The sequence below is a fragment of the Pan troglodytes genome, chromosome X (genome assembly GCF_028858775.2).
Source record: "Pan troglodytes isolate AG18354 chromosome X, NHGRI_mPanTro3-v2.0_pri, whole genome shotgun sequence".
In the NCBI taxonomy this organism is placed as follows: domain Eukaryota; kingdom Metazoa; phylum Chordata; class Mammalia; order Primates; family Hominidae; genus Pan; species Pan troglodytes.
This window is the reverse complement of record NC_072421.2, coordinates 101445737-101517825: the sequence shown is the minus strand read 5'-3', so window position 1 is coordinate 101517825 and position 72089 is coordinate 101445737. Positions and strand designations below refer to the sequence as shown.

At 41.6% G+C, this 72089-nt stretch overlaps 2 protein-coding genes across 2 annotated transcripts; one reads left to right on the top strand and one right to left on the bottom strand.

Moving 5' to 3' along the window:
* Positions 1-33775: 33775 nt before the first annotated feature.
* H2BW4 (H2B.W histone 4) lies at positions 33776-36339 on the bottom strand. Its single transcript, XM_016943053.2, has 3 exons — positions 35801-36339; positions 35319-35377; positions 33776-34092 (listed from the first exon to the last, which is right to left on the bottom strand). Exons 1-2 carry the CDS (start codon positions 36289-36291, stop codon positions 35341-35343), a joined length of 528 nt encoding a protein of 175 aa, XP_016798542.1. The 5' UTR covers positions 36292-36339; the 3' UTR covers positions 33776-34092; positions 35319-35340.
* Positions 36340-61182: 24843 nt separating this feature from the next.
* Positions 61183-71186, top strand: RAB9B (RAB9B, member RAS oncogene family). The gene is made up of 3 exons (XM_009439428.3): positions 61183-61375; positions 66367-66440; positions 67619-71186. Exon 3 carries the CDS (start codon positions 67661-67663, stop codon positions 68264-68266), a length of 606 nt encoding a protein of 201 aa, XP_009437703.1. The 5' UTR covers positions 61183-61375; positions 66367-66440; positions 67619-67660; the 3' UTR covers positions 68267-71186.
* Positions 71187-72089: the final 903 nt, after the last annotated feature.

The following is a 72089-nucleotide window of genomic DNA, read 5'->3' as shown; positions in this document are numbered from 1 at the left end:
TAGACAAGTCCTTTTGAGAAACCAGATCCATTGGGATATTTTACCCTGGAATATGTGTTTTCCCTTTGTAAATTCAGAAATCAAAGAGGAGGATTAGTAAAACAGGGTTAACAATGAAATCTGATTTGTTTGTGGGGAGTGAAGAATGAGGTGGCAAGGGGACTGATGTTGGTGAATTATAGGAAGAAAGAGGAAGGGGGTGGATTGATGCGAAGATCGGAAGAGGAAGCTCGCACATTTGATATAGCATTTCAGTGAGTGATTGAGCAGAAGGGAAATGTAGCAAGCAATCATGATGTCATGTTGCGACTTATAGGAAACACAAACTAAGGGAAAGAGCTTTGCTACCTAAACAACAAATAAGAAGTATCAATGTAGGGAAAATAGCATGAGTGGGATAAACATAGTCCAGTCAAACATTTTATCAGCTTTCCCTGTAAGCTGGAGTCCATTTGAAAACATAAGCAAGGATCCGAACGCAGCACAGAGAAAACTACATCAAAAAGTTTAAGGAACAATACTGATTCTAGGCTCCCTCGTAATGAAATCTCACTTGTTCTGCTCTTCTTCAGGATAGAATCTTTTGTTTTTGAAAATCTTCATGACTGGCCTCTACGTGTCATGGGGATCATGGAATGCTGTCCGATGGCGCAGCACAAGCTCCACTCGGATCCATGTCAGCCAGTGAGGCAACTGCAGCCGAGGGGCCACAGCCCAAAGTGTGATCAGGTCTCCCGGTCTGAACTAGGAAGAGTTAGTTGTCCAGGGATGTTCAATGGGAGTTGAAGGGGAAACCTGTGATTAGAGGGGTGTACTTCTTTGATTCCTCGATGGGTTGTATGATTTTAATGCTGTTGATGGAGGTGTATTCTATTAGTTTTCGAGGGCCGCTTCAAAAACATTCCGGGGACTGGCTAACTTAAACACTATTTATTTTTAATCTCACAGTTCTGGATACCAATTTTCACCTTTTGGTAAGGAGACCAATCCTGTTGGGTAGGGTCAAACCTCACAACTTCACCTTAACCAGATGGCCTGTGTAGAGACTCTCTCCAAATAAGGTCACATTCTAAAACACTAGGGGCCAGGACTTCTACCTGTGACTTTTAGGGAGACAGAACTCCATACATACTAGTACATATTCTGCATCCATTCCGCGGCACAAATTAACATCCACACATAGAAAATATATTCATTTCATCACAACATCCCCAAAGTCTTAACTCACTCCAAAATCAATTCTCCAGTGTCTCACCTGATAATCTTCTATGTCTGGAATGGGTGAGTCTCCAGGTGTGACTCATGCTGAGGTGGGAATTCTCTCCACCACTGCACCTGCAAAGCTAGACAAGTTATCTGTTTCTGAAAGACAGTGTGGGACTGGTACCAGATAGGGCTTATCATACCAAAAGTAGGAAATCTGAAAAACTACTGGAGTTCGTGGACCTTAAGCACCTTTGAAACCTAGTGGGGGCAAATTCCATTAGATTCTAAGGATGGAAAAGATTCTACTTGGCCTCAATGCTCTGTCCTTCAGGCCCAGTGGGGTAACAGCTTTACACCCTAAGCCCTGGGCAGCGGGGTGGGGGATCTCCCCCCAGCCTGGGCTGCTGCAGCCCATCCCTCTGAAACCGAGGAAGTGGGACAAATGCCTGGAACTTCGGAGGTGACCTCTGTTTCTGGGACGAAGAGAGAGATGGCCCAGTCCCCTAGTAATGTGCCCCTGGTTCTTGGAGGCAGTGACGGCCATGACAACTTCTGACCCAACTTTCTAGTCCTTCTCGAAAATGAAGAAACGGTCACAGCTGGGTACCTCAGTCAGTCCCTTTCTTGCCGGTACAGTCCAGGAACTCTAACAGCCTCCTTGCATTTCATCCCATCTTTTTCTGGTTCAGTCCATTCCGGCAACATTTTTTTGGTATAAAATTCTCAAAAATTTTTTGGCTTCCCATGGAATTCACATGAGTCCAGGCCATCAGGCAAGAAGTTGTCTAAAGATCTTTCTTGAATACCCATATCTCCCTTATCTCAATTCCTAACTTCTGCAGAGATGGTTGATTGGATCTGAGCCACATGTCTCTCCTCTTAGGCTAATGGTTTTCCGGGCACACCCTTGCACCTATTTCCAGAGCAAGGTGTCTGCATACTTTGAGTACCTTCTGAACCATCCAATGCTGGCTTCCTTTTCCTTAGTGCTTCCTTGGCTAATTTCTCTCTCTTCTCTCCCATTTAATATACAGATCTAGGAGAAACCAGATTAAATCCTAAAAACTTTTCTCAGTTTGCCAGTGTAGTGACCAAGGTTCCCCCTGCTCCTCTTAAGTTTCGCTGAAAACTGAAGTCACAAAAGGCAGATCCATAGGACATAAGGCATACCAACTTATACAACGTGTATCCCCGGGAGCCTTTAGTGTTAATAGCCAAAGACACATGGGAAATTATCTATTTTTATGCCTTGGCTCAAAGGAATACAGACAGCCGTGTAGAAATATGATGGGACAAAAAGGCTATGATCTAATGCCAATAGACAGAGTGGGGGAAACCCGACAAGGCCTGTGTGTCTAGACTCCGCTTGGCCTATCTGAGCACACAGTCCTTCCTCCCGGATACGGGGCAGGACCCTCTCTGGAATGGCGATCTTGTGACTTCCTTTCAAACGAGATAGGTTAGGTGATTTTTTCACAGACAGTTTTTACATGAAAATGTGGAAAATGTTACAATACATTTCTAGGTTTTGTGACTATCTTTAGAAAAAAGAGCTTCTGATTTCTTGGACCCACCTTCGGGAAGAGGGATTCTGGTCTTTATGTTTAGCCCCTGGGGTAGAATGGGACTGACAGACAGGAGGACCAAGAATGTCAGAGAAAATCTTTTTCATCTGAGACTACTTCTGAAGCCCTCATTTTGGGGTATTGTGCCCTGAGCTCCAACAATAGAAATCAGCTACATGTGCATGTTCATCACTTACAATTTCTACTTTCCTCAAAGACACTAAGGACACAATACAGCCCAAGCCTTTGCCACTGTAAAACTAGGATGGCCTTTCCTCATGCTTCCAAAAACCTCTTCCTAGTCTCCGTCTGAAAACACACCAGAAGCACCTTTAATACACATAGTTCTAGCAACATTTCGGTGATCATGATATATGTATTCTCTAAGTCAGAGATCCTTTCTCTACAGCAAAGAACTCTTTCTTAACCCTCGTTTCAATGTCATTTGGTGTTCATATTTTCCCCCGCCATTTCCTAAAGGCACTCTAGGCTTCTTGTGTCATGCATATCAAAACACTTCTGGCCTGTATGCATTACTTACTTCCAAGGCCTCTTCCAATCTTTCGGATGTTCCTTATCACATCATCCCACTGCTTGGCAACAGAACCTCTAGTAGTTTGCTAGGGTCATTCTGACAAAGTACCACAAACCTGGTGGGATAAACAGCAGAAATTTATTGTCGTGGTTCGGCAGGCTGGAAGTCCAAATCAAAGCGTCAGCTGGGTTGGTTACTTCTGAGTAGTAAGAGGGAAGGATCTCTTCCAGGGATCTTTCCTTGGCTTGTAGGTGGCCCAGTTCTCGCCATGCCACTTCACATTTTCTTCCCTGGACACATGTCTCTGTGTCTGAATTTCCCCTTTTGGTATGCAAAATGCATACTAGTCATTTTGGATAGAGCGCACCCTAATGAATGTAATTTAACTTGAGTACCCCAGTAAAGGTCCTACCTTCAAGTAGGAGAGAGATGAGGGGTCAGGAGTCTAATAGTTACATTGGAGATAGAGGGATCTTAGCTTGCACACTCCTTATGGGAATCTAATGAACGACGATCTGTCACTGTCCCCATCACCCCCATATGGGAACATCTAGTTGCAGGAAAACAAGTTCAGGGCTCCCACTGATTCTACATTATGGTGAGTCGTAATATTATTTCATTACACATTACAATATAATAATAATAATAGAGATAAAGTGCACAATAAGTGTAATGCACTTGAGTCATCCCAAAACCATCCCCTCAATGACGTTCTGTGGAAAAATTGTCTTCCCTGAAACCGGTTATTGGCGCCAGAAAGGTTGGGGACCACTGGTCTAGCTATCTCATGTTGGCAAACTGCAATCCCACGAATCATTTCTTATCTTAGCCTATGTCTGGGAATAGGGGCAATCTTTGGAATTACTTCTTCTCTGAAGAGGGTATGGCATCCAGTCGCTATTGAACTTCAGTACACTATTGAGAAGTCTAATTGTCAATGGCCAATAGATTGATCCTCTAAATTAACCCACTAAATTATGTTAAAAGGATTTTAGAGATTTGTCATTCTAACCGCTTGATAAAAATGTTAAATATATAAAGAGATACATCATGGTGTGGCAGCTAGCCTTAAAACTTGGCTTGACAAAAGTGAAGAGCAAAAATCAGACCAAAACAAAGATAACCTCCTGTGTCTCCTCAAACTGCCCCATGTGGGAATAACAACAAAGGCCACTCCACCTTGTGCCCTTCGAGTTCAAATTCTGCACTTTCGCCTCAATGCCGTGGGTTGCATTGCTAGTCAGGAAACCCGCCCTTCTTGGTTGGATATTGGTGTGACTTTTGGGGAGTATCTATTTCTTATTGACCCTTTTCCCTTCCTTGGATTGCTTTTGATTTCCTGTCTTCCTTCACCTGCGATGCGGGCACATGAGGCCCTTTGGCCTTCTTGTGGAGATAGCTGAGAATCTAAGATCCTAGAAAATTTGGTAGGACAAATATGTGGGTTGTATCCTGTGAAAGGCTAGCAAAACTTTCTTTTCTCTTTGAGCCGTCTGGGGTTTGGGGCAATTCTGGACCTTGTGAAATCTACTTTCCGCCCCTTTGAAGACACCTCAGGCATCCTTGGTTGTGTCATAATCTTGGTGAAACTTACTGGAACGATACCTTTACTTTACAGAAAACAAAACAAACAAGAAAAGGTCAAAACCCAGAAATATCAGCTGCTTGTCTTATGCTGCTGCTTGTGGGCCATAGTGGCATCGGCCGCTTTCGGCTCCTTCGTGCTCAGGCCTTTGTCAGAGGTCGTCTCAGAGGAAGGCTTAACCATCTCAGAGGCAACTGCCAGTGGATGTGAGGAACAGACAATGATGGTTGACCACAGGCGGGAGGGCCTTTTATAGTCACCACATGGTTACGTCACAGGCCACCAACTCCACATCTGACTGAATGAAGTGCCATGCAGGGAGCCTATCAGCAATCCTCCCGGCCTCAGAGGCAACTCGATGGTCCTGTTGCTTGGCAATCACAGTGGGTGTCTGTCGACATGCTCCCCGCCTCTCTCCTGCCACGGAGCAGGTGCTCAACCCTGCCCACTCTCAACTAGGGCGAGCTCTGCATTCCACGCATTCTTCCACTCCTGTTCTGCGACCACTCCAGTTCCAAAAAAGCTCGGTGGTACTACGAATCCTCTCTAAATCATACTCCTCATCTGTTTATTCCTTATTTCTTCCTCCAGGAGCCCACTTTCTCTTGAGAAAGCTGCAGATCCTCGTTCAGCATGGTGCACCAGGGTTCCCAAAGACCTGATGTGTGAGGCTTCTTTGCCTTTTCATAGGTAAGGTGAGCACATAATTTCTTGTTGAATACATATGGGGGCAGCTTTCAGAGTAAATGCAGCACTATGAATCATCGGGCTGGGACAACAGGCAAAATCAGGACGCGTGGCCACCCTTCTAGGGGAAAGATCTGGGGATAGAATAAGGACATCCTTTGGGGTTTGAAACACTAAAGTTCTTGGGTAATGAGACCAATTTACTTTTAATAGCATTTTTTTTGTCTTCTCTTTGAAGTTCTGGTGACTTTATTTCCTGGAGACAACTAGCGTGGCTAGGCTGCATTAACATGGGAAAATGACACAACATCGTGAGAACGTCTGTTCGGGTCTTAGGACTCATGTGAGCTAGTGGGACCAGACTCGACTGCAAGAGTGATTGAGGGCACGGGTTTGGGAGTCAGAGGAGATCTGGGTTCAGACCTCAGCTGTGCCTCTTACTGGCTGTATTGCCTTGCGCAAGTGGCTTGACTTCTCTGAATCTCAGTTTCCTCCTCTGTGGAATACAGATCTAGAAGGTGGTTGTCAAGATCCAGGGTGATGATGCAGATGGGGTGCCAGATACATAGTCTGCAACCAATGAATGTCGGCTGTACATGGTTCCAATACCGAGATTCGTGTCCTCGGGCAATCACAGGTGGTGGGGGTGGGATCCAGTGCCAGACAGCTGTATGAACACGCTCTCCTGGCTACCTGGGCCCCATCTGTTTGCTTCGGGCTGACAGTGAGATAAGGGACAATGACTTTTCCCTCCTGAGCCACATGTTAGTGAAGCGGTGGAGCTAATTCTGCTCTGAGTCCTGACGGGAAGTTGCTGGGGAGCAACTTTAAAGTGCTCCTGGCTTGGGGCACTACCCACTCGGGGCTTTGTGGCAAGCTATTCCCCCTCACGGCCAAGGAAGCTGGCTTCCCATACCACCTTTCCTCCACCCACCGTCTCCCTATCTGAATCCTATTCACTTTTCAGGTCTTGGCTCAAATCCTGACTCCCCTGTGAAGATGTCCTGACCCTCCCAGCCTGGAGCCACTACTCCCTCCTTGAATCTCAGGATCTCCAACTGTGACATGGCCATACTATTTGCCACATCCCCACAGACGTATTGTGATGAGGAAGGAAAGAGAGAGTCCATGTAGCATGCTAGATGCGGTGTCCGGTGCAGGCCTGTGGTGAGTTCCCTGCCTCTTCCTCTTCCTCCCCTCTGACCCCCAGCATGCAGGCATGGCGGCCTTGATCACCTGCTGCCTTCTCTTGATAATCCTTGGGGATCATTCCTGTGCTAGTTGTCCCCTCAGTTGCAATGTCACAGACCATGGGGCCACATCTCATCCTTCCTCACCTTCCAGCATCCAGCACTACAATAAACACCATCGTAACCATTTTTCATTGGGCATCTTAGGGTACCATGTGGCAGGCACTCGGCTGTGTAGGTAATGCACACAAGTGTAGTCCTCACTCATTCCCCTCCTAGCTCTCTTCCAGGATGTGCAGGCATTGATTCTCCTTTGAGTTATATCAGACAGATTGTGTCAACCGCTACCAAGGTCGCATCATGAGTAAGTAGCCCTGACAGGCATCAAGTACTATGCTAGATTAAGTTTCTAATGAATGCCTGCGAAAGGGTGGTTGGCAGGAGGGACAGATGTAGAGCCCAGAGTACGACTGCCTGCCCCGTGCTTTTACCCGGCAGAGGCAGGCCTGCTTGAGAGAAAGCTGTACGCAATAAAGACATAGGATTCAGCGGGTCCTCGAGCTTAGGAAAGGGGATATAGTCGCTCCAGGACAGGGGGAGAAATGGAGAGGGGATGAGTCAAGCTAAACCTCAAGGCAACTGTCCCAGGGAATTCCACAGTGGCTCCAGTATCCCCCAAAATAGTAGCTGATGACCTACCCACAGGCCATCCTCGAGATGAACTGTAGAACAAGCCCGGGTCAAGCGAGCCTCCTTGGAAGACATTTGTTAGCCTAGAAGATGTTGAATCCCTTGGGAGCCCACGATGGGCATTTCACTCCCACAGATCCGTGAGTGAGAACCAGGCCACAAGATCACCCATGTGACCTATGATGCAATGAGGAGACAGGCTCCACTGTGCTTAAGTGTCCCTTGCAAATAGAAGCCAGAGGAGCCGCACTCAGTGCTATTTATTCACCCTATGCCTAAGATCATTGGGGAAGGTCCCAGACACCTTGTACTGGCATACTTGATGCCTTGGAGGGGCTGGCTGGAGGGCTGAGCTCAGCTGGGCCTCTGCACCTCTCCAAGGCCCCTCAGAGCATATCACTGTGGTGTCTCCAGCAGGAGAGGTGGGCTTCTTTCGTGGCAGCTCAGAGCTCTCAGACAGCCAGGCAGAGGCCATTCTAGTCCTCTGAAAGGTTACCTCTGGGACAGGCTAACGTCCGCCATTCTCCATGTGTCAAAGCCATCACAGGCTTGTCGGGAGCCCAGAGGGAGGGGCAAACAGATGCGACCAATGGGCCAACGGGAAGAGCATTCAGGAATGAGCAGCCTTTCTGAGATGCGGCCTATTCAGCATACAATTCTTGAGATGCTGCTGGGTGGTACACATGGAGCATGTGCATAAAAGAAGAGGTGCTTTACTCTCTGGGTCAAAGCGGTAGGCTCTCGAATGGTTTTAGGTTGGACCTATCACCATAGGGTGACCTCTCCCATTTAGTGGATCCTCCTTCTCCATGCCGCAGTGATTGCCCTTAAGTGGCATGGAGTTTCTAACCATTATAGATGCTCTTTCTCCCTTCTGGGGCCCTGGCCATACATAAACAGACACACAGAACAACATTAAGGAGAATATGGGAAATGAGTACTTGTTAATAGTAGCTTGACTAGAACCTGGTCTCAATATCTGAGCCTCCAGATTAGGGGCCCCCGAGTGTTCCAAATTCCCTCATCAACCTCCTCTTTCAGGGCTCCCCTAAAATGTGGCACTCCAATGACAATCCATCCCTCTCTATGGAGCCTACGACAGCACACACCTCAGCGTTCTAGAGAGGACAGGTTTCAGGCCACCGGAGGAATTTAGGGAGTGACTACAGGAGCGACCTTATCCCACACTGTTTGAACAAGCACTGTGGGCCAATGGCCATGGACTGAGCCAGTGGAAAGTGGGGCTTGGACCCCTCTGATTGGACGTTTCCATCATCCCAACGATGCGTTAGTTCCAAGTCATGAAGGTGGGTATTTCCAGAAATAAAACAATATAACCTGGAAAAGAACAGACAGAATCAGATACATTAGAAGTAGTTGGAGTAATAACTTCAGTTTCTAGGGAGCTTGGAGAGGTATTGATTCTTGAACTTTATGATGTACTTATGTCATCAAAAACAAATACATTTTGTGGATGGGTGATACTAAGATATTTATTTATTCTTTTTATATAGTATATATATGTTACATATATGTATTTTACATTATATATCTTTTTTAGTTTTTTCTTATGACTGGGTCTCAGTTTGTCACCTGGGCTGCAGAGCAATGACGCCATCTCGGCTCAGTGTAGCCTGGACAATCTGGGTTCAAGCGATTCTCCTACCTCAGCCCCATAAGAAGCTGAGACTGCAGGCATGTGTCACTGCGCCTGGCTAATTTGTGTGTGTGTGTGTGTGTGTGTGTGTGTATTTTTGTATTTTTGGTAGAGACAGGTTTCCCCATGTTGCCCTGGCTGATCTCGAATTCCTGAACTCAATTGATTCACCCACCTTGGACTCCTGAAGTGGTAGGATTACAGGCACTGTGCCGGGCCCTAGACATTTAAATGATGTCCATAATATGGGTCCTGCTGTAAGAAACAACCTGGTTGGTTACGTCTGTCGTATTAATACATCTGTTTTCTAGGTTGACGGTTATACTTTGTCACAGAAGCAGTAAAACCATTTCCTTTTAGGTTGTCCTTTCCGTAAACCTCACCATCAGATCACGAAGGCTCCCTAGGCGTCCTTTTTCCTCCTGCACCCGCTGAAGTCAACAATCAGATGTCCTCAACTCCCCTTGGATCTCCACATCAAGCCCCATTTCCCTCGACTCCTTCCTAAATTTCATTAGTGTCAGTCAGCTTTGAGCTTCCAGGCTTCAAGTCTACAGCCCGCTTCTGATGCATTTTTGAATGCTGTATGGACAAACACGGGCATTTTGAAGCAGTAGCAATGAGTATGACAGAAATTAAGTGATTTGTGGAGAAATTATGTTTTTTTTTTCCCTCTGATGTGCAGAGTTCTGTTTTGGAAAGTGTGCACATGCCCGCAGAGATCCTTTGGTTTCCAATAGTTTAAGACAAATTCAAGGCACCACCCAGAGGGATTGACTTGCAGTTGAATTGTGGTAGTTTCTCCTGGTCTGCTTAGGAAAAAAAAATGTTTTTCCAAGTCGTTTCATGATACTTGCTTAATTTCCCAGAATAAAAATAAGTAATGATTCTTCTGAGGTGGCTCTGTATCCTAAATCTTCACCCTCATGATCCCAAGGAGAGTCCTGAAGGTATCCTGTCCCACCAGAATTCTTGTGATTTAGGTCTTAAAAATATAGACATTTATTCCCACTCCTTGATCAAACATTGCGCCCTTCATGCCTGGGCTACTCAGGGATGCTTCCCCTAGTATCCTCCCTTACCCCCATTCATTTACCTGACATCACAGGAGTCTACCAAAGTTAAAGCACCTTTGTGTTTTGTCTCTCCTGGAGGGTGCTAAGCTCCTTCTGATGGACTACAGAAAGGCGTTCATTTTTGAGGACTATCCAACGTTAGTCGCATGGTTTCTCTGACAGTGAGGTCCCTTAAAAGTTTGTACATGCTACTGAATGGTGGAGTTTACAAGTTATTATAAAAGTGCAAATGAAACACTTAACAAAATTACCCAAATCTAGGACTTTAAAGCAAATAGTCATACATTTCTGAGGATTGAAATCACAGAGTATCTTCTCTCCCTTTTGAGCTGGAAAAGGACAAATATATATATATATAGTATATGCATATATATATTGTATATGCATATATATAGTATATACATATATATATTGTATATGCATATATATAGTATATACAATAAAATTACTCAAAATTCAAGTGGACATTTAAAAACATGTGTAGGGATCACCTTATTTCCCTTCATCAGTCACCAGTGTTCTCTTAACATACTGGAGGAGGCTGGAGATATCCACATCTACAACTCGGGATTCCTATGTTCTATTTGTTCAGTTGTGCCCCCCGCTGCCTCTGCCACACCAAATACGTGAATTCAACTCCTAACCTCTTATCTCTATTCTACTTAAAGATGGTTTCTTTACTGGGATGCTCAAGTTAAATTACATTCATTAGGGGATATCACCACTGATTTCACAGAAATACAAACTACCATCAGAGAATACTATAAACACTTCTATGCAGGTAAATTAGAAAATCTAGAAGAAATGGATAAATTCCTGGACACTTATACCCTCCCAAGTCTAAACCAGGAAGAACTCAAATCCTTGAATAAACCAATAATAAGTTCTGAAATTGAGGCAGTAATTAATAGCCTACCAACCTAAAAAAGTCCAGGACCAGATGGATTCACAGCCGAATTCTACCAGAGGTACAAAGAGGAGCTTGTACCATTCCTTCTGAAACTATCCCAACAATAGAAAAAGAGGGACTCCTCCCTAACTCATTTTTATGAGGCCAGCATCATCCTGATACCAAAACCTGGCAGAGACACAACAAAAAAAAATGGAAAATTTCAGACCAATATCCCTGATGAACATCGATGCGAAAATCCTCAATTCACATAGTCCATAGAACCCTGTCTAGGGCACAATCCATTTTGCCATATTTTGTTATATGGAACTCTAAGATTTCAAAGGTCATAAAAAACAACTGTTCAACAGAAATAAAAAGGTTAAGATATGGAAAGAAAGTTTCAGATTACCAATAACAAAATTATTTTTCCTATCATAATTTTTAAAATAATTAAGCATAATTTCATTTCACTATATAATACATAGCTATGTCTTATTACTAAAATTGGTTTTAAAAATCTAAAAAGTACTTAGTACTCTAAGAACAGACTAAAGTCAATTAATACTACACTGCCAATATAAAGCAAGCATATTTTACAAGGTAAATAAAAGAACTCAAAACTGATAGGCAAACCACACAAATCTGCAGCATAATTCTATGTAGTTTGCCTAGTGTCTCCAAGTTTGTGAGCTTCCTGTGAGTTCAATAAACAAGTGTTTGAAAAAAAAAAAATAAATAAAATAAAATAAAATACTGACAAACCGAATCCAGCAGCACATCAAAAAGCTTATTTATCACAAGCAAGTCAGCTTCATACCTGGGATGCAAGGCTGGTGTAACATACACAAATCAATAAACGTAATCCATCACATAAACAGAACCAATGATAAAAAACACATGATTATCTCAGTAGATGCATAAAAGGCCTTCAACAAAATTCAACCCCCCATCAGGCTAAAAACTCTCAATAAAGTAGGTATTGATGGAATGTATCTGAAAATAATAAGAGCTAGTTATGTCAAACCCACAGCCAATATCATACTGAATGGATAAAAACTGGAAGACTTACCTCTGAAAACCAGCACAAGACAAGGATGCTCTCTCTCACCACTCCTATTCAACATAGTAATGGAAGTTCTGGTCAGGGAAATCAGGCAAGAGAAGGAAATAAAGGGCATTCAATTAGGAAGAGAGGAAGTCAAATTGTTTCTGTTTACAGATGACATGATTGTATATTTAGAAAACCCCATCGTCTCAGCCCCAACTCTCCTTAAGCTAATAAGCAACTTCAGCAAAGTCTCAGGATACAAAATCAATGTGCAAAAATCACAAGCATTCCTATACACCAATAACAGACAAACAGAGAGCCAAATCATGAGTGAACTCCCATTCACCATTGCTACAAAGAGAATAAAATACCTAGGAATCCAACTTACAAGGGATGTGGAGGACCTCTTCAAGGAGAACTACAAACCACTGCTGAAGGAAATAAGAGAGGACACAAACAAATGGAAAAACACTCCATGCTCATGGATAGGAAGAATCAATATCGTGAAAATTGCCATACTGCCCAAAGTAATTTATAGATTCAATGCTGTCCACATCAAGCTACCATTGACTTTCTTCACAGAATTGGAAAAAACTACTTTAATGTTCATATGGAACCAAAAAAGAGCCCATATAGCCAAGACAATTCTAAGCAAAAAGAACAAAGCTGGAGGCATCATGCCTATACTACAAGGCTATGGTAACCAAACAGCATGGTACTGGTACCAAAACAGATACATAGACCAATGAAACAGAACAGAGGCCTCAGAAATAACACCATACATCTACAACCATCTGATCTTTGACAAACCTGACACAAACAAACGATGGGGAAAAGATTCCCTATTTAATAAATAGTGTTGGGAAAACTGGCTAGCCATATGCAGGACACTTAAACTGGGTCCCTGACTTACATCTTATACAAAAAGAGTTTCTGCACAGCAAAAGAAACTACCATCAGAGTGAACAGGAAACCTACAGAATGGGGGAAAATGTTTGCAATCTATCCATCTGACAAAGGGCTAATATCCAGAATCTACAAAGAACTTAAACGAATTTACAAGAAAAAAACAAACAATCCCATCAAAAAGTGGGCACAGGATATGAACAGACACTTCTCAAAAGAAGACATTTATGCAGCCAACAAACTTGCAAAAATGCTCATCATCACTTGTCATTACAGAAATGCATATCAAATCCACAGTGAGATACCATCTCATGCTAGTTAGAATGGCGATCAGTAAAAAGTCAGGAAACCACAGATGCTGGAGAGGATGTTGAGAAATAGGAACGCTTTTACACTGTTGGTGGGAGTGTAAATTAGTACAACCATTGTGGAAGACACTGTGGCAATTCTTCAACGATCTAGAACTAGAAATACCATTTGACCCAACAATCCCATTACTGGATATATACCCAAAGGATTATAAATCATTCTACTGTAAAGACACATGTACACATATGTGTATAGCGGCACTATTCACAATAGCAAAGACTTGGAACCAACCCAAACGTCCATCAGTGATAGACTGGATAAAGAAAATGTGGCACATATACTCCATGGAATACTATGCAGCCATAAAAAAGGATGTGTTCATGTCCTTTGTAGGGACATGGAAGAAGCTGGAAACCATCATTCTCCACAAACTAACACAGGACAAGAAAATGAAACGCTGCAAGTTCTCACTCATAAGTGGGAGCTGAACAATGAGAACACATGGACACAGAGAGGGGAATGTCACACACCAGGGCCTGTTGGGGGTTGGGGGGCTAGGGGAGGGATAGCATTAGGAGAAATACCTAATGTAGGTGACAGGCTGATGGGTCCAGCAAACCGCCATGGCACGTGTATCCCTGTGTAACAAAACTGCAAGTTCTGCACAAGTACCCCAGAACTTGAAGTGTAAAAAAAAAAAGATACACACAAACACACACACACACACACACACACACAGAGAGACAGAGACAGAGACAGAGACAGAGAGACAGAGTTTTAAAGCCTCTGTTCTCTGTAAAAAATTCTCAGCCAATTAAATTCCTCTCTTCTTGCACCCCTGCTAAGCATATGTGCTCCCTTTGTCGATTTCTCCATTTACTCCTGTCTGTCCCTCCTTTCTCTTGCCAATCCTGATGCCACGTGAGAGGACCAAAAACATTTTTTTTTTCCTTTGCAACAGCCTGAGATCCCTTAAGGAAAACAGATAAGGCTCCAGACACTCCTTTTGGGGGATACAACTTTGGTGTTTCCTCACAGAACCCCAAAAGCAGCAAGTGGACAGATTCCTCTGAAGTCTAAAGTTCTGCTCTCTTTTAGATGATACCCCTTGACCTCTTCGGCTTTCAGATACACACACGTGTGCATGTAAATTTTATGTATTATGCCTACATATATGTATATGTCTATGCATATGTCTATATATTGGCTACCCTTGGTACCAAACGAACTTAAACATTAATGAGTACTCATAAATTAAATAACTAGGCCAAATACTTTTCAAGTTCACGAGACCTCAATAAACTATGGTAAATTCAAATACTCGTAAAAGTATTGTTAAATCAAATGAAAAATGTCTGTGAAACTTAAATTAGACAGTTTGAGTCGCTGGTCAGATACTGTCTCTGTCAGATGTTTTAAGGTCATTAAACAGTTACTTCTGTAATACTTTTGATACCTGCTTGTCTGGGAACTTATGTCTTTAAATTTAAACCTTTAGAGGTCCATGGGGAGGCCTGAATCCAGACATTGCCCTTTGTCCTGGGCTCTACATCTGATACATATGTAAAATTACTTACCTCCTGGGTTATTCAATAATAATCAGGGCTACTGAGAGTTAACACTGTAGTAAACATGCACAATTAAAACTTCTGGGTATAAGAGAAACGATATGTACAAGGCATATTTAAAAAGCAACATGATATCTCATAGTGGTTTTGATTTGCATTTCTCTGATGGCCAGTGATGATGAGCATTTTTTCATGTGTTTTTTGGCTGCATAAATGTCTTCTTTTGAGAGGTGTCTGTTCATGTCCTTCGCCCACTTTTTGATGGGGTTGTTTGTTTTTTTCTTGTAAATTTGTTTGAGTTCATTGTAGATTCTGGATATTAGCCCTTTGTCAGATGAGTAGGTTGCGAAAATTTTCTCCCATGTTGTAGGTTGCCTGTTCACTCTGATGGTAGTTTCTTTTGCTGTGCAGAAGCTCTTTAGTTTAATTAGATCCCATTTGTCAATTTTGGCTTTTGGTGCCATTGCTTTTGGTGTTTTGGACATGAAGTCCTTGCCCACGCCTATGTCCTGAATGGTAATGCCTAGGTTTTCTTCTAGGGTTTTTATGGTTTTAGGTCTAACGTTTAAATCTTTAATCCATCTTGAATTGATTTTTGTATAAGGTGTAAGGAAGGGATCCAGTTTCAGCTTTCTGGGTGCAGCACACCGGCATGGCACATGTATACATATGTAACTAACCTGCACAACGTGCACATGTACCCTAAAACTTAAAGTATAATTACAAAAAAAAAAAGCAACATGAGTTTTTGGAATTTACAAAAGGTCATAAAAATAAATGGGAATGTAGGTTTTGTGAAGAAATGTACGGTTGCCTAGTTTAAAAGCTATTAAGATCTGTTTTAAATTTAAAAATATAATGAAATAACTAAGAAAAAGTGAAAAAGAGAATAAAAACTTATAAAGCTTTATTAAAAATCTTTCCTTGTCAAACGAGCTAAAATTGAATGTATTTATTTAAAAAATTTTAGGAAAATTAGCTTTGGTGTTAAGAATACACTAATGTGAAGGTAAAATTTGGGAATAGGTAGTAAAAGATTTTTGTTTACCTTTTGCATAAACACAAGAAAACAGAAGAGGGAGGGAGAGAGAGAGACAGATTCAGTTGACCTTGTGCCATCCTTATCAGTTTGGATGATTGTTTGGGAAACCAAGCCTCGTCTCCATCAAAGAGTAAAGGTTTTTGCTTTTTAAAATCTTTAATTCATCACTTTACATAAACAAATGACCGTTATTTTACCGTGACCTGGGCTCCTGTTGTAAGCAAGAGTTTGAAACCTTTGAAATTAAAAAAACTTCCCCAAATCCATTCAAATTTGGAATTCACTCTTTTGACCTCATAGCAGCTTTTTGGATATTATGGGCCCTGGAAGTCTGAGAGAGACATATTAGGCTTATTTGGTCTATTAACATCACACAGGTAACATTGAAAAATATGAAATTGTGCTTAAACTTCTTTGGGTTATATCTGTATAACAGTGTTATGAGTACAGGTCCCAAAATTGTATGAGATTCCTAAAATTCTAACCTGTCTTGAGATATGTTATCCATAATAATTATGATTATTATGTTAAATTGTTGTATGCCACAGAAATAACCAAATCTCCTTGTCAATTGTGCCTTTCACCATGGCTATTCAAACATGTTTGTCATGAACTGACAATTCTTGTTTTACTTTGATTTTTCTCAAAAAGTAGTTTATAAGCAGTGATGGTCCAAAATTTTCTTCTTTAAAAAATTCATGGTAAGGACGCTGGCAGGCACTTTTTTTTTGTTTTTTTTGTTTCTTTGTTTGTTTTTTGAGACAGAGTCTCACTCTGTTGCCCAGGCTGCAGTGCAGTGGCGTGATCTTGGCTCACTGCAACCTCCGCCTCCCAGGTTCAAGCAATTCTCCTGCCTCAGCCTCCTGAGTAGCTGGGATTGCAGGCGGACACCATCATGTCCAGCTAATTTTTGTATTTTTAGTGGAGACAGGGTTTCACCATGATGGTCCGACTGGTCTCAAACTCCTGACCTCGTGATACGCCTGCCTTGGCCTCCCAAAGTGCTGGGTTTACAAGCGTGAGCCAGCATGCCCAGCCACAAGTACTCTTAAATAAAGGTTTTTCATAATTTTCGCGATCATACTATTAGAGTAGGAAAAACCATTTCAGGGCTCCAATTGAAAAGCAAATGTGGGCATGAGGGTTGCTAACCCAACATCAAGCAGAACAACAAACAGTTAATTATGTGGGACTGAACTGACACCAAACTAAAGATTTTTTCAAGACCTTTTTGTTTTGTTTTGAAACACTACTGATTCCTTTTATGTTTTCCATTCCAGAGTCAAGAAACATTTCTTTGTTTTGTTTTGAGCTATATATAGCTAACAAAACATTGGATAAAGTATACTTCTGTTAGCCAAATCTGAAGAATTTCTATTTCTCTCTGCCTCATTCCTCCAAAATTGAGAAAATATTTGTGGGTATTCTTAACTCATGGCAATACAGTTATTTGCATAAGTTGGGTAAGAATTTGTTCTCTTTTGTAATAGGACATAATTTGAAACACTTCTGATTTTACCAAGGCTTTGCTAGAAAGGCATATTTTCAGATATGACCAGACTGCTTTGCAAAATTTAGGTTGACTTTATAGAGCTGATAAAAAGTACCTTAAAAAGACTGGACTGGTACTTTGGCTAGCAGTTCCTTTACAATATTCCTTTCCTGTGGTAAGTCAAGAATGTCACTCTCTGACAGGCCCAGGAACCTCAGGTAATTTGGGGACTTTGAGAAGAGAGGAATTCTCACAATTCATACAGATATCTGCATATACAGATAAATCCTCAGATTGCCCTTATAAACTTGAGACGCTTCTAAAAGGCCAATCTAAAATTTCTTATAAAAATTATTTCCACAAAGCCCACTGAAAAAAAGCCTATACAACCAATCACTATTCTTGCTACAGTTTACGCAAATAATCAGGCAAGGTATAATAAGAGTGAAATTTGTTTTGCAAAAAATTTGGCCCTACAGTGATTCATCTTTAATAAAAATGGGAAACTGGAGAGAAGAAATTTATGTTTCAAAAAAAAATCTATAAAATACCTATTACAAGATTCTGGCTATGTGCACTGTTTTTCAGTTCAGATTCTTTCCCTACCATTTGGAATGAATCCTGAATTCTTTTCTGGCTACAAGTCTCCAAACTAATGATTCAAACTTTTCCCCCATTTTTACTGACTTAAGCATCCCTAAAACTAAAAGTGCTTTTCTCCAAGGCCCTGCAAGCTGAAACTAGAAAATTTGACATACACTTTGAGAGAAATGACTATAGCAAGTTTGATATGAACAGCTTTCAGGCTCGTTGAGGTACAGACTCGTGAAAAGGTTCACTGGAACACCTGATGCAAACGCCACACCAAGAACAATCTGTCCAATCGTCACTATCTGCTCTCACTTTAGCCAAAGACGCTTCAAGCAGAACATCTAATAATCTCAACTGACTGCCCTCTAAACTTGAAAGCTGAGTTTATACTCTGTTCTAACCATTAACTTGTGTTTGTTGTTGTTCCCATAGAAATGTCTCCTAATAAATATCTGATTGCATGAATCATACATAGGACTAACTCTGGTAGAAGCCCCTCTAAAAATGTACTGCCTAAAATGAGAAGCAACAGTTAACTGTCTGACTCGACTGGCCTATTCTCAGTCCTGAGAGACTGGTTCAAGCCTTGTATAAGACAATCCAACAACCCAGTTTCTGCACTGTGAAACTACTCCTTGGGGAAGATTCATACTGAGGAATTCTGTTGCAGCTCAGAAAACAGTAGCCCAAAATGAAGGCCTCAGAAGTAGCCTCAGAAGCACAAGTTTCTCTCTGACCTTCTTCTGCCCTCCTTTCTCTCATTCCCATTCTCCCCTGAGGCTGGCCATAGAAAGCAGAATCCCTCATCCCCAAGGCAAGTCTTCAAAACCAGAGCCCCTTTCCCACACAGCCAGTTCATAAAAACTGAAAACATTAATCTGATTCTCCACCTCCAAAGTCTTTCTGTGTAAAACCCTGGTGTAAAGAAATTATCTGACCTAGCTCATTTGACTGTCGGTCATGAGACCCCCATTCCAGAGAGGGTCCTGCCCCATATCCAGGAGGAAGGACTGTGCTCAGAGAGGCCAAGCCGAGTCTAAACAGACAGTCCTTGCCAGTTTTCCCTCACTCAGTCTATTAGCATTTGATCATAGCCTTTTTCCCCTATCATGTCTATACACAGCTGTCCATGCTCTTTTGAACCTAGGCATAAAAATAGATAATTTCCCATGTGTCTTCCACTATTAACACTAAAGGCTCCTGGGGATACACGTTAAATAATTAGGTATGCCTTATGTCCTAATCATCTGCCTTTTGCGAGCTCAGTTTTCAATGAAATTATGAAGGCCAGGGTGACCCTTGGCCGCTACACTGGCAAATTGAGAAAAGTACTTAGGATTTAATCTGGTTTTTCCTAGATCCTTATAGTAAAGGGGAGAGAAAAGAGACAAATTAGCCAAGGAAGCACTGAGGAAAAGAAAGCCAGGATTGGATGATTCAGAAGGTACTCAAAGGATGCAGATACCTTGCTCTGGGAACAGGTGCAAGGGTGCGCCTAGAAAACCATTAGCTAAAGATGTGAGGCATGGGGCTCATGGATCCAATCAACCATCTCTGCAGAAGTTAGGAATTGACATATGGGAGATATAGGTATTCAAGAACAATCTGTAAACAACTTCTTTTCTGACGGCTCGGACCCATGTGAATTCCAGGGCAAGCCAAGAAGTATTTGAGAATTTTATACTAGAAAAAATGTTGCCTGACTGGACTGAACAGGGAAAAGATGGGAAGAAATGAAAGGAGGCTTTTGTTAGAGTTCCTGAACTGTACAGACAAGAGTGGGACTGACTGAGGTACCCAGCTGTGACCTTTTCTTCATTTTTAAGAAAGGGAAGGACTCCAAAGTTGGGTCTGAGGTTGGCATGGCTGTCATTGCCCCCAGGAACCGGGGGCACGGTACTAGGGGACTGGGCCATCTCTCTCTTGGTCCCAGAAATGGAGGTCACCTCTGAGTTCCAGGCATTTGTCCCACCTCCTCGGTTTCAGAGGGATGGGCTGCAGCAGCCCAGGCTGGGGGGAGAGCCCCCATCCCTCTGCCTGGGGCTTAGGGTATGAAGCTGTTACCGCATTGGGCCTGAAAGACAAAGCATTGAGCCCAAGTAGAATCTTTTCCACCCATAGAATTTAACAGAATTTGCCCCACTAGGTTTCAAAGGTGCTTAGGACCCACGAACTCCAGTAGTTTTTCGGATTTCCTGCTTTTGGTATGATAAACTGTATCCCGTACCAGACCCACAACCGTCTTTTGGAAGCAGATAACTTGTCTAGCTTCACAGGTGCAGTGGTGGAGAGAATTTCTGCCTCAGCATGAGTCATACCTGGAGACTCACCCATTCCAGATATAGAAGACTTTCAGATGAGATGTTGGAGAGTTGATTTCAGAGTGGGTTAAGACTCTGGGAATGTTGTGATGAAATGAATGCATTTTTTATGTGAGGACATTAATTTGGGCAGGGGAGTGGATGCCGAAGATATACTATTATGAATGGCGTTGTGTCTCCATACAATGCACACGTAGAAGTCCTGGCCCCCAGTGTTTTAGAATGTGACCTTATTTGGAGAGAGTCTCTACACAGGTCATCTGGTTAAAGTGAAGTTATGAGGGTTGACCCTACCCAATAGGATTAGTCTCCTCATAAAAAGGTGACAATTAGCATCCAGAACTATGAGATAAAAAATAAGTAGTGTTGAAGTCAGCCAGTCTGTGGAATACTTTTGCAGATATGCCCTGCCCAGAGAGTAGAAATCTGACAGTCTGGCCACAGTGGCTTGCTAAGCTGCAGTGGGCTATGCCCAGTTCAAACTTCCTGGTGGCTTTGTTTACACTGTGAGGATGAAACTGCCTACTCAAGCCTCAGCAATAGTGGACACCCCTCCACCCACCAAGCTTGAGCATCCCAGGTCGATCTCAGGGTGTGGCTGTGCTGGCAGTGAGAATTTCAAGCCAGTGGATCTTAGTTTGCTGGGCTTCGTGGGGGTAGAACCTGCTTAGCCACACCACTTGGCTCCCTGGCTTCAGCACCCCTTTCCAGAGGAGTGAATTGTTCTGTCTCGTTGGCGTTCCAGGCGCCACTGGGGTATGGCAAACAAACAAACCAACAAACAACAAACAAACAAACAAAAAAAAAAAACTCCTGCAGCTAGTTCGGTGTCTGCCCAAATGACCGCCCAGTTTTGTGTTTGAAACCCAGGGCCCTGGTGGGGTAGGCACCGGGGGAAACTCCTGGTGTGTGGGTTGCAAAAACCGTGGGAAAAGCACGGTATCTGGGCCAGAGTCCATGGTTCTTCAGGCTCAGTCCCTCACAGCTTCCCCTGGGTAGGGGAGAAAATTCCCAAACCCCTTGCACTTCCCGGGTGAGGTGGTGCCCCACCTTGCTTCGGCTTGCCCTCTGTGGGCTGCACCCACTTTCCAACCAGTCCCAATGATATGAACAGGGTACCTCAGTTGGAAATGCAGAAATTGCCGCCTTCTATGTCGATCTTCCTGGGAGCTGCAGACTGCAGCTGTTCCTATTCAGTCATCACGCCAGCAAATAAACATGTGTGTGTATCATAAGTATTAACATATATTGAGTTGATTTTTCACTATCGAGCTCTTTAAAAATCCTTTGAAATTTCTTCTCATTAGATTTTAACCAGGGCAAACAGCTGATATTTCTGGCTTTTGACCTTTGTTGTTTGCTTTGTTATCTGTAAAATAAAGTTACCTTTTCAGTTAAGTTTATCCAAGATTGTGACTTAAGCAGTGATGCAGAAGATGTCTCCAAAGAGGGGAAATTAGTTTCACAAGATCCAGAACTGACCCAAACCCCAGAGACAGCTCAAAGAGAAAAGGAAGTTTTGCTAGGCATTAACAGGATACAGCCCACATGTTTGTCTCATCAAATTTTCTAGGGTCTTAGATTCTCAGCTATCTACACACAATAACCAAAGGGACTCATGTGCCCTTGTCACAGATGGAAAAAGACGGGAAATCAAAAGCAATCCAACGAAGGGAAAAAGATCAATATGAAATAGGTACTTCACCAAAGTCACACAAATATTAAACCGAGAGGGGCTGGTTTCCTGTCCAGGAATGCAAACCATGGCATCGAGGTGAAAGCACAGAATTTGAATTAAAAGGCCACAAGGTGGAGACGCCTTTGTTGTTATGCTCACAGGGGCAGTTTGAGCAGACACAGGAGTTTAACTTTCTTTAGGTTGGACTTTTTGCTCTCTTTTTGTCAAGGAAAGTTTTAAGGATAGCGGTCATACCATTATGTGTCCTTTTATAGACTTTACCTTTCTATCAATTGGTTAGAATAAGAAATCTCTAAAATTTAATAAAATTGAGGAGGCTAATTTAAAGGATCGATCTTTTGGCCATTGACAAATAGGATTCTCAATAGTGCACTGAATTTCAATACTGACTGGATGCAGTAGCCTCTTCAGAGAAGAAGTAATCCTGAAGATTCCCCATTTTCAGAGATAGCCTATGACAGCAAATGACTCCTGAGACGGCAGTTTGCCAGCACTTGCTAGCTAGACCAGTGGTCCCCAACCTTCCTGGCACCAGGGACCGGTTTCATGGAAGACAATTTTTCCATGGACATTGGGGCATTTGGGGGATGGTTCTGGGATGATTCAAGGCCATTAAATTTATTGTGCACTTTATTACTATTATTATTACATTGTAATATATAATGAAGTAATTATACAACTCATCATAATGTAGAATCAGTGGGAGGCCTGAGCTTGTTTTACTACAACTAGATGTTCTCACCTGGGGGTGATGGGGAAGGGTGACATATCATCAGGCATTAGATTCCCATAAGGAGTGTGCCACCCAACCTAAGATCCCTCTTATGTGCAGTTCACCAGAGTCTTCATGCTTTTATGAGACACTACTGCTGCTGATCTGACAGGAGGTAGAGCTCAGGCGGTAATTCCAGCAGTGGGTAGTGGTTGTAAACACAGATGAAGCTTCCCTTGCTTGCTGGTGCTCACCTCCTGCTGTATGGTCTGGTTCCTAACAGACCAAGGCCCTATACCATTCCCTGGATTATGGGTTGGTGATCCCTGCCCTAGGCAATAAAGTTAGAGATGACAAAGCCCCTTCTGGAAGGGACTTCTTGTGACAAACCCTGCTGAGAGCTTGGCACACTCGGAACAAAACAAAATCTCTCCACTTCCCAGCGAAGAGATTTCCTACACCAGACGCCTGCTGTGACTCAAAAATCACTTCCCCTGCATGGTGGAGAGCAAGAGAGAGTGTTTCCTCTTGCTCACAAATCAAGCTCTCAAGAACACAGATCAAGATGAGAGTGAACTTTCTCCCTGTAACCCTCTCTATGAACAACACAGAAAGACAAAGACAAAGGAATGCACCATTTCTGGCAGGAAAGAGATCAAACAATATGAATGTTCATACCACAAAGTGGTGTAAAGTATACAAGAGTCAGTATATCCAGACTTGTCACACACAAATTTTTGCCTCCCAGGCATGAAACCTTGTAGAGAAGGCAAACAGAGAGATTTGTTTTCTACCATCTGCCCAACTGGGTTGCACCAAGAGAGAACCTGGGAGCCTGACTGGTAAGAAATTCTCACCCTTTGCCAGCTTGCCAGTTTCCTGCATTCCCTTAACTGCGGGTTCCAGAAGAGCAGACTGGCTTTGGTGACCCTGCTCTCTATGCCAAACTGTCTGAAGGTTTGCTGAGAAATCCACTGGCGAAAGGCAGATTCACAGGAGAAAAGGAATACAAATTTAACATATATACATGGCAGCCTTTGGAATAAGGTCAGAAAGATACAGAGGAAATTGCCTATTTGTATGCTCAGGTTCAACAAAGTATGGGCAGCCCTGTGGAAACATGAGGGGACGAAAAGGCTATGATCTAATGCCAATAGGCTGAGTGGGGAAACCTGGCAGGGCCTGTCTGTCTAGACTGTGCTTGGCCTCTCTGAGCACACGTGTCTTTCTCCTGGGTATGGGGCAGGATCCTCTCTGTAATGGCCGTCTTGTGGCCTGCAGTCAAACAAGGTAGGTCAGATTATCTCCATATGGCCAGTTTTACACAAGAAAAGTTGGAAAAAAAATTGAATACCACTTTTAGGTTTTGCGACTATCTTTAGAAAAAAGGGCTTCTTGGGGAAGAGGGATTCTGGCCTGTATGCTCTGGGGACAGAATGGGACTGAGAGACAGGAGGACTGAGAAAGTCATAGAAAATCTGTTACATCTGACACTACTTCTGAGGCCGTCATTTTGGGGTATTGTGCTCTGAGCTCCAACACTAGAAGTCAGCTGCATGTGCAAGTTCATCACTTACAGTTTCTACCTTCCTCAAAAACATTGAGAACACAATACAGGCCAATTCTTGGCCACTGTAAATCCAGGATCACTTTTCCTCAAGCTTCCAATAACATCTTCTGCGTTTCTGTCTGATAACTCACCACAAGCACCTTTAACACTCATAGTTCTAGCAACATATCAATGATCGTAACATATATATTCTCTAAGTCAGAGATCCTTTCTCTACAGCAAATAATTCTTTCTAAACCCTCATTTGAAATGCATTTGGCCTCCATATTTCCCCAGGCTGTCTCCTTAAGGCGCTCTAGGTTCATTGTGTCATGCATATCAAAACGTTTCCATCCTCAATCCTTAACCTAGTTCCAAAGCCGCTTCCACTCTTTCAGGTGTTGGTTATTGAATCGCCCCACTGCATGGCAATGGAATCCCTATTAGTTTTGTCTGTTATCCTGTAAATATACCGAACACCTGGTGGCTTAAACAGCAGGAATTTATTGTTCACAGTTATGGAAGACGGAAGTCCAAATGAAAGTGTCAGCTGGGTTGGTTCCTTTTGAGTAGAAAGAGGGAAAGATCTCTTCCAGTGATCTCTTCTTAGATTGTAGATGGCCCACTTCTCCCTATGGCACTTCACATTTTCTTCCCTGTAGGTATGTCTCCATTTCTGAATTTCCCCTTTAGATAGGCACAATGCAGGATAGCCTTTTTGGGTTAGAGACCATCTTAATGAATGTAATTTCACTTGAGTACCCCGGTAAAGAAACAATCTTTAAGTGGAAGAGAGATGAGAGGTTAGGAGACCAATTCATGTATTTGGTGGGGCAGGGGCAAAAGGGGACACACAGAACCCATAGGACATAGGAATCATGAGTTGTAGGTGTGAATATCTCCTGCCTTTTCCAGTATGTTAAGAGAACACTGGTGACTGAAGAAGGGAAACAAGGTGATCCCTCCCCACGTTTTTACAAGTCTACATGAATGTTGAGTAATTTTATTATATATATTATATATTTGCATATATCATGAGGGTGAAGATTTAGGATACAGAGCCACCTCAGAAGAATCATTACTTATTTTTATTCTGGGAAATTAAGCAAGTATCATGAAACGACTTGGAAAAACATTTTTTTTTCCTAAGCAGACCAGGAGAAACTACCACAATTCAACTGCAAGTCAATCCCTCTGGGTGGTGCCTTGAATTTGTCTTAAACTATTGGAAACCAAAGGATCTCTGCGGGCATGTGCACACTTTCCAAAACAGAACTCTGCACATCAGAGGGAAAAAAAAAACATAATTTCTCCACAAATCACTTAATTTCTGTCATACTCATTGCTACTGCTTCAAAATGCCCGTGTTTGTCCATACAGCATTCAAAAATGCATCAGAAGCGGGCTGTAGACTTGAAGCCTGGAAGCTCAAAGCTGACTGACACTAATGAAATTTAGGAAGGAGTTGAGGGAAATGGGGTTTGATGTGGAAGATCCAAGGGGAGTTGAGGACATCTGATTGTTGACTTCAGCGGGTGCAGGAGGAAAAAGGACGCCTAGGGAGCCTTCGTGATCTGATGGTGAGGTTTACGGAAAGGACAACCTAAAAGGAAATGGTTTTACTGCTTCTGTGACAAAGTATAACCGTCAACCTAGAAAACAGATGTATTAATACGACAGACGTAACCAACCAGGTTGTTTCTTACAGCAGGACCCATATTATGGACATCATTTAAATATCTAGGGCCCGGCACAGTGCCTGTAATCCTACCACTTCAGGAGTCCAAGGTGGGTGAATCAATTGAGTTCAGGAATTCGAGATCAGCCAGGGCAACATGGGGAAACCCGTCTCTACCAAAAATACAAAAATACACACACACACACACACACACAAATTAGCCAGGCACAGTGACACATGCCTGCAGTCTCAGCTTCTTATGGGGCTGAGGTAGGAGAATCACTTGAACCCAGATTGTCCAGTCTACACTGAGCCGAGATGGCGTCATTGCTCTGCAGCCCGGGTGACAAAGTGAGACCCAGTCATAAGAAAAAACTAAAAAAGATATATAATGTAAAATACATATATGTAACATATATATATATAAGCTATATAAAAAGAATAAATAAATATCTTAGTATCACCCATCCACAAAATGTATTTGTTTTTGATGACATAAGTACATCATAAAGTTCAAGAATCAATACCTCTCCAAGCTCCTTGGAATCTGAAGTTATTACTCCAACTACTTCTAATGTATCTGATTCTGTCTGTTCTTTTCCAGGTTATATTGTTTTATTTCTGGAAATACCCACCTTCATGACTTGGAACTAACGCATCGTTCGGATGATTGAAACATCCAATCAGAGGGGTCCAAGCCCCACTCTCCACTGGCTCAGTCCATGAAGGCCCTGCGGCTCCTGGGCCATGGCTATTGGCCCACAGTGCTTGTTCAAACAGCGAGGGATAAGATCGCTCCTGCAGTTCTCACTCCTAAATTCTTCCGGTGGCCTGAAACCTGTCCTCTGAGATGTGTGCTGAGATGTGTGCTGTCGTAGGCTCCATAGAGAGGGACGGATTGTCATTGGAGTGTCAGATTCTGGAGAGCCATGAAAGAAGAGGTTGATGAGGGAATTGGGAACACTTGGGGGCCCCAAATCTGGAGGATCAGATATTGAGACCAGGTTCTAGTCAAGCTCCTATTAAGAAGTACTGACTCCCCATATTCTTCTTACTGTTATTCTGTGTGTCTTTTTATGTATGGCCAGGGCCACAGAAGGGAGAAAGAGTGTCTATAATGGTTAGAAACTTCATGTCACTCAAGGGCAATCAATCACTATGGCATGGAGAAGGAGGATCCACTAAATGGGAGATGTCACCCTGCTAGTGATAGGTCCAGTGTAAAACCATTTGAGAGCCTACCCCTTCGACCCAGAGAGTTAAAGGACCTCTTCTTATGCACATGCTCTGTGTGTGCCACCCAGCAGCATCTCAAGAAGTGTGTGCTGAATAGGCTGCATCTCAGAAAGGCTGCCCATTCCTGAATGCTCTTCGTATTGGCACATTGGTTGCGTCTGCTTGCCCCTCCCTCTGGGCTCCCGACAGGCCTGTGATGGCTTTGACACATGGAGAATGGCGGACGTTAGCCTGTCCCAGAGGTAACCTTTCAGAGGACTAGAGTGGCCTCTGTCTGGCTGTCTGAGAGCTCTGAGCTGCCCCCTAAGAAGTCCACCTCTCCTGCTGGAGACACCACAGTGATATGCTCTGAGGGGCCTTGGAGAGGTGCAGAGGCCCGGCTGAGCTCAGGCCTCCAGCCAGCCCCTCCAAGGCACCAGGCGTGCTGGTACAAGCTGTCTGGGACCTTCCCCAATGACCTTAGGCATCGGGTGAATAAATAGCACTGAGGGCGGCTCCTCTGGCTTCTACTTGTAAGGGACACTTAAGCACAGTGGAGCCTGTCTCCTCATTGCATCATAGGTCACACGGGTGATCTTGTGGCCTGGTTCTCTCCCAAGGATCTGTAGGAGTGAAATGCCCATCGTGGGCTCCCAAGGGATTCAACATCTTCTAGGCTAACAGACCTTTTCCAAGGAGGCTTTCTTGACCCGGGCTTGTTCTACAGTTCACCTTGAGGATGGCCAGTGGGTGGGTCATCTGCTACTATTTTGGGGGATCCTGGAGCCATTGTGGAATTCCCTGGGACAGCTGCCTTGAGGTTTAGCTTGAACCATCCCCTCTCCATTTCTCCCCCTGTCCTGGAGGGACTATATCCCCTTACGTGAGCTCGAGGACCCACTGAGTCCTATGTCTTTATTGCCTACAGCTTTCTCTCAAGCAGGCCTGCCTCTGCCGGGTAAAAGTACAAGGCAGGCACTGCTATACTGGGCTCTACATCTTTCCCTCCTGCCCACCACCCATTCACAGGCATTCACTAGAACTTAATCTAGCATAGGACTAGATGCCTGTCAGGGCCACTTACTCATGATGCGACCTTGGTAGCGGTTGACCAAATCTGTCTGGTATAACTCAAAGGAGAATCAATGCCTGCACATCCTGGAAGAGAGCTAGGAGGGGAATGAGTGAGGACTACACTTATGTGCATTACCTACATAGCCGAGTGCCTGCCATATTGTACCCTAAGGTGCCCAATGAAAAATGGTTACGATGGTGTTTATTGTAGTGCTGGATGCTGGAAGGTGAGGAAGGATGAGATGTGGCCCCCATGGTCTGTGACATTGCAACTGAGGGGACAAATAGCACAGACATGATCTCCAATGACTACCAAGAGAAGGCAGCATGTGATCAAGGCCGCCATGCCAGCATGCTGTGGGTTCATAAGGGAGGAAGAGGAAGAGTCAGGGAACTCACCACAGGCCTGCACCAGACACTGCACCTAGCACGCTACATCGACTCTCTCTTCCCTTCCTCATCACAATCCGTCTGTGAGGATGTTGCAAACAGTGTGCCCATGTCACGGTTGGAGATCCTGTGACTCAAGGACGGAGTAGTCTCTCTAGGCTGGGAGGGTCAGGACATCTTCATAGGGGAGTCAGGATTTGAGCCAAGACCTGAAAAGTGAATAGGATTCAGATAGTGAGACGGTGGGCAGGGGCAAGGAGGTGGTATGGGAAGTGAGGTTCCTTGGCCGTGAGGGGGAATAGCTTGCCACAAAGCCCCGAGTGGTTAGTGCCCGAAGCCAGGAGCACTTTAAAGTTGCTCCCCAGCAACTTTCCGTCAGGACTCAGAGCAGCGTTATCTCTACTGCTTCACTAACATGTGGCTCAGGGGGGAAAAATCATCCTCCCTTATCTCACTGTCAGCCCGAAGCAAACAGATGTGTTCCAGGTAGCCAGGAGGGTGTGCTCATACAGCTGTCTGGCACTGGATCCCACCCCCACCACCTGTGATTTCCGGAGGGCACGAATCTCGAAATTGGGACCAGGTACAGCCGACATTCATTGGTTGCTGACTATGTATCTGGCACCCCGTCTGCATCATCACCCTGGATCTTCACAACCACCTTCTAGAGCCCTATTCCACAGAGGAGGAAACTGAGGCTCAGAGAGGTCAAGCCACTTGCCCAACGCGGTACAGCCTCTAAGAGGCACAGCTGGGGTCTGAGCCCAGGTCTCCTCTCACCCCCAATCCCATGCTCTCAATGACTCTTGCTGTCGAGTCCAGTCCCACTAGCTCACATGAGTCCTAAGACCCAAACAGACGCTCTAATGGTGTTGTGTCTCTTTCCCATGTTAATGCAGCCTAGCCACACCAGTTGTCTCCAGGAAACAAAAGCACAGGAATGTCAAAGAGAAGAAATCATGAAAAACATGCTATTAAAAGTAAATCGCTCTCATTGCCCACCAAACTTTGTGTTCCAAACCCCAATGGATGTTCTTATTCTATCCCCAGATCTTTCCACAGAAGGGTGGCCACACATACAGGTTTTGCCTATTGTCCCACCCAATGATTCGTAGTGCCCCATTCACTCCGAAAGCTGCTCCCACATTTATTAGACAAGAACTTATGTGCTCACTTGCCTATGAAAAAGGCAAAGAAGCCGCACACATCAGGTCTTTGGCAACCCTGACACACAACGCTGAGCGAGGATCCGCAGCTCTCCCAAGAGAGAGTGGGCTCCTGCAAGAAGAAATAAGGAATAACCAGATGACGAATATGATTTAGAGAGGATTCCTAGTACAACGCAGCTTGTTTGGAACTGGAGAGGTCGCAGAACAGGAGTGGAAGAATGCGTGGAACGCAGAGCTCGCCCTAGTTGAGAGTCGGAAGGGTTGAGCACTTGCTCTGCGGCATACCAAAAGGGGAAATTCAGACACAGAGACATGCATCCAGGGAAGAAAATGTGAAGTGGCATGCGCAAGAGTGGACCATTTACAAGCCAAGGAAAGATCCCTGGAAGAGATCCTTCCCTCTTACTACTCAGAAGGAACCAACCCAGCTGGCGCTTTGATTTGGACTTCCAGCCTGCCTAAATGTAACCAATAAATTTCTGCTGTTTATGCCGCCATGTTTGTGGTACTTTGTCAGAATAGCCCTATCAAACTACTGGAGATTCTGTTGCCAAGCAGTGGGATGATGTGTTAAGGAACATCCGGAAGATTGGAAGAGGCGTTGGAACTAGGTAATGCATACAGGCTGGAAGCGTTGTGACAGGCATGACACAAGAAGCCTAGAGTGCCTTTAGGAAACGGCGGGGGGAAATATGAACACCAAATGACATTGAAACGAGGGTTAAGAAAGAATTCTTTGCTGTAGAGAAAGGATCTTTGACTTAGAGAATACATATATCATGATCACCAAAATGTTGCTAGAACTATGTGTGTTAAAGGTGCCTGTGGTGTGTTTTCAGACGGAGATTAGGAAGAGGTTATTGGAAGCACGAGGAAAGGCCATCCTAGTTTTACAGTGGCAAAGGTTTGAATTTGTAAGTGATGAACTTGCACGTGTAGCTGATTTCTAGTGTTGGAGCTCAGGGCACACTATCCCAAAATGAGGGCTTCAGAAGTAGTCTCAGATGAAAACGATTTTCTCTGACATTCTTGGTCCTCTGGTCTCTCAGTCCCATTCAGCCCCAGGGGCTAAACTTAGAGACCAGAATCCCTCTTCCCGAAGGTGGGTCCTAGAAACCAGAAGCTCTTTTTTCTAAAGATAGTCACAAAACCTAGAAACGGTATTGTAATGTTTTCCACATTTTCATGTAAAAACTGTCCATGAAGAAATGATCGAACCTATGTTGTTTGGAGTCACAAGACCCCCATTCCAGAGAGGGTCCTGCCCCATATCTGGGAGGAAGGACTGTGTGCTCAGATAGGCTAAGCAGAGTCTAGACACACAGGCCTTGCTGGGTTCCCCCACTCCGCCTGTTAGCATTAGATCATAGCCTTTTTGTCCCATCGTATTTCTACACAGCTGTCCATACTCCTTTGAGCCCAGGCATAAAAATGGATAATTTCCCATGTATCTTTGGCTATTAACACTAAAGCCTCTGGGGATACACTTCGAATAAGTTGGTATGCCTTATGTCCTATGGCTCTGCGTTTTGTGACTTGAGCTTTCAGCAAAACTTAAGAGGACCAGGGGGAACCTTGGCCACTACACTGACAAACTGAGAAAAGTATTTAGATTTAATCTGGTTACTCCTAGATGCCTACAGTAAATGGGAGAGAAGTGAGAGAAATTAGCCAAGGAAGCACTGAGGAGAAGGAAGCCAGCACTGGATGATTCAGAAGGTACTCAAAGTATGCAGATACCTTGCTCTGGAAACAGGTGCAAAGGTGTGCCTGGAAAACCATTGGCCTAAGAGGAGAGGCATGTGCCTCACGGATCCAATCAACCATCTCTGCAGAAGTTAGGAATTGAGATATGGGAGATATGGGTATTCAAGGAAGATCTGTAGACAACTTCTTGCCTGATGGCCTGGACTCATGTGAATTCCATGGGAAGCCAACAAATTTTTGAGAATTTTATACGAGAAAAACGTTGCCAGACTGGATTGAACGGGACAAAGATGGGACGAAATGAAAGGAGGCTGTTAGAGTTCCTGGACTGTATCGGCAAGAAAGGGACTGACTGAGGTACCCAGCTGTGACCATTTCTTCATTTTCGAGACAGGGAAGAAGGACTCCAAAGTTGGGTCAGAGGTTGGCATGGCCGTCACTGCCCCCAACAACCAGGGGCACGGTACTAGGGGACTGGGCCATCTCTCTCTTCGTCCCAGAAACAGAGGTCACCTCCTGAGTTCCAGGCATTTGTCCCACCTCCTCGGTTTCAGAGGGATGGGCTGCAGCAGCCCAGGCTAGGGGGAGAGCCCCCACCCCGCTGCCCAGGGCTTAGGGTGTGAAGCTGTTACCCCATTGGGCCTGAAGGACAGAGCACTGAGCCCAGGCAGAATCTTTTCCATCCTTAGAATGTAACGGAATTTGCCCCCATTAGGTTTCAAAAGTGCTTACAGCCCACGTACTCCAGTAGTTTTTCAGATTTCCTGCTTTTGGTAGGATAAGCCCTATCCGGCACCAGTCCCACAACTGTCTTTCAGAAGCAGACAACGTGTCTAGCTTCACAGGTGCCGTGGTGGAGAGAATTCCCGCCTCAGCATGAGTCATACCTGGAGACTCACCCATTCCAGATATAGAAGATTATCAGGTGAGATATTAGAGAATTGACGTTGGAGGGCGTTAAGTCTTTGGGGATGTTGTGATGAAATGAATGTATTTCCTATGTGAGGACATTAATTTGTGCCGCGGAGTGGATGCAGAAGGTGTACTAGTATGGATGGAGTTGTGTCTCCCTACAATTCAGAGGTAGAAGTCCTGGCCCCCAGTGTTTTAGAATGTGACCTTTTTTGGAGAGAGTCTCTAGTCAGGTCATGTGGTTAAAGTGAAGTTATGAGGGTTGACCCTACCCAACAGGATTGGTCTCCTTACAAAAAGGTGACAATAGGTATCCAGAACTGTGGGATGAAAAATACATAGTGTTTAAGTCAGCCAGTCTCTGGAATATTTTTGCAGCGGCCCTAGAAAACTAATATAATAAAATACACCTCCAACAGCAGCATTAAAAGCATACAACCCATCGAAGAACCAAAGAAGCACACCCATGTAATCACAGGTTTCCCCTTCAACTCCCATTGAACATCCCTGGACAACTAACTCTTCCTAGTTCAGACCGGGAAACCTCATCACACATTGGGCTGTGGCTCCTCGGCTGCAGGTGCCTCACTGGCTGACAAGGATCTGAGTGGAGCTTGTGCTGCTCCATCGGACAGCATTCCATCATCCCCACGATGAACAGAGGCCAGGCATAAAGGTCTCCAAAAACAAAAGATTCTAGTCTGAAGAAGAGCAGAATCAGACAAATCTAAGCAAGTGGGATTCCATTTCTAGGGAGCCTAGAATAGGTATTGTTCCTTAAAATTTTTTATGTCATTTTCTCTGTACTGTCTTTGGGTCCTTGCTCATGTTTACGAATGAACTCCATGGTACAGGGAATGCTGATGAAAAGATTGATTGGACTATGTTTGTCCTATTCATCCTATTTTCCATACATTGATACTTCTTATTTGTTGTTTAAGCCGTAAAGCTATTTCCCTTACTTTGTGTTTTCAGTAAGCCACAGCTTGACATCATGATTGCTCACTAGGTTCCCCTTCTCCTCAATCACCCACTGAAATGCTATAGCAGATGTGTGAGCTCCTCTGCCCATCTTCACATCAAAGCAGCCTTTTTCTCTTTCTTCCTATAACTCACCGGCATCAGTCCCCTTGAACTCTCACTCTTCACTCCCCACAGCCCAATCAGAGTTCATTGTTAACGCTGTTTTACTAATGCTCCTCATTCATTTCTGAATTTACAAATGGAAAACACACACTCCAGGGTAAAATATCCCAATGGATACGGTTTCTGAAAAAGACATGTCAAATTACCCAGTAGACATGCAAGGATAATTTTAGAAATTTATTTGTATGTCCCATTTGACAGAAAGATTGGCGCTTTAAAGCAAAAACAATTAGCATAATGAGAAATAAGTCACTGAGTGAGATGCGGTGTTTTAGACCAGGTACACAGCTCTGTCTCTGGAAAGGAACAGGGTTCTGCCAAGCGTCTTTGGTTTTCAAAGTGTTGCTCCGGACATGTAGGGTCACCTGGCGGCACCGTCCAGAGCGACTTAGTTGTGGCTGATTTCGTGGGGGGTTTTTCTTGGTCTCCTTGTGCAGTGAGCATTTCTCTTCAACTATTTTCATGACATTTTTCTAATATTCTGCAAAAACAGAAAGTAGCAAATCCCAATGAGGGGACTTCTTGGCTCTACATCCTTTCTCTACGGAGCCCAAGTGGAGCTCTGGAGGTGACCTGCCCACGCTGCCCAAATGCACTACTCAGGGAAGCTCTGGCTACTATCCTGCCATGCCCCCATTTCCCTCTTGACCAAACGGTCCTCTGCCAAAGGTGGAATAATCTATCTGGCTATGTGTTGGGCCATCTGGGGTGGTTCTTTCCCACTTCTGATGGGCTCAAGAAAATTTTGATTTTTGTCATTTACCCAGCTTTTGTTTCATGGTTTGACTGAGAGTGCCACCCTTTACTGGTTTCTACATATGAAGGAGAAGGGTTGTTTATGAGATGTTTCAAAATTCACGGGAAACATTTGACAAAAATGGCCACATATTGAGCTTCAAGGCACAATACAATAAATTCCTATGGGTCGCAATCCCAGAGTATGTTCTCTTGTCCACATACTCAGGCGGCTGGAGATCCTCTGAAAAGAAAAGCAATGGGAAAGTCAGCAGCTGCTCTGAAATTCAACAATACACTCATAGGAAAAAGTGCTAAAAATACAAAGACTTGGGACCCAGAAGAAAGCACAATGAAAGCTAACCTATATTAACATTAACATGAATATTAATATGCAAATCTCTTGAGGAAATAAGCATTATCTAACTTCTCCTAAAGGCTGACCATCCTCTGCATAACTTGATGCTAGGGGCAAGGAACATATACTACTCCTAGCACTGGATTCATATCCTTAAATGACCATGATTACAAACGCTGAAAACAAAAACATCAGGTAAAGAATCACAACCCTGTCCCCCCAAACACCAGACTGCATATCAGTGCAAGGCTGTTGTGGGTTCAGCCTGGTTCACTGCCCCCACATTGGGACAATGACTGTTGCTCATAGACTGCAAGTCACTCATTGGCTACACCACTGAACACTAGGGCATGAGCCATTTCCGTGGACACTCCCTAAGCCTACTGACACAAACCTGGAAGTAACGAAGGTTTCTGTTTAAAAAGAAACGAAAAGATTATCGTCATGGCAAAAAAAGAATGAACTGCAATAGTGATCTCAGAGTCGAGGAAGCTGGAAAATGAATGGATTCTTGAAAATTTTATTTAGCTGTATGTACACTGTAACTTGGCCTCATTTGCTTATTTACATGGATTCGTGATGGGAGCGGTGTTGAAAACATTTAGGAGGGTTACCTTGCTTCTTGTATCAGCGTATTCACTTTCTCTGTTGCTGTATGGCATACAGTGAAGTTCTGGAAAATTCCACCATCCAGTCACAGGAGAATGAGACAGAAAAAGGTAAAGATCAGTGCAGTAATAATATCACCATATAGATAACCTAGAAACATAACTAACAAAAATGACCGTTTACGAAACTGAGGAAATGAAACACGATCACGGAAACACCCACTATTTTTCCTTGGAGCAAACTGCACTACAGATATATTGGAGCTGACAATGTTTAGTACTGAGGGGAAAATGCTTGAAACATCGCAGGATGCCACACGCCACATGCCCCCCAAGTCGGAAGGGCACCACCCACCCCAGCCTCCGGTGGTGTCCCCCCCTTGGCGAGCCACTGGTCTTTCAGGCCACATTCAGTGGCTCTGAAAAGACCCTTTGGGTTCCCGTGGTGCTCGGGTGCTCCTGAGGGAGGGCACTTGCTCCTGGTGTACCTGAGGACAGCCTTCGTGCCTTCGGACTCGGCGAGCTTGCCCATCTGCCCCGGCAGCAGCAGGCGCACAGCCATCCGGATCTCCCAGGCAGTGATGGTCTGGCGCTTGGTGGAGCGGGCCAGGCGACCAGCCTCGGTGGCGATGCGGTCCAATATGTCATGAACCAAAGAATCCGTGACACTCACGGCCTCCCGGGAAAGGCTGAGGCCCTGGTGAACCTGCTTCAGCACCCGGCGGAAATAGGTGGCGAAGCTGTCCCCGCGGCAGTTGGAGTGGCACCTGCGGGGCCCATGGCGCCCTCGCTTCCTCTGCTTGCTCTGCTTCTGGGCCGTCGTGGAGTTGGCCTCTTTGGGCTCCTGGGTGATCAGCTGTTCCTCAGAGGTCGTCTCAGAGGAAGGTCCAGCCATGGCGGAGGCAGCGGCCATTAGATGGCACGACCAGACAATGGCGGTTGTGGACCGGGGAAGCCGGGGCACTTGGGTACGCAGCATGGCTCCACGTCTCGGGCCAGCTTCACGTCTGATTGGATGAAGTGTCACGCAGGGAGCCTCTCAGCAAACCTACCTGCGTTGAAGGTTACTGGATGGTCCCGTTGCGTGGCATCTCGTCAACCAATCACAGTGGGCGTCTGCGGGCCTAAGCGCCCCTTGTGGCCCAGCTCGGAGAAAGTTACACAGATAGATGCCTCACGGGGCAAAAGCGCATCCGCCCTTCTCAGCTGATCCATGCCACACTGTGAGCACTTTGAAGGGTGTCACTGAAAACTCCCAAAGTTTAGCAATTTCAGCTCATGATCCCTGAAGAGAGACAGACCTCCTGAGCCCAAGTCCATTATGCCGGAAGAATGACTGTGGCCACGTGTGGAACAATTCTCACCCATCTCAGAAGCTACTGTTATCCTGGGCTAAGTCACCCTGGCTTGAGCAGGAACTCCCAGACATGGCCGCCTGGGCATCAAAGGACCTAGCGGTCTGGCTCCGGGCTTCAGTACTGATCAACATCTTCCGTGAATCAGGAGAATGAGAAATGGCCATACCCCAGCCTCCAAGCAGACAATAGAAACAGAAAGGCACTTTTATTAAAAACATATGACAACACTCGACATCGACCAGGTTTAAAAAAATAATTTAAAAAAAAAAAAGGAAAGCAAAGCAACCACCACAAATCACAACTCAAAAGCTGGAAATGGCTAATAAGTTTAAGAGATATTGGGTTAAAAAACATCGCCTTAAATCTCCTAGGAAGCCCCTGAGGGAGAGAAAGGGATTCCAGAAATGGAAATTATGTTCAAGTTAGAAACAGAGCTTTCAAGAGTCTCTGATAATACACGCAAAGGCATTCCTTAAATGCATTTAAGTAACATTAAGTTGCAGGAATTGAACAAGAAAGATTCTTAAGAAATGCTGAAGAAATAAAGGTCATCGATGAACTGTCATTTCAAAGGTCAGGCTTTCAAGTGTATTTCCTGTCATGTCTTTAGCAAACAACTTATTCTACTCCTAATAAATCGGTTCACGATTAAGAAGGACAAAAAGTCTCATTTTTGTTGTTAGATAAGATCGTATATGGTAAGCTCCGTGACTGAACTCTAGTACACCATTTCTGAACAGTCCCCTTTACAAATGATGATCTTATAAATCTACTTAAACGTTTAGCAAGACAATCCTTCTCGTAGTTTGGTACAAGGCACAAGAGACCTGTCCACAACAATCTCTGTATTCATATCAGTAAGTCAGCATGATATTTTTCTTAAAAAAAAAAAAAAGCAAACAAAAAACAGGGAAAGAGCCACATCGTTTTTCTTCACAATCTGCAAGGTTAAACCTCCCAGGGAGGCTCTCACTGGTTCATTTCCGGGTCACCTCCTCACACTTTCAGCCATGGCTTGTGGTGCCTCAAGGGCTGGAAAGCCTTTATTGCCTGAGCCAGTGGTGACTATGGCATGAGCTGCTCTCACAGGATGTTCCCATCATCTACGTGATGCAAAATTGTAATATATAGTCCTTATTTTGTTTCTCTAATTCTTTTTTTTTTCTTTTTTTTGAGAAAACAATCTGTCACCCAGGCTGGAGTGCATTGGTGCGATCTCAGCTCACTGCCACCTCCACCTGCTGGGTTCAAGAGGTTCTCCTGCCTCAGGCTCCCCAGTAGCTAAGACTACAGGGATGCGCCACCACACCCGGCTAATTTTTGTACTTTTAGTGGAGACGGGGTTTTATCATGTTGGCCATGCTGGCCTTGAACTCCTGGCCTAAAGTGATCCATCCACCTCAGCCTCCCAAAGTGCTGGGATTACAGGCATCAGCCACTGCGCCCTGCCTGTTTCCTTAATTTTTAATATAGTCATAATCTTTATTGCATCAGGGTGTTTTCCATTTTATTTTAAGTTCGGGGGTACATGTACAGAATGTACAGGTATTTTAGAGAGGTAAACGTGTGTCATGGGGCTTTTCTGTGCCGATTATTTCATCACCCAGGCGTTAAGCCTAGTAACCATTAGTTATTTTTCCTGATCCTCTCCCTCCTCCCACTCTCCACCCTCCGATAGGCCCCAGTGTGTGTTGTTCCTCTCTATGTGTCCATGTGTTCTCATCATTTAGCTCCCACTTACAAGTGAGAACATGCACTATTTGGTTTGCTGCTTGTATTAGTCTGTTCTCACGCTGCTATGAAGAAATAGCTGAGACTGGGTTATTTATAAAGGAGGGAGATTTAATTGGCTCACAGTTCCACAGGGCTGGCGAGGCCTCACAAAACTTACAATTATGGTGGAATGAAATGCAAGCACGTCCTTCTTCTCGTGGTGGCAGGAAGGAGAAGAAGTGCAGAGTGAAGGGGTAAGCCCCTTCTAAAACCATCAGATCCTGTGAGAACTCACTCACTATCATGAGAACAGCATGGGGGAAAGCACCCCCACAGTTCAGTCACCTCCATGTGGTCCCACCCTTGACACAGGGAGAGTATGGAAATTACAATTCAAGGTGAGATTTGGGTGGGGGACACAGAGCCAAACCATATCACTGTTCTTACAGTAGTTTGCTAAGGATAATGGCCTCCAGCTCCATCCAAGTCTCTGAAAAGGACATGGTGTCGTTCTATTTTATAGAGGCATAGTATTCCACGGTGTATATGTACCACAGTTTCCTTATCCAGCCTATCATTGATGGGCATTTGGGTTGATTTCATGTCCTTGCTATCGTGAACAGTGCTGCAATGAACATACGCATGCACACGTGTGTATAATAGAACGATTTCTATTTCTTTGCGTATATGCCCAGTAATGGCATTGCTGGGTCGAATGGTATTTCAGACCTCAGGTCTTTCAGGTATTGCCACACTGTCTTCCACAATGGTTGAAATAATTTGCGCTCCCCCAAAGACCGTGCATAAGCGTCCCTTTCTCTCCGCAAACTTGCCAGCATGTGTTATTTTTGGACTTCATCATAGTAGCCATTCTGACTGATATGAGATGGTATCTCATTGTGGTTTTGATTTGCATTTCTCTAACATCAGTGATGTTGACTTTTTTTTATTTGCTTGTTGGCCCTATGTAGGTCTTCCTTTGAGAAATGTCTGTTCATGTCGTTTGCCCATTTTGTAATGGGGTTGTTGGTTTATTTCTTGTAAATGTAGTTAAGTTCCTTACAGATGCTGGATATTAGACCTTTGTCAGATGCATCGTTTGCAAAAATGTTCTCCCATTCGGTAGGTTGTGTGTTTACTGTGTTGAGAGTTTCTTTTGCTGTGCAGAAGCTCTTTAATTTAGTTAGATACCATTTGTCAATTTTTGCTTTTGTTGGAATTTCTTTTGGCATCTTAGTCATGAAATCTTTGCCTGGTACTGGTGTCCATGTCCCGAATGGTGTAGCCTAAGTTGTCATCTAGAGTTTTTATAGTTTTGGATTTTACTTTTAGGTTTTTAATTCATCTCATGTTCATTTTTGTATATGGTGTAAGGAAGGGGGTCCAGGTTCAATCTTCAGCATATGGCTAGCCAGCACCTCCAGCACTATTTATTCCATAGGGAATCCTCTCCACATTGCTTGCTTTTTTTCAGGTTTGTCGAAGATCATATAGTTGTAGGCGTGCAGTCTTAATTTCTGGGTTTGTCTCAAAATAATAATAACAACAACAACAATAATAATAATTTCTGCATTCTCTATTCTGTTCCATTGGTCTGTGTGTCTGTTCTTGTACCTGTACTGTAGCCCTGGAGTATAGTTTGAAGTCAGGTAGTGTGATGCCTCCAGCTTTCTTCCTTTTGCTTAAGATTGCATTGGTCTATACGGGCTCTTTTGTTGGTTTCACGTGAATTTCAGGATATTATTTCCAGTTCTGGGGAGAATGTCAACGGTAGTTTAATGGGAATAACATTGAATCTGTAAAGTACTTTGGGAAGTATGGTCATTTTAACGATACTGATTCTTCCTATGCATAAGTATGGAATGTTTTTCCATTTGTTTGTGTCACCTCTGATTTCTTTAAGTAGTGGTTTGTAGTTCTCCTTGTAGAGATCTTTCACTTTCTTGGCTAGCTGTCTTCCTAGGCATTTTATTCTTTTTGTGGCAAGTGTGAATGGGAGTTCATTCGTGATTTGGCTCTCGGGTGCATTGTTGTGGATGTACAAGAGTGCTGGTGATTTTTGCACAATGATTTTGTATCCTGAGGATTTGCTGAAGTTGTTTACTAGCTTGAGAAGCTTTGGGGCTGAGACGATGGGGCTTTCTAGATATAGGATCATGTCGTCTGAAAACAGGGACGTGATTTTGACTTCCTCTCTTCCTATTTGAATGCTCTTTATTCCTTTCTCTTGCCTGGTTGCCCAGGCTGGAACTTCCAAGACTATGTTGAATCGCAGTGGTGAGAGGGCATCCTTGTCTTGGGCCAGTTTCCAAGGGGAGTGCTTCCAGCTCTTGCCCATTCAGTATGATGTTGGCTGTGGGTCTGTCATAGACGCCTCTTATTATTTTGAGGTGCGTTCCTTCAGTACATAGTTTACTGAGAGTTTTTAACATGAAGGGGTGTTGAATTTTATCAAAAGCCTTTTCTGCAGCTATTGAGATAAACATGTGGTTTTTCTCTTTCGTGCTGTTTATGTGATGAATCACAACTGTTGCTTTGCATATGTTGAACCGACCCGGCATCACGGGGGTCCCGGGGGTGAAGCCCACGTGATGGTGGCGGATACGCTTTTTGGTGTGCTGCTGGATTCGGTTTGCCAGTAGTTTGTTGAGGATGTTTGCATCGATGTTCATCAAGGATATCAGCCTGAAGGGTTTTCTTTTTCTGTTGTTGTATTTCTCCTGCGTCAGTTTTATACAATCATCGTTTTACTCCTCTTGTTAATTTATTCTATTACCCTTCCTTCTTGGCACCTCCAGTCATCTTCTTGTGATCACTTTACATCTCTTTAAATGACATTCTTCAGAAATTTCTTTAACAAAGTTTTTGTTGGTATCCACACTAAGAGTTTTCCATTTCTCTCAAATATCATCATTTCTGACTTTGGTCCTGGAAGAAATGGGCTCTGAAATAAAGTTTAGTGTGTGGGAAACTTATTCAGGGTCAATAGCTGAGGAAGGGTCTGGAGGCAGGCAGGAGTGGGCATAGGGAGAAGTTCATCTCGAGTGCAAGGCCAGTGGAATCCTATTCTGATCCCAGGGTGAGATCTGAAGATAAAGGGGCCCATCAGGGTATTCGCCATTGTGCCAAAATACCAGACCGTTCGACTTCTCCTGGATCAGGCAGTGTGTATGGGCAAGGCAGCTAAGAATAGCTATGGTAATACTGGAAAGGACTAATGGCTCAGGACTGGCACCTGCTTGCATTCCCAACACCCGAAACAGCAAATCCATCCTTAAAGGGGACGCTGGCTCGTCCACGCCTACCACAGCCTCGTTCTCAAATAATACTTTAGCTAGCAATGACATTCTGTGTTAACACACATCTCCTCTGATTTTGGCTTTTATTTATTGATAGAAGGAGGTTGGCTGTCAAACTATTTGTTATTCCTTTATAGGCCTTGTAGTTGTCTTTTTTTCTTTTCTCAGCTATTGTGATTTCTGTTTTTACTTTTCTTAAGCTTTAGAAAGATGGGTACAGGTGTGCTCCCTGAAGGTAGGATATCATGTCTTCCTTCAATTCTGTAAAATTACCAGCTATTTTCCCTTTGATTAGAATTCTTCCCAACTTGCCCAGTATTACTTATAAGATATACTTTGTGCTTTTTAGTCAAACCCTTAAGGTTTATCAGTTCTCCTCACTCCTTTCTCACATGTTATGTCCCTATGAAATTTTCAGTTACTTTACATCTGTCTTCTCATTCTCCAATTCTCTGTCCAACTGTGCCTAATCTGCTGTTTAAAATGTCTTTAATTTTGTGTTATAGCCATTCAACTTTCATACTTTGGCAAAGCTCCATGACATAGGCCTGGGCAATGATTTTTTGGATATGACCCTGAAAGCCCAGCAACAGAAGCAAAAAGTAGACAAATGTGATAGTGTCAAATTAAAGACATTTTTACAGAAAAAGAATAAATAATAGAGTGAGGAGACGACCTGTTACCCAATGTAATGCCTACACGACCTAGATAAATTTCTACCCTGCCTTAACTTTGCTTGTCTTTAGGAAACAGGATGCCTGACATCAGAATTTCCCCATCATGACCAAGCCGGCTGAGACTGATGGGATGTAATGCGGCAGCTCAATTGATCTTAGAGGAACCTGGAACTTCATTACAATCTAATTCTTATACGAACTGACACGCCCACCAGCGCCATGACTGTTGGCAATCACCGTGACAACGACTGAAAGAAACCATGAATGGGCAATAAAGTAGGTGGCATTCTGTTTTCGAGAATTTCTGCACTTATTCATACAAAAGACATGAGTATTCCTCCCCTTGCTTTCAATGCCCGATCCCTTCTTTAAAGATCCCCTATATCTGTGACGTTCCGCCTCTCCCAAGGTGAGAAGTTGATTTCTGAGCCAACCTCCTGCTTGTAAAGTCCATGGCCAGGGAATAAAGCCTGCACTGCCTGACACTCACTTGCAGTTTCTCATATTGGCTTCACAACACGGAACAGGGAAAGAAAGATACCACATTTCGGGGGACCCATTTTTTCGGTAACAAGCCCACAAAACTCGAGAAAATACTGCCAAATGTACATCTAATAAGAGGTTAATATCCAAAATATGGAAGGAATATGAACAATGCAATAGCAAGAAAACAAATAATTCAATTTTAAAATCAGTAAAAGGACCTCAATAGACATTTCTGAAAAGAAGCAGCACAAATGGCCAGTGGTACATTAAAAATGCTCAGCATCATTAATCACGAGGGCAATGCAATTTTTTTTTTCAGGCTGAGTCTCTCTGTTTCCCAGGCTAGAGTGCAGTGGCACGATCTCGGCTCACTGCAACCTCTGCCTCCCGGCTTCAAGCAATTCTCCTGCCTCGGCCTCCTAAGTAGCTGGGATTACAGGTGCCCGCCACCATGTCCGGCCAATTTTTGTATTTTCAGTTGAGACAGGGTTTCACCATCTTGGCCAGGCTGCTCTTGAACTTCTGACCTCATGATCCACCCGAATCGGCCCCCCAAAGTGCTGGGATTACAGGTGTGAGCTGCTGTGCCTGGCCTGGCAATGCAAATTTAATCCACAGTGAGATGTCACCTCACACACCTGTTTGAATAGCTTTTACCAGAAAAGATGAAAGTCGTAACAGTGTTGTCGAGAATGCAGAGAAAAGGGCACTCTTGTACACGCTTGGTGGAAATGTGAAGTAACAGAGCCATCACGGAAAACAGTGTGGAATTCCTCAAAAAACGGAATTATACAAATGCCATATGGTCCGGAAATCCCACATACCCGCTCTGGGTCTATAGTCAAAGGGAGTGAAATCAGTGCCATGAAGAGACATCTGCACTCCCATGTTCACGGCAGCATTATACAGCACAGTGAAGATGTGGAATCTAACTAAGAGTTCATCATTGGGTACATGGATAATGGAAACATGGTATAATGAGAGATACTGGACAGCTACGGGGAAAGAAAGAAAGAATGAGTATGGCCCGAATAACATATTATACATATTATCTACAGATCTCCTAGAGCTGTGATTTTCAAACTTTAGTGGATATCAGCATCATCAAGGCCCTTAGGAGTCTGTGAAAAATAAAGATTTTTATGTCCCTCTCCCAAGGATCCTGATTTAGCAGGTCAATGTAGGGCTCAGGAAGCTGTATTTTAACAAAAACACTCCCCTGCCCCCCCACACCCACATACGTACATCATGCCAAGGAGTTTCAGTTGCACACTGAAGTTCTCAAACTATTAATACTAAACCATGCTATAGCCTGTGGAGGATGGTGAAACTATGGCTAGAGAGAAATTTCCAATTGCCCCTGTATCCACTTCCTCCACATTCAAAGTCATGGGAAGGAGCTAAACATCTAAGTCATGTGGTGGAACCTAGGTCATGTGCCTATAGCTGGGAGCAGGGAGTAGGAATGTTTGGCTCCTCTTGGTCTCTGTAATGAGAGGCAGGGCCTTTTCTTCCATCAAGATGTATGCAATGGGCTGGGTGTGGTGGCTCACGCTTGTAATTCCAGCACTTTGGGAGGCTGAGGCGGGCGGATCACCTGAGGCCGGGAATTTAAGACCAGCCTGACCAACATGGAGAAACCCTGTCTCTACTAAAAATACAAAATTAACCAGGCGTGGTGGCGCATGCCTGTAATCCCAGCTACTCGGAAGGCTGAGTGAGGCAGGAGAATTGCTTGAAGCCAGGAAGTGGAGGTTGCAGTGAGCCGAGATCATGCCATTGTACTCCAGCCTGGGCAACAAGAGCAAAATCCGTCTCAAAAAAAAAAAAAAAATGCAATGGACAAGTCCTCCAAATTGGAAAGGGGTTCATATACTATGCAACCATAAAAAAAAAAAGGCAGATATTTAACACAAGACAACACTGTGAAAACTTGATCAAGTTGTTGAAGAGAAGAGTCCTTAGCCTAGGTGGCCATTTTGAGAACAGTAAATATTAGTATTTTGAGATCAGTGGACCAATAATTGATATGAATTTAATGCTCAAACTCTCTGAGACTCGAGAGGTTAGGATGACTTGCTGAAGGTCACTCACTAGAAAGTGGCAGACTAGGATTAGCCAGACTCTATGGAGGAAGGAGGATTTCAGTTGGGCCTCAAAGTAAAAGGAAAATTGAAAACGGCAGAGAAGAATATGGGATTGGGGTGAGGACGGAAACCCAGGGTTGGGGCACCTTATGAGTACAAGAATGAGTTAGGACTAATAAGGTGTGTTTAGGAAAAATTGAATAGCTCAGTTTAGCTTGACTGGAATATTTGTACAGTGAAGAAGCAGGGGAAGATAAAAAATAGACAAGAGCCAGATCCTAGAGGGCCTTGGATGAATATTTTGGGAAGAATAAACTGGTCAGAGTGTATCAGATTGCTTGGATCTGGATGCAGATACCACCAGAGTGGGGAAAAAAAAAAAGGAAACAAATCCATATAGTGTATTGAAGCCAAAGCTCTAGAGTCAGAAGGTTCTTGGGCATGTTACTTAAACTCTCTTAGCCTCATATTTGCAAATCTGTAAGATAGGGTTAATAGTAATATCTACCTCATAAGGTTGTGGTGAGAATTAAGGATGTGAAGGCTAATGAGTGTATTAGTCAGAGTGACTGCAAAAAACAGATGGCACATTTGTATGAGACAATTTAGGAAAATTTAATAAAAGGACTATTATGAAAGATGTGGGTAGGGTATAGGAAAATCACAAGGGATAGCAGAGGACCCCAGATGAATAATGGTGAGGTTATTACTACTCCCAGTCCTGTAGGAGGGAGAAGAGGAAGTGGGCAAAGTTAGTTGATGGGAGGTGGAGATACTGAGAGAGTCATCTATTAAGTATTGTGAATTTAGCCATCCCACAGAGACGCTGCAGAGAGTGAGCTGAGTGAATAAACACCCTGACCTCATTCGCCTTCCTCTCACAGATCTCCTGCCAGGACTTCTCAAAGGTGGAACCCAACAGAAAGCCAGGCTATAAGAAAGACCCTCCAAAAGCCAGAGAAGGGGGTCTGAGCCATAGTCACAGCTGCTTTAACTCACATCCATTCACCTAAAAATCACCCACACTGAACCATATTTCCTCAGTGTCAAAAAACTGTATTTCCCAACTATTATTCCCCAGAATATTTTCGCAACTCCTCTGGGGAAAAAAAAAAAACATATCCATTAGGATCATGTCACTCCAATTTCTTCCTGCAGCCCCTGGCAACCACCAATCTAGTTTTTGTCTCCATATAATTACCTATTTTGGACATTTCACATAAATAGAATTATTTCGTGACTGGCTTCTTTTACTTAGCTTAATGTTTTCAAAGTTGATCCATGTTGTAGCATGTATCAGTATTTCATTCTTTTTCTGGCTGAATAATATTCTGTTGTATGGATACACAGTAGATAGACTTCACTTATCTGGAGGGGATATGTTCCAAGCCTCCCAGTGGATGCCTGAAACCTCAATAGTACTGAACTCAACTGCCATCAGTCAGAACATGTTTCTATTGATGTCTTCCACCTACAAATTTAATGACTTTTCCACCTTAACTAAGCACTTAACAGGCACTGTGGCCATAACTTTTGCAGTTTGAGGTGTGACAGGAAAACTAGCACAAATTTCTTTTTCCTTCTTCACAATTTCACAGATAGAAGATTCATTCCTACCGTAGATCTTAGCAATCTCAGCATACAATTTTTTTTCTTTCTGTATTAAGCCAAGAACTTTTACCTTTTAAGTGAAAAGAGGCACTTGATGGCTTCTCTTTAGCATATCTGAATCAGCATCACTACTCTTGCATTTTGGAGCCTTTATTAAGTAAAATAAGGATGACTTGAACATAAGCACTGTGATGCCTGAGATGACTAAGTGACTAGCAGGCAGGTAACATATAGTGTGGAGATGCTAGACAAAGGAATGATTCACGTCCCAGGCAGGACAGAGTGGGATGATGCCAGATTTCATCACACTCAGAATGGTATGCAATTTAAAGCATATGAATTGCTTATTTCTAGAATTTTCCATTTAATATTTTCAGACTGAAGTTTATCACAGATAACTGCAGCCACAGAAAGCAAGACCACAGATAAGGGGGCACTGCTTACCACATTTTGTTTATCCATTCACCAATTGATAGACATGTTGTTTTCATCTTTTGGGTATTGCCGCTATTTATCTCCATGTACAACTCTTTTGTGTGTACATGTTTTCATTTCTCTTGGCTGTGTAACAAGGAATGGAATTGCTGGGTCACATTTTGAGAAATTGCCAAACTGTTTTCCAAAACAGTTGCTCCATTTACAATTCCATCAGCAGTTATGAAGGTTCTCATTTCTTCACATCGGTGTCAGCACTTGTTATTGTCTGTATCTTAGCCATCCTAAATAGCCATCCTTAACCATGAGGAGTGAGGTGGTATCTCATTATTGTTTGATTTACATTTCTCTGTTGACTAATGATGTTGAACATCTTTTTATATGCTTATTAGCTTTTGTATACTTTGGAGAAATGTCTATTCAGATCTTTTAACGATTTTTAATTGGGTCAGTCTTCTTTTTATTGTTCAGTTACAAGAATTATTTATATATTTTGTATACAAGTCCTTTATGAGATCAATGATTCACAAACATTTTCTCCTATTCTGGAGACTGTCTCTTTTCTTGATGATGTACCTTGAAACACAAAAGCCTTATATTTTGATGTCTCATTTTTCTGTTTTTTCTTTTGTTGCTTGTGCTTTTTTGTGTTATGTCTAAAAAACTATTTCTTAATCCAAGATCACAAACATTTACTCCTATGGGTTTTTTTTTTCTAAGGGTTTTAAAGTTTCAGCTCTTACATTTAGGTCTATGACTCATTTGAGTTAATTTTTATTATGTGGTGTGAAAAAAAGATTCCCCAACTAGTGGCTGCAAGCCAGCTTGCCCTATCTCTCAGGTTCAGGACTTTTCTTCCTGGTAGCCAGCCAGCTTTTTTTCCTGGTAGATTCCTATTGCACACAATGGGCTTTTTCTCATTACTAACACTAAATCTCTTTTTCATAACTTACTTTGTCAAAATATTACTCAACTAAAACCTGATGACCTTGGGTTTTTCGTTTTGTTTTGTTTTCAGAGGAATGAAAGAAAAAATCCCTGAAGCTGATTGCGGCTGCAGTACATCCTTCCAACTTGGAGGAGAAATGGTAATAAAACAGCTTACTGCTGCCACCTGCCGTCAAGCATGGTTCAGACAATAACTGTTGCCCCAGAAGTTAGTGGCCAGGCTTAGCAAACTTAAACACTTTGGGAATAGGGTAAGCAGTAGGAGTGAGTAAAAGGTGCTGGTTAGGAACTATGTTGAATTGGCTAGCACCAGCCCGAATAAAGTAGGCAATAGCGCCTTACCTCCAAAGGATTATCACAGCAAGGGAACACTGGTCCAGTAAGAAGAGATCTTGAGGTGTTTTGTTTTTGTTTTTGTTTTCTTTTTTCAAGATAATTCAGAAGTCTACATTTTTAAAACATGAGCTTTCCCAATTTTTAACTGACAATTTAAACAATGTAAGGGTCATGAGACCAAGCAAAGCAAGTCTCTAGGATAACAGTTTCCAACATCTCTTTCTTCTGAAACAGTCCCAAGGACTGTTTTAATAAATATGGGAGTCAAAATTAGAAGCTACTTGCTCTGATGAAGTTGAAGTGACATTAGTGGTGGCCCAGCATCTTCAGGCTGTCTGACTTATTCTGCAATCTGAAGACCTGGGCTTCCTTTGGGGTAGGGACCAAGTCTTCTTCACCTTTGTATCCCCATCAGTGAGTGTATTTCCCAGGGGAAGCAGATGCTCAATCAACACAAGATAGATGAACAGGTTTGTGCTTTGGCCCTGCCACAGTACAGCTATATGACCTTGGGTGAATCAGTTAGCTTCTCTGAGTGCCCATTTCATCATCTATAAAATGTGAGTTATGAGGCTCTTTTTTGGTGAAAGTGGTCTTTTATCAAAGGTGACTGGATAATGGAATGTTTACATTCTCCAAGAAGAGATTCTTGAGTATACACTGGGTTAACTGCAGCTGAGAGGTCCTCAGATTTCAAGAAACCAAATGCCATGCTAAAAAGAACCCTTATGAAAATCAGCCTCAGAATAATTTAACACAGACTGAAAGTCGAAGTGCTTCAACTTGAACATAAATGAGGGTAAATTGGATGATTAAGGCTAAGTCCACAACTTTGCCTTCATTCACTACTCAAAACCTTCTGCCTAATTAATTTTATAAAATGTGAACATTTTAGTCTTTAAAATGCCATAAATTGTGGCAATTGTGAAGGGCAAGTGTCAAGATGGAAAGATGAGTGAGTTGCAAACCAGATGCAATGTCCCCCAAAACTACCTGATCATGATACACTCATGTTGCTGTGGGGCCTTGTTAAAATACAAATTCCCAGGCACCACACATCAAGATTATGATTTAGTAGGTCAGGGTGGATAGAATTTGTTTTATCCGTATTTCACAAGGCCCCCAGGTGATTCATATGATCAGGCAAATTTGGAGAACTCTGAAGAGGACTTGATTTCTCATCTTGAGTCTAGGCTAGTAAAATAAATTTGTAGAACTCTGAAGAGGACTTGATTTCTCATCTTGAGTCTAGGCTAGTAACATAAATTTGTAGAAGTTCTCTGCCTGTGATAAAATGAGAATCTGAATTACCAGATTTAGCTTTGATTATCAGGTTTTAAGGTTCCTTTAAGATCTAAAAATCTATATACTGGCCGGGTGTGGCGGCTCACGCCTGTAATCCCAGCACTTTGGGAGGCCGAGGCGGACGGATCACAAGGTCAGGCGATTGAGACTATCCTGGCCAACACTGTGAAACCCCATCTCTACTAAAAATACAAAAATTAACCAGGTGTGGTGGCGCGCACCTGTGGTCACAGCCACTCCGGAATAGTAGGCAGGCCAATCGCTTGAACCTGGGAGGCAGAGGTTGCAGTGAGCCGAGATCACGCCACTGCACTCCAGCCTGGTGATAGAGCAAAACTCCGTCTCAAAAAAAAAAAACAAAAAAAAACTATATACTGTGTTCATAAATCATATATCTGAAAAAAGAGTAGCGTACTCATTCCCTCCTTTTATTCCTACTGTTTCAGAAGTCTCACATCTCTAAAAAAGGAAAAACCATTTTGACCAGTCTCATATTCTTGAAGGCCTCTATTTAGACTTTTAATGTTTTTTCAGAAAGATTGTACATTCAGAAAGTCTAGTCCTAATTCCTGACATAAACTGACAAGATTAAAGAAAATGAAATTTATTAGACAACTTTAAACTTGTGTCTTATTACTAAGCCATAGACAATAAAGAATATTACTGGTTTCATTTTAAATTTTTTATTTTGTAAATATATTATATTACATTATGTGGAAATTTTGGTGGTGATAGAAGTGTCAGTATGTTAAGTATAAACATTTTAAACATCTCACAATGTTTAGATCCTGTTTTGACATGTCTTTATTATTTTCTTTTAATATACCACAAGCCTGGAAAATGACAGTGATGGGCTAGGCATCTTTGGAACTCCAAGAGTCTCTGTCTCTAATTAGATACTGGAAACTTTCTTCCTCTTATCCAAAACTAATTGTTTCACTCATGCTCTTATCCCATTACTTCTAGAACCCTTATCCAAGATTGATTGCAGTGTCTCCTTCTTTAGGATCTCACCTGTATAACTGTTTCTTCTTGATCTTGTCAAGCAATCCTCTTTCTCCTCCAGTCCCCTAACTGGGGTTTTCCCAAGGATTCAGTTATAGCCAGTGCTCACAAACTCAGGTTCTCACAGGGGCCAGGCAGTAGACATAAATGACGCAGCATCTGCTGGTGGTTTCTACTCATATGTCCCACCGTCATTTAATATGTCTACAAAGAAACTCAGCAACTTCTTTTGAAGCAGTTCTCCCTCCACTCCTGCTTTATAAATTTTTTTGTCAATGACATAATAATTCTCCTAATTCATCAGTCTAGGATGACTGAAGTGTCCTGACAGAATAGTCAGAAAAAGGTTGTGCTAGTGACATCAACATGATAGTGATACTACCACAGATCTAGTCAGGATCCAGGATGAGGCAGGAAACGACCATCATAGTAATGGGCAATATCAGGTCCGCGTAAGTCATGGCAGCAGAGCAAGACTAGGTAGGATTTAGGTACATTATATAATACTAAAAAGGTGCCCCTAAGCCAGTCTCAAGCCGGTCTGTTCATAGCACCAAGAAAAGTTCTAAAGAAATAGTTGCTTCAACTAAGTTATCCAGTTACATTTCAATTAGGGCAGTTCAGGACTGCTGGCTGGCCTAAATCCCAGAGAAGGACCCTTCAGTGAGTGATTCTTAACCTTTTCTGGTCATGAACCCCTTTGAGAATCTGATGAAAGCTGTAGAATTTTTCCCTAGAAAAATGTAGAGATCCACACATTCATGAATTATTATTTAGAATTTTAGAGGTTTTATGAACCACTTGATCCTATTCATAGACCCTAGTCCAAAAATCTCTGCCACAGGCCTTAAAAGACCTTGGCTAAATAGAGCAATGCTGAATCTCCTTAGGAGTGGGGAAGGTCAAGGAAGGAATACTCTTTGCTTAGATGACTGAGCTTACCATCAGAAGTTCCTATGTCTTCCATGTTCTCTCTCGATAGATTCTGTTAATCTGGACTGCCAAAATATATTAAAGGAAACCCTCATGCCTGGTGTTTTTAAGTTTTCTGTATCAAAAATATTATTAATTGACCATAAAGCTTATGATTTATGTATGAACTCTCAATTCTACTTCATTTGGTCTATATGTCTGTTGTTATGTCAGTACCATGCTATCTTGATTACTGTAGCTTTGTAGTATGCCTTGAAATCAAGAAGTATGAGTCCTACAATTTTGTTTTTCTTTCTTAAGAGTGATTTAACTAATTTGGTCCCTTGTATTTCCATATAAATTTTAGCATCAGCTTGTCAATTTCTGTAAAAAAAAAAAAAAGGCAGATGTGATTTTCATAGGGAATGTGTACAATCCGTAGATTAGTTAGGGGAATATTACCATCTTAGCAATTTTAAATCTCCCAGTCCATAAACATGGGGTGTCTTTCCATTTATTTAGGTCTTCTCTAATTTCTTTCAATGATGTGGTTTTGCTTTCTGTGTACACATCTTGAACTTCTGTTAAATTTATTTTTAAGTGTTTCATTCCTTTTGATGCTATTATAAATGGAATTGTTCTCTTAATTTTCCTTTTAGATTGTTCATTGCTAATCTATGGAAACATTATTTATTTTTATATATTGGCTTTTACTCTGAAACCTTTCTGAACTCACTTATTATATTTAATCGTTTTTTAAATAAATGTTATTGCTTATATTTGAGGTATAAAACATGATGTTATGGGATATGTATAGATAGAAAAGCAGTTACCATAGTGAAGCAAATTAACGTACCTATTATCTTATGTAGTTACTCTTATGCGTGTGTGACAAGAGCAGCTAAAATCTATTTAATAAAAATCTCTAATACAATACAATTTTATTAACTATAGTCTTTACGGTGTACATTCACTCTCTAGAGTTCTTCATCCTACATGTCTGCTACTTTGTATCCTTTGAATTATAACTCCCCACCCCTGGTAACCACTGTTTTATTCTCTATCTCTATATATTTGACCTTTTTTTAAAAAGATTTCACATATAAGTGAGATCATGCAATATTTTTCTTTCTATGTCTGGCTTCTTTCACTTGGCATAATGTACTCCAGTACCATCCATATTGTGGCAAATGGCAGTCTCCTTTTTATGGCTAAATAGTACTCCACTGTGTATATGTACCACATTTTCTTTATTCATTTATCTATTGATGGACAGTTAGGTTGATTCCATATCTTGGCTATTACAAATGATGCTACAATGAACAAGGGAGGGCAGATATCTTTCTAATGTGGTGATTTCATCTCCCTTGAGTTTATAACTCGGAGTAGGTTTGCTAGGTCATATGGTAGTTCTGTTTTAAATTTTTTTAGGACTCTCCATACTGATTCTTATAATGGTTGCACCAACCTATATTCTCACCAACAGTATACAAGGGTTCTCCTTTCTTCACACTCTCACCAAGATTTGTTATCTCTTGTCTTTTTTATTATAGCAATCCTAGTGAGTATGAGGTGATATCTCATAGTGGTTTGGATTTGCAGTTCCCTGATGATTAGTGAGGTTGAGCAATTTTTCATATTTGATGGCCATTTTTATGTTTTCTTATGAGAAATGTCTATTCTTCTTTGGAGAAATGACTCTTCAGGTTCTTTGCAAGCTTTAGTAGTTTTTTAATAGATTCCTTAGGATTTTCTATATTTACGAACATGTAATCTTTAAATAAAAATAGTTTTACTTCTTCCTTTCGATCTGGATACTTTTTGCTTCATCTTCTTGCCTAATGGCCCTGGCTACAACCTCCAATACAATGTTAAATTGGAGACGAGAATGGGCATCCTTGTCTTGTTCCTGATCTCAGATGAAAAGCATCTAGTCTTTTATCCTTAAATGTGATGCTCACAGTGGGTTTTTCATTTATGTCCTTTATAAGATTGAGGAATTTCTTTTATGCTTCTAGTTTGTTGATTTTTTTTTTTATCAAGGAAAGGGTGTTGGATTTTGTCACCTACTTTTTCTGTGTCTACCGAAATGATTAATGCCACCTATAGACATCTCACTCCTCAGATTTTCCTTCTATGTTTTTACGTCAATTTCTTGTTTTCTCCCATTGTTATCATTACCACAGGCAACTGCAATGTTAAACAATTGCTGCTGGTTGTTTTAGACAAATGCTCTGAGGAAAAGAGTATTCTGCTATGAGCAAGCTCTGAGTCAGGTGAATTAAAGAGAAACTCTGTGAGTGGGGGTTTCCAGGAAACTGCCAGACCAGTCAAATAATGACAATTCTCTGGGGATGAGGCTTTGGAAGTGTTCCAGTCCCATTCTGACCCCTCCAGTGACTGCAAGACTGCTGGTTTTCAGTGTGATTGTGAGTTGTTGGTTTTCAAGGTTACCACAGAAGTGAGGAGAGAGGATGGGAATAGGATGAGTTAAAATGCCAGAAATCTCCCTGGTCTTACTGAGATTCAGATGATTTTTTTAAATAAATGCTTTGTGAATTGATGCAAGTCCTTGATCAATTTCTAAGCGAGGCTAATATTGACCACTGGTTCAGGTTATAGCTATCATTTTTCAAGTCTGCATTGCTTGTTCTAGTGTGCTAGTTATTCTATCTTGTGGTAGCAGTTGGGGGTGAAAGAGAGAAGGGGACAGTGGGTGCACCTGAAGTGTATTTTTAACTGTTGGCATCATCACCAGTACTAATACCATATAATGCACAAGTTGAAAGCAATGTCATATTTCCTGGTATTTGCTGTCTGATACCTTGTAAATGACCAAGAAGGCATTAAGCTCATAACTGAGAATGCTAAAGACAGATAATCTCGAAAGAGGAATGTATTTGAAGGCCACTGGTTATATCTTCTAAACCTTGAAGCTTTTCATTATTTTTGAAGACTGAGTTTTTCCATGAGCTTACTCATCCTCAGTAATTTCAGTGCCAACAGGTGTCCTCCCCTAATCAGTGATATTATGTTAAATTGTGTTTTTATTTCAAAAAACTTATGTGATATTTCTGTTCATGTTGGCCCTAGAAAAGCTTCAAACAAATGCATCAGAAGTGTATAGACAACATAAAATACTAACAAAAAGATCATGACATACACTTTTCATACAAACTGGAATAATTACACAGTAAGAGCTATTTCAAAAGATGAAGTATTTTATTACTTTATTTTACCTTTGACTGAAATTCATCAGAAAAATAACTATTTCTACTTGCTCTTCATTTGATCATGTGTTGGCATGATTTTGGGGAGAGAGGGTCATGATTTTTTTCAAAAATAGCTTTTGAAACTTTAAAGCATTATACAAATTGTAAAATTCCCTTATGGAAGAATTACAGAACTCTTTAACGGGGATGGCACCTTTTACCCCGTCTAGAATTAAAACACAATGACTAATTAATGTAAGAAATTTATATTTGTACTGCTTTTCATTTTCCAAGGTGCTTAGTGGACTTTGTCTCAGTTAGTTGGTCCCAGTAACATAATAATGATGTCAGAGTAGGTAATATTAGTCTCTTTTTATAAATGAAGAAATTGTGGCCAAGAAGTCAAGTGATTTAGCAGAGTTCTCATATATCCTATATGACAGAGTTAGCCAGCACCAAAACCCAGGCATGCTGACAACTGGTTCCATGCATTTTGCATGAGGTCAACTGCCTCCTCCAAATAGTAATAGAAACAAATTTCACCCATATTCTATCCTAGCCCCCTTAATAAATTTAACTAACAATAACTATGAATCCCTCAGCATCCCTTCCAGTCTGTGGTTTAATGTACTGTACATTTGCTGTTTATCTACAGTATAGAATTTATACATAGTATTTCCTACTCTGGGAACTGAATGCTTGAGTGGGTTATTGTACTGACAGAAGATTGAATATATTTTCTTTGATAGGGAAGTAAAACCTTATTTTTTTCAGCAAGTGTATGAAACTCCTTACTCTTTAGCTATCAGTCCCCCAACATCCCTGTCTACCTGTCCCCTAGTCCTAAGTGATCACTAATCTATTTCTCTTTCTGTACATTTGCCAATTTTGTACATTTCATATACATGGAATCAAATAAGATGTAGTCTTTTATGACTGGCTTCTTTCACTTAGCGTAATGTTTTGAAGATACATACATGTTATAGCATGTATCAGTACTTCATCTCTTTTTAAGGCTGAATAATATTTCATTGTACAAATATATTACACTTTATTTAGACATTCATCAGTTGATGTACATTTGGGATTTTTCCACCTTTTGGCCATTATTAATGATGCTGCAATAAACAATCATGTAAAAGCTTTTGTGTAGATATATGTTTTTACTTCTCTTGGGTATATAACTGGAAGCGGAATTACTGGATCTTAAGGTAACTCTGTGCTTATCTTTTTTAAGACACTGCCAGCCTTTTCCAAAGTGGCTGCAGCATTTTTACAGTCCCATCAGCAGTGTATGAATGTTATGCTCTTCATTTCTTCCACATCCTCACCAACACTTGGTATTATCTAATTTTTATAGCCATCCTAATCAGTGTGAGGCGGTATCTCATTGTGGTTTTGATTTGCATTTCCCTTATAATTAATGATGCTGAGCATCTTTTTATGTGCTTATTAATCATTTGTACATCTGCGGAGAAAAGTCTATTCAGATGCTTTGCTCATTTTTAAATTGGGTTATCTTTTTATCTTTGAGTTGTAAGATTTTTTAAAATATGTTCTAGATAACTTCCTTATCAAGTATATTATTTGCAAATATTTTCCCTTATTCTGTGAGTTGTCTTTTTACATTTCTGATAGTGTTCTTTGAAGCACAAACATTTCTCATTTTCATGAAGTCCAATTTATTTATTTTTTCTTTTGTTGCCCTTGCTTTTGGTGACATATCTAAGAATCCATTGCCTAACTCAAGACCAGACTTACTACTGCTTTCTTCTAACAATTTTATAGTATAATCCATTTTTAGTTAATTTTGTATGTGCTGTGAGGTGAGGGTCCCACTTCATTCTTCTGCATGTGGCTATCCTGTTATTCCAGCACACTTTGTTGAAAAAATCTATTCTTTCCCCATTAAATGGCCTTGGCAGCTTTGTTGAAAATCAATTGACCATAGACACATGTGTTTATTTCTGGATTCTCAATTCTATTTTACTGATCTACATGTTAGCCTTATGCCAGTACCACACTATTTTGGTAACTGTAGCTTTGTAGTAAGTTTTGAAATTGAAAAGGCTGAGTTCTCTTGCGGGATTGTGTTGGCTATTCTGGGTTGCTTGAGTTTCCATAAGAATATTAGGATCAGCTTGTAAATTTCTACAAAGAAGCCAGCTGGGGTTCTGACAGGAATTGCGTTGAATCTGTAGATCAATTTGAAGAGTATTTCCACCTCATAAATATTGTCTTTCAATCCACAAACATATGATATCTTTCCACTTATTTAGATCTTTTTTAATTTCTTTCAACAAAGTTTTGTGTTTTTAAGAGTGTTACTTTTGCACTTCTTTTTTTGCACTTCTTTTTTAAAATTTACTTCTAAATATTTCATTCTCTTTGATGTCATTGTAAATGCATTCTTTTTAACTTTCATTTTTGTATTCTTCCTTAAAATTTATTTGTTGAAGAAACCACGTTTTTTTTCTGCAGTTTCTCCCCCCTCAACACACAGACACACACACACACACACCTGCACTCTAAACCACACACACACACACTTGCACTCTAAACCTAAGTCTGGATGTTGTTGCTTACATCCCTACAATGTTAACATATTTTTCCTTGTATTTTTCTAAAAATTCATAGTTATATCTAGGAGCTTGATAGGGTTCAAATTGTATTTTTTGACAAAAAATACTTTCTATGTGCTGCTGTGTTTTTCCATCAAGAGGCATATGATATATGGTTAACACTCCTTTTGTAATGTTAGAAGACATTAACTATTATTACCTAGATCCACTAATTCATTAAAGGTTGTAATTTTATCATTCCTTCATAATTTATTAGCTGGGAATCTTTTTAAAACACTTTCCTCGCCGACTCCTTTGTTACAGCAAGGAATAATTTGTATTTAAAAAAAGCAGGTTAAATGTTTGAGTCACTCTCTTTATTTACCAGTTTTAAAATAATGAGCTAGCTTTCTAGGTTTGGCCAAATTGAGCAATTATGTTTTTAAGTGTTTTTATGAATTTGTATATTTAAACATATTTGATATATTTCAATTCATTGTAGTTATTATCTTTACTGATGCTCAAATTGCCCCATGTTTGACTGATGACAGCCTCTTCAAGTCCTTTTGACTCAACTCTAGTAATGTTTTTAGCTTCCTTGCTATCTGGTGTGACAAGATATTTTATGTTCATCTTGGATATTTCTTGCCACATATCTGAAGTCAGCCATTTATTTAAGTAATCCTGGGTCCTTTTATTGGGAAATAGCATTTAGAACCATCCTATGGGCACTATAGGTGAATTTGGACACTGAGATTTTCATTGTTTCTAAGTATTTTTAGTGGACAGAGCTTAAAAATGTTTTTTAAATGACTAAACTGAGTTCATACTGATGCCTTCCATAATTGGATAATCTTAAGAGATCTTTCCTTCAGGCTATGAAAAATCTGGCAAAGTATTCCTATTCCATAATATTATCCCTGTGTCAAATGATTTTTTAAAAAAATATTGTATCACCAGAAACTGTGACTTGCTCTTGGACAATGATAGGTAAATAGTTGACAAATTCTTACTGTCTAATTTCCTTTTTACATATCTATGGCTGCCATAATTTCTGAATAAAACATTAGATGATCTCATGAGTATTGTTGGAAAAATTAGGACAATAAGACAAAGTATTTGAAATCAGGACTATCTGGAAAATATAACGTGTATAGTTGCCACATAAATATTCTAGGACAAAGATGACAAATACATTGGCCTATGAATATGTTCAATATTAATGATTAGGACAGTAGTTGCTAAATTGGGTCCTGAGCTGTTCTAGTCCTGCTAATAGATGTTCCATAAACAAAAGAAATTCATGTTCACAAAAGTTTTGGAAATGTAGGATTGAAAAACAACACAACAGATTTCTTTACTTCAGGACTCCAAGAGACGTTAATGTTTTAATATGCAATGTGACTCTTCTGGAAGGGAAATAGTATGCAGTGTTTATACACTTATTTGAATGCTTCACGGAACCCTCTTGTACATAACAACTTGTGAATGCTGGACCAGGATGTTCTTTTAAATTAATCACATTACAATTATGTCTTCCTGAAGCTCAGGTCAATGTATTTCAAACTGATCGGATGAGACTTTGGGAGATCTTGTTCACTGAATGTTGAAAAGCGTGTCTGTGTGTGTGTGTGTGTGTGTGTGTGTGTGTGTGTGTGTGTGAGACTCTGAAGGTAACCCTATCTCTGGTATCCGAACGCAATCTTGGTTTGGCCTTCTATCTACCGACTACACTATGATTCTATTTTGTGTGTGTGTGTGTGTGTGTGTAACTGTGTTATAAAAATAGAATTTTTATTGTGTGTGAAGGACACTATTTGACAGATCTCAATGATTGACCATTGGGAATAGTCCCATCTGAGAGCCACAAAACCATCCACAGCAGTTACTTTGAATCTTCGTGCTGTCCATTTTTGCTGATCCCTCACAACTAGTGTTAGTCATGTTGCTTCCATTCTAGAAAGATAATAGTAGTTGCTTTTTAAGTGGCCTCTAGAGACTCTTTTAATATAGGATTTACATGTAGGAATCTTTGGTCTAACAAAGGATTTTTCTTACCCTTAGGTGTTCCAACATTCACTAAACGTGTGGTGCTTTCAGCAGTTGTGAGATCCTGACTACAGAACGAGGTAGCTTAGAAACTAAAAGATCCTTAAAACTTGCCAGTTGGTTTGGGGGTTTCTCAGAGATTTTTAAACTGTTGGAAAATGGCATCTATGAGAAAATGAAAAAGTAGTCTAGATTGTTACACCTAAAGACGAGTTACTCTAATATGAAGGACTGTTATTTAAAGCATTTCACAAAACTATTTATTGAGGTGCAAAAAGAAAACATTGGAACATCAATATATTTATTTTTCTCATTCTTTTAAAATTTCTGTGCTGGAGTATTTTAATGTTTACTCATTAAAATGTATGTTTAAAGTAATGTGTAATGTATACATGTACAGTAGTACATGTATATAATCTATAAATCCTTATACATATGTTGGGGCCCATGCTCAATAGTTTTTTAATAGAGTAAAATGTATGCGGAAAATTTGATTTAGAGGATTGTGTGAATCTCTTCTTCATCAGAAGAGTGTTTTAGAGTGTATGTGTGGGGAACGGGGTTGGTTTAAATAGGAGCACAAGAGATTCAGTTACATCAATTTATTTTATTTAAATATAACAATTATTAGTGATACAGCATTCATTCATATTCAGCAAATATTTTCTGAGCATGTCCTATGCAGCAAGCATTGCCCTAGGCTCTGTGCATACGGTGGTGAACACAAACGTTGTCCTTGACCTCATAGTCCTTCCCCACTATAGTTTAGTAGGGAAGACAGCTGTCAACAAAATAATCATACACTTAAATGTACCACCAAAAATGGGTAAGTGTTATGAAGGAAAAATACAGCAAGTTACAGGAGGCTACAAGAGTATAAACTGGGGCACCATCTCTATTCTGAGATTATCGAGAAAGGTTATCCTGAGAAGTGACATTTAAGCTGGGGCCTGCGGAGATTGATTGCACGATTGCCTTGTCAAGAGACAGAGGAAGAGTGGCCTAGATGGAAGTAGCGGGTATGTGTGAGGGCCTGGACGGGGTCATGAGATGAGTGAGGGCCTGTGCCACAAGGTCACAGGGTTTCGGGCAATGGGGAAGCTTCAGAGATGGAGCTGCCTGACAGACAGGTGGAGTGCAGGCTAAATGACCTCAGGAGCTTTGTCCTTCTTCAATTCCAGGGGGAAAATCACAAACTAGTTGGAAGTACCAGAGGGCTACAGAAAACAACAAAAAGAGACTAGCTGGTCGGCTAGGCACAATTAAAACATCAAATTCTGCCCCAGCAGCAATTCCGGGAAATTCAAGTAATGCCCCCTGTGTGGCCCTCTAGAACTGTATCTGGTAAGAGTAAAGGGCAGTGTGTCCTCTATGCCTGCGCTACAGATGTGGACATTTTTTTTAATTGCCTGAAAATTTCATAAGCTGTACCCAGCTAGAGGGCCTAGCAATGTGTTGTGATCATGTGTTTTCCTGAGTTATTTGAAACAAGAGGGTGTATGTACTACCCTCTTGGCAAAATTAAAGGATTCTGAGCTAGGATAAATGAGGTAGATCAGAGGATAATTGCAGGAAGTGGGGCAGTGGCTAGCCCTGCTTGAGGGCTTAGGCCCAGGCTGCAGAGGAGCTAAGTGGAAGAGCAATATTTGACGGTCTATTGCCGCTGTGCCTACTAATCGGCTAGGGGAGGAGAAGGAGGACAAGGGAGACCAGGGTTGGACGATGAGCATGAAAGAAGAGTGGGCGAACCAGGGAGCGCTTGCCACATGGAGGGCGGGAGGCGGCTACACCGGGTCCCCACCGCCGAGAAAGGGGCACGAGGAGGCGGCGCGGGCCCCGCCCCCTCCCCTGGCGGGCGCGGGCGCGGGCTCGAGACGCTGCGCGGCGGCAGCGGCGGGCGCGAGCGGCAGCTGTCAGGCCACCGAGGTCCGAGCCGCACTTGCTGCCCCATTGAGGACGAGGAGGCAGCAGGAGCAGTGACGGTGACTCTAAGGAGCCGGACTCCCGGCACGCAGAGCTGACCTGCCTGGCACCCGCGGCCCTCTCCTGTTTCCTTCCCATTGTGTTGGGTAAGGTGCCTGTGCGTGGGCAGGAACAGGGGCTAGGGGCTGGAGGACCCGGAAGGCCGGGAGGTGGGGGGCCTGTGAGAAGAGGGAGAAAGGAAAGTCTAGTTGATCCCCAGGACCACTCGTAGCTTGAGAAAAGGGACTGAGCCGCTCCCGAGGTCGGAGTTGGGGGCAGGTGACAGTGCAGGGGGGCGTTGCTGAGTAATCCCGAGCTGCTGCCAGAGCCGAGCAGAGAGGCGCAGGGCTCCGTGGGGAGCGGGTGTGGCTCAGTGCGCATGCGCCACAGCCGACTAGCTCTAAGAGCTGGGGGTGAGGTGAGAGGACCTGGGTCGGAGGTAGTTGGGACTATGTGTGACATCTCACTTTCTAGGTCCGTAATGCTAACAGTGCCCCTGTCGTAGAGATGCCAGCATTCTTGTCTCCCAAGGAAGCTTTTTTTCCTTGTGTTCAGCTCGCTTGATGTCATCCAAACCTTATCTACCTATTTGTCCCTGGGCAGTCTACTGAGGAAGAAGTGTCCTGGGGACGATGCCAAATTGCTATCTAGTGTGCCTTTGGGCTTATAGCCCTAGAGCTGTCGTTGTGAGCAGTGAAAGGTTAGATGTGGGACTCCACATTGGACCCTTTGAGTTGCATATAGGATATAAATGTGGGCATGAATGTAGGAATAGCGTTTCAGTGGCATGACAGCTGTGGCATTTGGAGTCGGCATGGATGTAGCTGATAACTTGTTAGCTCTGCAAAATGAATCCAGTGCGTCAGAGGGTTTCCCCGCTACGAAGCACCCACCACCAGCACCAACGCCAAGTATTGGGTTGTATTGGAAACACACTCAAACATTCAATCATTTCTCATCCGTGTTGAATTTTACATAAATATAGCCGCGCCCAATTCTTCAGTGCAATATTTCCAATTATTGTGCCAGCATTCAACAGTGAGTTGAGTAGCCCTTACCAGTGTGTCGCCACAAGATGGGCTTTCCCCACAGGTCCAACCATGGCTCCTCCCCTGTACAGACTTCCAACAGTGCCACTCTCATCCAGTGCCTAGCCCTCCCCAGTTGCTCTTCCCCTATCGATCCCTGCAGTACACATCCCTTTCAAGACTTGCCTCCGAGCAATCTGCACTACTGATTTTGAGCATCATTCCACTCCATGGCAACTGAACTGATGCAAATTTGCTTTTCTGCCTCTCTTCTCTCCATCATCATACTAAAATGTACTATTTTCAAAGGTTCAACTTCTTTTTCTTCATTGTACTGCCTCCTCCCCCACCTCCACTCCCACCTCTAAGCATTCCCAACTAAATACAATAATTTGAATAAGGCTTTGTGGGTACGGGCACTGCAGATTCAGAAGGTTTCAAGTGTGTTAAAGAACAAAGAGCTGGGGAGTATTGGTTATGGAAATTCCTAATTCACCTTACTCTCCAAGACTGAGACCCTGATGGGAAAAAAAAAAAAAAGTTAGTAAACTATCCTTAGAGCATGCTCATTAATGAGTTTGTGGGGGTAGGAAAGGGGAATTGCGTCTCTCGAATATTTGACTCAGTTAGAGTCAGATCTTTCTCTGAATGGGATCAAAATCAGAATAAGCGTTTTGGTCCAAATGCTCGCCCGACAGAGGACCCATAAGGGATGCATACATCATTTGACTTTCCTATTTACATATTTAGTGTTATCAAAGAATTCATTTGCCTGCTTAATGTTACCTTGTTTAAAGGTTTGGATTAAATCCGGCATATTCTGGGGGAGGAAAAAATGATTTCATTTGCTTTTATACTGTGCTAGTTCTTTTTAATTTAAGTATGTACTAAAGGACATGACATTCATTTTCAAACAATGATAAATGATTGTGGAGAGGCCAGCACCCACCGACAACATCAACTGGATATCATTATTCTGCTCTTGTTTTGGGTAGGAATGGGGAAATGTATATACTTATTTTTAAAATGTGAGAGTAGGGGGAGGAAAACTGGAGCATTTCCCTTGACTTTCAACAGGTGGAATTCCCATTACGCCCCATCCAGAAAATGATCGAGTCAAGTTCATAACTTCTGCTCTTTAGTTACCTTATAAATAATAGTATTTTGGCATCTTACAGAGCTATGGATCTATTGTACCTTGGCATCAATTCAGAGGCATTAATTCTGGGCACCTACCTAATCATTTAATTGGTAAACAAATATTTATTATATCCATGGAGGATCCTGGTGCTGCACACTGAAGGGGCTTCAAAGATGTATACAGTGAGCTTACTATCTAGGAATTTAAAATTGATCATGTAAGAAAGACAGGAAAAGTTTGTTAACAAAATAAGTCAGTATAATGACATTATTTCAACTGTAAACAATGAAATCCTGAGCTTGCATGTTAATTTGTAAACTCCCTGAGGGCAAGACCTTGCCTTAAACATTTATTAATTCCCAACAGTATCTACATCCAATGGATGTTTGAGTGATGAAGCTTTGCAAAGTAGATTGGGTGGGGAGAAACCAGAAGCAGGGAGAGAAGAACTTTCACAATAGATTAGATGTGAGAAATTGTGGGCCAAAATGAGGATGGTAGCACAGGACTAGAAAATGATACTTCAAGGGAAAATCAGCAGGATTGAATGAAGGCAAGGAGACAAATCTAAACTGTATTCATTTTTACTTCTAGAAAATAAATGGGAGTTGGAGACAGCAGAGGAGAGTGGAGGGTTTCCTTAGTAAGGACACAACACACAATAGGCACTGTAGTGTTTTCTCAAATATCAGTAGCAAGATTGGACCAGAAGACCCTGAAGGTCCCTTCAATGCTGAGATTCTGTGCCATATGCAGATGTTCAAGCTTGTTGAGGAACAAGGCATTCTCAAATATGGAAGAAAGAAAAAAGGAAGAATTCTTATACTTTCACTAGCAGGCCCTTTCTGAGAAGGGTTAATACTGAGCCACAATGCCCCCACCAGTGCATGAAAGGAGGTGGAGGAGCCAGAGGAATAAAAATCTCAAACCAAATTTTTCAAAAAATGCTTACAAATCTTTGCAAACTTCATAAGCTTTTCATTCTCCCCCAAAATCCTGTTAAGTAGGGCAGGTATTATCTGCTCTATTTTTATGTAAGAAGATACTGAAACAGAAAGATTAAATGACCTGCCCAAGTTCATAAAATAAATGAATGGTGTAACAGTGATGAAGACCCTGGTGTCCTGATTACTGCCAGCTAGCTCAGTGCTCTTGACACTGAACCACATTGCTTTTCCTCTTTTTCCCTTGGCATAGAGCCTATAGGCCCAGAAGTTATGTGTGCACATAACCAAATAGGGAATGCACAAGCAACTGCAGCATTATCTCAGACAGTTATTAATACATCATCATTATTCCTGGAGCTGAGCATTTGGTTTCCATATTCACTCAGTCCTTGACCTGTCTATTGAGTTTATCTGCAACTGGGAGAATAGGGTCAGTGAGTCTTTTAATGATGTGAACGCCTGTTTGCTAGGAACTCAAGGAAGCTTGTGTGGCATGGACGCTTAATACTAGCCATCAGAATCATGCCCAAGTTTGTACTTCTGTTACTTTTTAAAATGAGAGTTCAAGAGTTCTGCTCTGTAAAATTATCCTACAGACCAGTATAAAAAAAATAAAAAAGTGTGCTAACACTTGTTTCATCTCCATTTAAAGAAATGTTTGTTACTTGAGCTAATTCCAAAGACAGCAATTTGGGAGCAGGAAAAAGAGGACAAAAATCAGGAATTGTAGGAAACTTGAGAATTCTGTAGAGTGTATATAAACCAAGAAGGAGGATAAAGCCTATCCATTTAGGAGATATTATTTAAATTCATAATTACTGATTTAGATATCTAATGAATCCTTATTATAAGTTTTATCTATATTTAGAAAATAACATGTGATTATTAAGCAGCAGATTTTTTTTTAAAGCTTCATTCTTCCTCAGTAAGAAATAACACTACACAGATCTAGGCACTGTTTTTCTTCTTAAACCAGTACTCTTGATGCTGCTTAAATAAGATTCTTGCCATAATTAATTATAATATTAGATGAATGTATATTTAAATTTAATAACACCAGCTAAATATTAAAACTGGTGTTTAAGACAGATGAACTGCCAGGTGCAGCGGCTCACGCCTGTGAACCCAGCACTTTGGGAACATGAGGTGGGCAGATCGTTTGAGCCCAGGAGTTTGAAACCAACCTGGGCAACATGGTGAAACCCCATCTCTACAAAAACTACAAAACTTAGCCGGGCATGGTGGTGCATGCCCGTAGTCCCAGCTACTCAGAAGGCTGAGGTGGGAAGATTACTTGAGCCCAGGAGGTCGAGGCTGCAGTGAGCCATGACTGCACCACTGCACTCCAGCCTGGGTGACAGAATGAGACCTTGTCTCAAATTTAAAAAATAAATAAAGAAAAGAAAAATGACCTAAACTAATTAATAAAATAATTAGCCAAGATAATATACTTTATTGTAAACAGGAAGCCCACAAACACAATTTTTTTCTGCTCTCTAATTATGTGGAATCAATTGCAGAGACAACCTTGAGACAGACTGGTGAGTGCACTAACAACTTTCTTGGAGATGGGAACGTTGGTAGGTATAAAAGGAAGAAGTTTCATCTCCGACTTAGGATTTCAGCATATCTTAGATTGCTCTGTACTTTCCTTTTCCTGAATGTCATCTATTGTGAATATCATCTTTCTTTAATTTGCTTTTACTTTGAATGGAGAATTCAATTGAGAGACAATATAAAATGTAAAAAATTATATAAATTACAAATTAGGATAAGTTAAAGTTCTTGGAATAAAATTATTTTGCTTATGTTAAGCATAGGTAGCATTTTGAACTTTTATTTTTGAAAAGCACCCTCTGTAGGTTACCTGAGGTTGCTGTGGGTTCTTTTTTTTTTCTGACTTGAATATATTTTTATATAGAGCCTTAACATTATTTTATTATAGATTTTTTAAAAATAATGTTTTCTATTCTGTTTTATAGCACCCTAAAAAGAAAGAATAAAACAACATCAGGAAAAAAAGGAAAATATTTAAATTGTGACAAAAACCCACTGGGTAGGTATTTCAAGGGGGCACACTGTGGATTTGGGATATTTTAATATTTGATCTCTTAAAAATGAATATTTAGAAAAATATATGGCTAGTACACAGGCATTCCAAAATCATTTTAAGGGCTACTAAATTTTGTAAAATTATATTCAAATGTGTGTGCTTCCAGAAACTGTTTTGCATGTACTCCTTCGATTAGTGATTCGTTTTCATCCCTTTGGGTCTATTGTATAAATATCATCCAATTAACCTCATCACCGTTGAGTTCCCACAATAAACCTAGTGGGAAAGTACCTAACAGAATATAGGAAAAGGTAGTATTTGTTCAGTAAGCATTTGATCTTTTTATTTTAAGACACATTCTAGGTGTTCCATGTGTAGACATGTTGTGGAGGTAACAAGTAGGGTACTGTATAAATATTAGCACTTTAAATTTTGCAGTATGTTTTCAAATGTTGCTATTATGGAATTAAAACCTGAATCCAAAAACTAATAAGCTATTCAAGATTTCCTTCCTTCATGACAGCTGTTATATTGATATCAGTCAATTGTCATCAACTTAAATGCCATTGTTCCATGAAGAAAAAAATATAGAAGATCCTTACTTGAGAGGGTGTTCCTATCAATGCAAGTATAATGGGGTAAATGCCTGAAGAAACGTAACCTTGTTCTCTCTTCCAAATTCTGGGGTGCAGTCTAATTCTGGCCCAGACCTCTACCGACAGAATCAAGAATCCAGTTTATGTAGCTTTCTCTTCTCAGTAATTTTTGTATCCATCAGGAGCAGACTTCAAACCCCAAGTCAATTTCATACTATTTGTCTATTGTTTGGAACTGTCCAAACCGGAAGCTAAAGTTGTCACACATTTGAGTGGCATTCCTGTTCTAGGCTTCCTCTCCTAGAATTGGGTCAGAACTGAACCAAATTACAGGACCATCTGCTAGTCCATTTACCCATGGCACTCAGCCATTTTCCTGGCACAACAAAAGACCTCAGAAAAACAAGACCTATTTTTCCCCTTATGCAAAATTAGTGTTATTTCTTCTGCTGTACTACATCAATTAATGAGCATAAATCAGAGAAGTTGAATGAGAAGGCCTCATAATTCAGAGAAATTTGCTATGAAGTTGATTTCAGTTTCAGGTTTAACTGTTTTCCCTCCTACTTTTCCTTTTATTTTCAGGTTCTCTTGGTTACAAACTCCTTCCCTTCTGGTGCTGCAAAAATGAGTGGGAAATCCCTGCTCTTAAAGGTCATTCTCTTGGGTGATGGTGGAGTTGGGAAAAGTTCGCTTATGAACCGTTATGTAACCAACAAATTTGACTCCCAGGCTTTTCACACCATAGGGGTAGAGTTCTTAAATCGAGATCTGGAGGTAGATGGACGCTTTGTAACCCTCCAGATCTGGGACACTGCAGGGCAGGAACGTTTCAAGAGCCTTAGGACACCCTTCTACAGGGGAGCAGACTGCTGCCTCTTGACCTTCAGCGTGGATGATCGGCAGAGCTTCGAGAATCTTGGTAACTGGCAGAAAGAATTTATTTACTATGCGGATGTGAAGGACCCTGAGCATTTCCCCTTTGTAGTTCTGGGTAACAAGGTAGACAAAGAGGATAGGCAAGTGACTACTGAGGAGGCACAAACCTGGTGCATGGAGAATGGGGATTACCCTTATTTAGAAACTAGTGCCAAAGATGATACTAATGTGACAGTGGCCTTTGAAGAAGCTGTCAGGCAGGTGCTGGCTGTAGAGGAACAGCTGGAGCATTGCATGTTGGGTCACACCATTGACTTGAACAGTGGCTCCAAAGCAGGGTCTTCGTGCTGTTAAAGATAGGGAGCCTTTTAAAAATGTGCCCCAAATTGATCAGTCAGTAGTGTAAGAATAACTGTGCCCCTCTAAGAGTGCACACACACACACAAGAGGGTAAGAGACAAGGTTCTGATTGTGAAACAGAGCCTTTCAAATTGAAGTGTAGATTGATTTAAAAAAATTAAAAATTAAAAAAAAATAAAGCTCTATCAAGCCAAGTGTATTTTGCGTGATTTCTGCTATTTCCCCTTCTTGTGTGTCTCAGGACATATCAGAAAGTTTTAGTCCTGAGACAGTTAAATATTTTTTAAATCACAGTTGAAACCTAGAACCCAGCTGCATGAAGGAGTTAAAGAGCTACAGCTATTTCTTAAAGTGTTCCATTAATCAACTAACAAATGTCACTATCAGACTCTTGCCAAGCAGTTTCTGACATTTCTGCCAAAGGGGAAAAAAATCAGACTTTGAGCTGTATTACAATAAAAATAATAATGCAAATAAGGATTCCTAGGCTTGAATTAAAGAAGTTGTAATGATTAGGAGTGCAAAAGTATAATGATATACACTGACTTGTTTAAATCCTTATGTATGGTTCGCTCCCATCTGAGCTTTTCAAAAAATCCCATCTCAATAAGAGATACTCTAATGACACTGGCAATTGATTATACTTCTTGTGTTTGAAGTCATAGGATACTAGTGAATGGATTATGCTTAAATATGCCAACCACCTTTGCAAATAAATGGTTGGTCTGCTTTTACTTCCTAAGTCTAGTTTTGCTGCATAGAGATGTTGCTTCTCTGACAACCTCTTACCAATTTAGCAATGCTGCTTAGTATATGAATTTGGATGCAGTGCTCTCTGCTCATAATTTAGATGGTCCTTTGATCCAACATGCTGGGCTCATGGAGAAGGCTTCATAAAAGATTGGGGGATAATGAACTTTTCTCACAAGGCTCCTTAACTCAAATATTTATTGCAGAAGAAGGAACTGGTTTCTTATATGTTGCACTGTATGTTCAACTAGCCTAATTAGGACATTGAAAGTGACAGAAGAGCAGATCTTAACCCAGTGTTAGAATGAATTTCCCATAATCAGAGTGGTCCGACATTGAAAGTGAGAGAAGAGCAGATTTTAACCCAGTGTTAGAATGAATTTCCCATAATCAGAGTTGTCCAACAGTGGAATGGACTGCCTTAATAGTGAGCTCCCTGCCTCTGAAAATATTCACTGGATGACCATCTGTTAGAATACCATAAAAAGATTTTCTGTGCTGGCTACATGTTCAATATAAAGTCCTTTCTGGCTCTAAGTTCTATGAATATATAAACTACATCAGTGCCATGCTGTGGTTAGATTTATCTGATGATAACAGCTAAGACTATGGAGAGGGACTTTAAAAATTCTCAAACCATTCTGTGATCAATCTTTAACGGCAACTACATAGCTCTTCCTTTTGCTTTTGCACTGTGGCAAGAAAAATTCTTGAGCTCTGAGTAATCTTTATGTGACTGATAAAAAACATCTTAAAGCTCCCATGTTAAAATATAAAAATGGTTTGACAATTTTTGATTACCATGACTGTCAGTTATATACTATATTATGAATATGCAGTGTGGTTCTTGTTGGTTGATCTGTTTACCCTGCATAGATTTTAATCTGTACTTTAAAACATCTATGATAAAAATAGTGACAGACAGAAATTACCCCAAAAAGAGACCTAGGCCAGGAAGGGGGTGGGAGCTTTCATAGGAATACAGCCTACAACTCTCCATTGTAGCCACGTATGGAATCAGCCTTACTTACATGTAGGACCTTTGTGCTTTAAGAGCTCTGGGACATATTGGCCAAATAGAAAAGAAGAGGACAGTATTTCAACCCAGTCATACTCAATATTTCCAATTAAGATATAATCCTGACACCATTGTTCAATTAACTTTGACGCCAGAAGTCAAAGCCAGAACTGGGACCCCACAGCTCTTAAGTACTGGTCCCTATCCTGCCTATGCCTATAGCCAGCCACACTGGTTTCCAAGTTCTGTGATCATTTTGCTACAATCATGTTAGGGTGAAAATCTGTACGTCAGAACTGTTAAATGCTAATTATTTTTAAATGCATGAGACCTGGGGCCTTCTCTTTCTACTTGCACTCTGCTTATACTAGTTTCTATTTGTAGATCTCAGGCCTTCATCATAAAGACCTCCATCAACTCACAAAAGTATTTGTCTCTATTAGAGTGGCTTGTGGTCATTTGAGTAAAAAAAAAAAAAATTACATGGGTATCGGATTCATAGGCATCCTGTCCATCTAAGACAAGTGTTAATTTTATTGGCCCATCAGCTGGAGCCCCTTTCCTCTTAGCCATACCATTGTTTTCTACCAAATTACCACTCAATATCTTAATGAAAGCACTCAACATTAAGTGACATAAACAGTGGCATTTGGGTAAGCAACACTCAGTGGGGTGCTGACATATAGTTTGGGTAAGATTTAAAAACACCAAAGGCTGAAATCTGTGAGTACCAAGAACTGTGCATATAGGTTTAGAAATTGACTGTGTACCCTAGAATGTGCAGTGTAATATTTTCAATAGGTGTTTTTTTAAAGAACACTAGATTTTTGGAATAATATATTTCTAATTAGGACTATACTGTTTTTCAATGGTCTGTTAAAACATCATACAAAATATTTATTTAGTTTATTGTCATGTATTGGCTAACTTTCAGGGGCCTCAGATTCCATATGTCTTCAGTGGATTGATGAATATCAGGTTAATTTGTGCCTGCCCCAGCCATCTCTACTTTATTCTGAGGTATTCCACAATCCTCTTGTTGCAGGTGCTGCTAAAAAAAACTCAAAATTGTGTATCAAATATTTTCTTTCAACTGTAAAAAATCATCTGTGTTAAAGTGAATAAAAAGTGCATTTTGAATAACCAGCACACAATGTTTGTGTTTATTCCCTCCCTTTCTCTTTTTGAGCAATTGGTGGGTGTGATGGACAGTACTTATTAATCAAGTCACTCTTTCAGGCTGCACTGGATGTGGCCTCTGGATCATGTTTCATGTGGTACTCCAAGCAGCCACTATCTAGTGATCAGATATTTCTATACTGATTGTGAAGCAAACTCTAAAGATTGGGGCAGGGAGGTCCTTTTTATTTTATACCACTTTCTTTCTATTTATTTAGTTATTAGAGACAGGGTCCCTCCATTGCTCAGGCTGGAGTGCAGTGGCACAATCATGGCTCATAGCAGCCTCAAACTCATGGGTTTAACCACTTTCTAATGCATGACGTGTATTGGGACTGGAAATTGAATCTTAACTTTCCACTTTATTTCTTTATTATAATTTAAATCCGTTACTTAATGGATACAATGTACACTATTCTGGTGATGGGTACACTAAAAGCCCAGATTTCAATCTGCAATATATCCATATAACAAAACTGCACTTGTGCCCCCTAAATTTATACAAATAAAAGAAAAAATATTATAATAAACAACGTTGCATAAAAAATAAGATAAATGTTAAACCATCAAAAAATATAAACAGAGTAGACATATTCCCTTTATTTTCCTGACTGGTGAATTGTCCAGACCTTAGGAAAACATGAAAATATAGGTGAAACAAATAAGAAAAGCAAAGAATAATTTTGTTAAATATTCTGTTCTCTTGCCTCTCACATATTGGATTTTAAAGATACATTAGCACCCAATGGCTTGAATATACATAATGGCGGTTTTTAAATTATGGACACAAATCTTTCCACAGCATATATAGTTTCATTACATTGATTCCATCTGCCACAGATTTCACTCTCTTCTCTCTGTCTACTTTTG

Coding starts and splice junctions, on each gene's coding strand:
- H2BW4 (XM_016943053.2), bottom strand. CDS start 36,291: ATGCTGCGTACCCAAGTGCCCCGGCTTCCCCGGTCCACAACCGCCATT. Junction 35,378..35,800: donor GGCACGAAGGCTGTCCTCAG/GTACACCAGGAG, acceptor GGAATTTTCCAG/AACTTCACTGTATGCCATAC.
- RAB9B (XM_009439428.3), top strand. CDS start 67,661: ATGAGTGGGAAATCCCTGCTCTTAAAGGTCATTCTCTTGGGTGATGGT.